General features: G+C 42.9%; 1 protein-coding gene across 1 annotated transcript; it reads right to left on the bottom strand.

The window, feature by feature from the left end:
• Positions 1–32,391: 32,391 nt before the first annotated feature.
• On the bottom strand, positions 32,392–70,371 carry Apob (apolipoprotein B). The gene is made up of 29 exons (XM_028779394.1): positions 70,180–70,371; positions 69,797–69,835; positions 68,653–68,768; positions 67,360–67,505; positions 65,229–65,382; positions 64,394–64,549; positions 62,950–63,074; positions 62,178–62,263; positions 60,717–60,936; positions 59,751–59,978; positions 59,402–59,519; positions 59,148–59,294; positions 58,203–58,414; positions 57,727–57,964; positions 57,092–57,268; positions 55,553–55,744; positions 53,656–53,823; positions 52,963–53,174; positions 50,586–50,768; positions 49,867–49,988; positions 48,055–48,265; positions 47,343–47,518; positions 47,031–47,218; positions 46,010–46,155; positions 44,199–44,572; positions 36,129–43,598; positions 35,493–35,607; positions 35,209–35,392; positions 32,392–34,316 (listed from the first exon to the last, which is right to left on the bottom strand). Exons 1-29 carry the CDS (start codon positions 70,259–70,261, stop codon positions 32,781–32,783), a joined length of 13,521 nt encoding a protein of 4,506 aa, XP_028635227.1. The 5' UTR covers positions 70,262–70,371; the 3' UTR covers positions 32,392–32,780.
• Positions 70,372–72,089: the final 1,718 nt, after the last annotated feature.

Raw genomic sequence — 72,089 nt, 5'->3', positions numbered from 1 at the left:
CACCACCACCTGGGCACCAGGTACTCAGGCATACGAGTATGTAGGGGTCAGTTCCCATTCAAGCCCTTCATTTCCTTCTCCCCAGCAGCACAGGACAGTTAGGTGGCCTGGTGGCAGATGAAAACAGAGCTAATATTGAACATTAACTCCCACAAGCTGAACCCTACAAAACATAGACCACCTACTTTTTTTTTTAATAACCTTGTTAACCTTGACAGATTAACAATGACTGTCAAAGACCACAAGAAACTTACTTCAGCATCTCAGTAGGTAGCAAAGTAAAATGCTTTTCTTCCTGGATTTTCCTTAGTTTCTCAACATTAGGGAACCTACAGGTGTGACCCCCAAATTTCTTGCATATCATCTTTGCTGGTAGGGTTAGAACAGGAAGGGTTGGATTCCTGTCGTTTTTTCCTTTCTCCACTTTCCTCTTAGTTGGGCAGCAGCTATCATAGACTGTAATGTAGAAGAAATGATATGATCTGAATTTCTTTAAATGTTTTCCTCAGAGTTACACTTGTCTCCTGACTGGATGTCTGTTTAAAACTAAGTACCTCACTGCCTTTTCAACATGGATACCTAACCATGTTACCAAGCCAATAGTTTTTCTGTCTCTTTTCTCCATTATTTCCATCCATAGGATGGTTTTCAATCTTGATGAATGTTGTTACCATCCATTCAGCTGACCAAATGAAACATGAATCCTCTCTTTCTCTCATACCTCACATTCAGTTCTTCAGTAAATCGCATTGGCTCTAACTTCAGAGTGTGTCATGTAACTCAATCATTTTTCATAATATTCATGCTTGCTTTATTTTAAGCTACTCTTTCACTTGGACCACAGTGACAGAGTAACAACCTCCAACTGGGGTTCCTATCTCTGCCTTTGTCCCTACAGAGCTGACGTTCTCATCCAGAGGTGTGTTTCTTTCCTCCTCCAAGGGACACTTGACCATATCTGGAAATGTTTTTGGTTGTAACTCCGGTAAGCATGGAGGAGAGAGGCAATGGGTGTCTAGTGGATAGAAACCATTGCCGATGTTGAAAAAATTTCAATCCATAAGATACACCCCTTTCCAACAAATTCTTTGACTCTAAAAAGTGAAAAATACTGAGATAGAGAAGCCCTTTCCAACACAGCAGTTAGTAGCCAAGCTAATCTCTCTAAAGTATAAGTTAAAATATCATATTTCTCATTAGTAACAGTTACACTTTATATTGCTAGAAAAACATTATTTACTGGTTTGCAAAGCTCAACAGAACCATTTTCCATCAACTGTACCTGCTTCTTATTTCTCTCTTTGTTTATTTATAATAACCAACAGCACAAGTCCTTCCTCTTGTCTTTAATCTCCTAAACTTGCTTTTGGCACAAGGTCTTTGCCTTTGCTATCATTTCTGTTTGGGCTACTATGTATGGTTGCGCTATGCTTAGTATGCAAACGTTGCTTAATTGCTGTCTCCAAACTGACATCTCAGGCCCAGTGCTACTTCTTCAAAGAGTCTTCTCTGATCTCAACATAAAACAGGCTCTTCATCAGTGCTTGTATTACATCCACCGTGTTACTCAAGTTTATCTTCTTCATAGAACTTACCGATACCAAAATCATATTTTTTCTACTTATTTGTGAGCTGTTTTTCTATGCAAAGCTTTTTGAAGATAAGACTATTCTGGAATGGTACCAAGAAATAAATGTATCTATACAGTTTGCTATCTATCTATCTATCTATCTATCTATCTATCTATCTATCTATCTATCTATCTATCTGGGTTCCTGATGTGTTTAATAGAAGCTAAAATGATTTACCATGTCCGTCTTTTGTCAATGTCTGGCTTTAGGGTCTATTAGTTTACTGTTAATCGTGTTTCAAAAGTATAAGCTCAATATTACCTTTTGTTGTAAAAATGCTAAGTACCATGTCTGTATTCTACTCACACGTAGTATCTTGGCTGATTAAGGGACAGAAGATTCAAAAGAGAATATGTAAATATATTATATATGTATATGTAATTGCATATTATTATTTAAATTTTATTTTTAAAGATAACCTTTGTTGTAAATGGAAGCATACAAAACATTCATTTGTTATTTAAAATGTTACCTCCCTTTACCTTTGCTCCCCACAGTGGGTGGAAGGAACTTGTCTTTGCTGGTTGGCCATTTGTACTGAGTACTGGTCAGCTCTCTATGTCCTTGCAGCACAAGATGACCTAAAACCATTTCATTGTTGATGCAAAGTATTTGGTTCCTAGCATAGAAGGTTATAGACAGAAATTCTGGATTCTCAGATGCTATTTGGAACAACAGGCTGCCCTTTGTCAGTACAGATGTGGCTTAAAATTGTACAGTTTCAGAACACTGTAAGTGTGTCTCGTGGGCAAGAATATGACTTGGTGACTGAGTGCTCACTCATCTGCAAGTGCAATGTGTGTGTGTGCATGTTCATGTATGTATGTGTGTGTCTTTATGCCCACACACAATACTCCAGAGGCCAAAGGCTGACCATGGTAGAGAACATTCTGAGAGTCAACCCAGAGAATGGTGGCAGGGGGAACATTTAAATTGGATCATTTGAAAGGGTTGCAGCAGCTTGGTGATTTTGCATTCTTGTGTGAATATGACTCAGCTCCAAATCCTTTCTTGGTTTGTTTTAGAAATGGTTCTCTTTTTTCTACACCTCTTCACTTCTCTGATATAAAAACAATCACTGATATTTGACTTATGCTCCTCCAAATACCAGACCCTCAACAAGCATGGCAGGGCACCTCACCCTGTCACCCTCTTTCTGCTAAGAGTTATACATATATGTCTTACCTGATAGTTCTGAGGTCTTTATTACTCAGGCTGGGAGGTGGAGGAGAGGGAAATGCGTAGAGATTTGGGGACTTCAGTTGCAAATGGAGGTTTCCTCTGGCTGAAGAATGGGGACAGTCAGAAGGAAAAGGAGCCAGAGGGTCTCAGTTGGGAGGCAGTTTTCTTGCTCAGTGATGAAAGACAGTGAGGTTTAAGGACCGTCAAGAACAGGGGAGAGTGGTAGGAACAGGCAGGGGAATATGACTTTGAAAGAGTTTCAGTGTGCTACAATGGTCATGCTGTTTGGTCATTTCCCTGAGGGACCACAGCATGGATGGATAGATGCTGTTCTCTGTGACCTAGATGGCCAGACCAAGGTCTTTTTCCTGAGTCAGGATTCTCAGGAGAACATCTAGGGAACTAGACTTTATTGAAGTAAGAACCAATTCACACTGAGGATTAAATATGGATTTTGTGTGTAAACCTTTGTCATAAGACCTTGTAAACATGAGACACTAAATAAAATTCCGATATTTGTTGTGCAAATCCACAATGAAGATAACAATCTCTCTTTGGCTTCTCAAAACACTGAATCTCAAGAGTACACTTCTTACTCATTTAGCACTTTCTGTCTGCCCCTTATTTAGTAGCTGTTTTTGTTGGTAAGGATTTTCCCTTAGCAGCTCTTCCCCCAGGCCCCTGACTATGGATCTTACAGCAACTGTTACTTCAAGAGCCAGAGCAACGGAGCGGAGTTGACCAGGAATCAAGTTCCTTTTCTTACATGCCTAGGATATACATTTGTGAAATCAGAAGAAGAAGATTGTAACAAGAGGTAGATCAACTACAGAGCTACTTCTTTATAGTAGGTAATGATAGTAGACAATAGCTGGGTTATTGCTATGCAGCCTGGTGAGGGGTCCCCAAAATTCCTCCTTCTGACAGGCCTACCTTGCTCCTACCCTGTGTCAGTCTTCAGCAAGCCCCGATCTTGTTCTGTGGCTCTGAGAATGGTTTAGTTCTTTAAGATCTGAAAGCTCAGGGCAACGTAGTTACCACATCTTGAGTGAAAGTATCAGGACAAGTTCTGATGCAGGCATGGACACTTTTAAAGACAGCTCATGAGAGCCCAGGATCCAGCACAGTGTCTAGATCAGCATAAAAGCTCTCTTTAGCATGTGTCCTTGCTGCCCATCACAGGCCTTTTGCTGGAGATATACTTCCTCTTATTGCTCAGGGCTCTATTGTTCCCTGAGAGGCAGCCTCACTGAATAGCAAAAGGTGGGTGCTAAAAGACTTGGAGCTTGACTCCAGTCTCCTGCCTGCAGCAGCTGATGACCCAAGTCAGCGAGTGAACATACAGGTCTAAGTACAGAATTGTTTGCTCTAGAAAAAAATCTCTCACTCAGTATAGCTTAAAGTTCTGAGTTCTGGAGCCAGAGGTGGCCAATTTGCCATATCTTTATGAGTAATCACTGGCCGCCTATAGGAAGAAATGCTAGAGAGAGTCTATTTTCATGCTGCAGAGAGCAGAACAGGGCAGCCCTACAGCCGCAGACACACTTAGCATTCTATGTGATGCTGAGGTGATTCAGATAACAACAGTTACTGATGACACAAGGGACTCTTCCCTTTGACCACAAATGCTCATTCTTTCCTGGCAGTGAACTGCCCATGTTTCTGTGAGAATAGTTAAAATATTACCTCAAGTATTTGGTTGTCACCATTTGTTGGGCATGAAAAACTTCTTAGAAGGAGCAACAAAATACTCAAGGGAGCAAATATGGAGACAAAGCGAGGGACAAAAACTGAAGGAGGGGCCGTCTGAAGACCTTTCCACCTGAGTATCCATCCCATGTGCAGTCACCAAAGGTAGATGCTGATGTGGAAGTCAGGAAGTGCATGCTGATAAGAGCATGATATGGATGTCTCCTCAGAGGTCTTCAAGAGCCTGACATATTCAGAGGCAGATGCTCACAACTAGCCATTGAAGTGATCATGGGGTTCTCAATGGAGGAGTTAGAGTGAAGACTGAAGGAGCTGAAAGGATTTGTGGCCCCATGAGGAGAGCAACAATACCAACCAACCACAGCTCCCAGGGTCTAAACCACCAGCCTGGGAGCACTTATGGAGGGATCCAGGGCCTTAGCTGAATATATAAGAGTGGAGGGCCCTGCTGGGCACAGATGGAAGATGAGATCCTTGACCTCATGAAGGCTGGACGCCCCAGGGGTGGGAGTTTTGAGGGTGGGGAGGTGGGAGTGGGGGGGTAGATAGAGGTTACATCCACAAAGAAGAAGGAGGAGGTGTGAGGGGATTGGGGGTTCCTGGGTGGGTGGGGGATGGGGTAAGGGGACAACATATGAAATGTAAATAAAACATCCAATAAAAAAAAAAAAAAAAAAAAAAGAAAAACTTCTTTCTACGACCAGGGCTCAGTGTCCTGAGGATGGCAATCAAAGCCAGCACACCAAGTTTCCTTTGGGAGGAAAAATTAAGAGTTTATTTTTTTCCCTTTTATATTCAATGTTCTATACCAGGTAGAGGTTTGGATTTTCCTGGGGATGAGCAGGTAGAATGAAGTGAGGTGGAAGCATGATGTCTAACGCTGGTTCTACAGTACATTTCATCGACATTCTCAATTTTACCCTTAGCAGACTTTATCTCCCTAAGTATTATGGCCTTCACAGGCGGAGATTTCTGGGATGCACAGTGACATCATGAGGCAAAAGTGGTCTTTGAAACAGAAAAGACAGCGCTAGAATAAGACAGGTTGGGGGCTGAGAAATGCAGATGGAGGCTATGCTTTCCCTAGGATTATTGCCTGCTAGCTTTTATCCTGACCCCTCACAGCTTACAGGGATCATCTGGTCCCATGAGTAAGGTAGGCACATGGCTCTCCTCCCAGAGGCACTCCTTACCAGCTTGGTGGGAGGATATGTGGACTCTGGCTCTCTCCAGGAACCTGAGACACCCCCCTTGGTCAAGTGACCCTAGATACTTTATTCACAGTTGTATTAGGGACTGTGACATCTTTGGGAAGATTTGAGGTATGTGCAGTGGAATGGTATGGGTACCGTTTCAGTTTGGGGCTGTATGGATGGAAAGGGGAAATTCCAGTAAGGGAAGTAAGATGATAAAACCAGGCAGGCCAAAGGATAAGCATGGGAGATGGAGGAGTTGAGGGTCATTGTGCTGAAACAGTGGCTCCAGGTTGATGAACTCATACGCAGCTTTGGGATTTTTAGACAGTGAACAGGGAGGAGATGTCTAGTATGTGAGTTGCGTAGCCTTGTTTTCAAATCTCAGGTGTCCTCCCCTTGGCAAGTGAGAAGGCTCTGCCTTAGAAGGTCTTGACTAAGCTCAAGAATACAATGTTCCTGGGGCTTCTCTCATGGGAGTTTCAGAGATGTTATGGTATATTGAGGTATCGAGTTTTTATCAGGATTTTATGATTAATAATAACCTTGCTTACATTACAGGTCTGTGTATACATTGAAGAGTCTGAAAGTGAAACACAGGTTAAGATGAACTAAAGATTCTCACTTGTCAGTGATAAAGACACCTTAAAAAAAAAAAGAAGGGGAAGAAGAGAAGAACCAAGTATCTATTGAATTCGTGATTCTATAGGAGAATATTTGGGGATGGGATCACCTGTGCTGGCCACGCCCAGCTACTTTTAATTAGGATGCCTCATCTGTCTGTGATCAGCTACGGAGTTTCCTGAAGGCTGGTTGACTGAAAGGGCTCATTGAGATAGCTCATCACTGACCCATGTAACCTGTCATCTTCCATCTGGCAAGTCTAGATTTCAGTCCACGATGGTGGCGGCACAATCCCAAGAGAGCATGTGGAAGCCTGTAAAGTCGCTTGAGGCTCAATGTTGGAGCTCATGTAACATCTTGGTCTCTGCATTCCATTCTTTAAACCAAACCACAAGGTCAAGAAATGGAGTCCACCTCTTAATGGTAGAAGCTGCAAAGAATTGTGGCAATTTTTGCAATTGACCACAGGTGCCCCTTGTGCTTTTGTTAGCTCTAAAGGTTTGCTTCCAACCTTTTGAAGTCCCTAAAATCATTCAGGAAAGTGAAATCTGAGAAGAACGCCAGTGTTTGAGAGATTATAAGGATTCATTTTTAATGTCAAAAAATTTCCTAAGCTCTGTAGAATAGTTCAAGGACCTTTCAAATGAGTGTTTGAAAAAAAATTACTTAATAACTAAATGTTACTGTGAATTTGAGAAAATCTTGAGGTAAATTTGTATCTTTAATCATGTTGGTGTTTATGTACATTAAAAAGTATTTAAAGTTCATATGATATGAGATGCATTATGGTTATAGGCATTGTTCAGTGTTTAGAAAGCATCACAGAGCTCCTTGGAATAGCTCTGGGACATGATAAAGATTTTGGGGCCCTAGGAAACCCTAGTTCAAGGACCACTGTTTCAGACCAAATGAAGAACTTGTTGAATACTTTTGGATAGTACCTAGCTCTGTGTGAAGTTACATATAATTGGCCTTGTTGAAAGACTGCCCTGGAAACTTCCCTACATCTTTGACATTGTCTCTTCTCATTCTTAAACCACCCATCCCTTGAGTCATCCAGCCAGATAAGAAATCATACCATGGAAGGTCAAACACCAAGTTTATAACTTCTAGGCTGCACAAGCAGTTCTGACTGTAGCACTCAGTGTGTGCTTTCCATCCTTGCATAATTCCCGTGCCTCAGTGGATATTTATCCAGCAGAGATAAATATTTGGAAATTCGAATGGCGCATGATACAAATGTTCCTATGTTAGGACACTATCATGGTCTAGCTTAGGGACTCTTGTAACTTGCTGTCACAGGCTTGGGACAGCATGGGGAAAGATACTGGGGTCTACAATTTGGACTACCCTAGGTGAGAACTAACCTTTCAAGGGAGGTGGAGACCCACAGAGAAATGAGGGTGGTGAATTCTAGCCGGCCTCCTCAGAGTGCCACTTTTAAAGCCATTTGTGTCAGCTGACCTCACGTGAATGTCAGCAGTCATAGAAAAATCAAGAGCAACCATCACTCTTATTTTCCACTTTCAACTAGAATATTAAAAGGACCTTTAACATTTCCTCCAACAGTGCATTTCAGAGTTCACGTTTCCTCCTGAGGGGCTGCTCTAGATGAGAACTCTTCATTTCAAGCCTGATTTCACTCAGGAAGTGCCTGAGAATTAGGCAAGAGCAGCAAGCAAGACCAACAAGCTAAAAGCTCCTCTGCAGGACTTAGCTACTGTCTCCCAGGTGTGCTTGGCAGGAGGTCAGTCCTTTGGAACGGGATGGTTATGTCTTGCCAGCTTGCTCATTGTCCCTGCCACCACTGACACCACCTATCATCATCCTCATCTTTGCGAGAAGTGTTGACATGATGCCAAGATGAACACTCCACAGACTCTGTATTAATCTTCCACTTGGAACTGGGCCCTTCCTGGGAGAGCTAACATGGAGAATACACTAACTGCAGGTTATCCTTGCCTCCCTTCTTTTCTTCCTGCAGGAGAGAGGTAGCCTAGTTGGTCTAGCGACTCTCTGCAGTAACAAAGAAATGAGAATCCCATCGGTCTAGGAAGGGAAACAAGTCAGGAAGCCACAGGTTGTTTGCTAACAGAGGGCCACTGACTTGTCCTTCAACCCCTTGAATCCAGAAGCTCCAGGCCAAGAGTGTACAACACAACTATCATGGCTCAATACTGTAGTGATATTTACTTATCAGTGAAGCCAACAGTGCAGAGCTTTGGAATTTCAGCCTTCTTGAATGTTAGGCTGTGAGGAGAGGGCTAAGAAGAATGAGTTATGCTTCTAGAAGACTCTGTTGTCGAAGCCCAGTGTGTGACTTCTCAGTCTTGGGACCTGAATAAGTAAGAGGCAACAGAATGTCATCTTGTGTCCTCCCCAAATCCATATTTGACATATAATCCCCGAAATGATGGGTTTATGAGACGGACTGTTGGGAATGACTAGGTTATAAGAGATCTTCCACAAATAAGATCAGCACACTTAGAAAAGAGGGCTTGGGGTGGAGCTTGTCATCCCCTCCTACCATGTGAGGAAAAGCAGAGGTATTATGTATGAGGGTTAGGTCCTCACCAGTCACTGAACAAAAGGAGATCTTGGAATTGGAGCCTACAAAGCTACGTGCAAATATCTGTTGTTTATAATGTACTCAGTTAAAGGGTGATTCTTTCTGTTCTGTTGGAACAAAACTTTCTGCTCCTTGAAGACAATTCTTCCCAGGGCATGAGAAGATCATTCCTCTGCCTCTACAACTGTTTGGGTGGTTACTTCAGTGGAAACAGGTCCTTTGGCATCAAGCAAGTAGAGGCCAGGGTGCTGCTAAATACAGGAATGCACAGGACAACAAAACAGTATCCAGCCTTAAATGTCTATGGTAGTAAAACTGACTGAGGGAAAGTCTGCAAACTCAATAACTGAGGGATGGAATCTATGAAAAGACCAGAAGGTGAAGGGAGGGCTAAATGGGCTGGTACCACAGCTCAGGACCCAGAACAACCGAACTGGGAAACCAGCTCAGAAACCTGGAGGCAACTTGTTCAAACATACGACAGGACAATAAGTTGTAGAAGAACTCTCATTTATTTTGTTAAATGTCGTTCTCTCCATCGACTACATAGTGGGATGTATAGAAGACACGAGTGTAATTGCCTTCCCTTGAAATCTCTACCTGAGATGAGCAGGAACTCTTACTGCTGTAATGGAAGTGAAGTTAGTATCAAGGAAAGATTGGTCATCAAAAAGTCAAATGTCAGGGCTGGAGAGATGGTTCAGCAGTAAAGAGCACTGACTGCTCTTCCAGAGGTCCTGAGTTTAATTCCCAGCAGCCACATGGTGGTTCACAACTACCTATAATGGGATCTGATGCCCTCTTCTGGTGTGTCTGAAGACAGTGACAGTGTACTCATATACATAAAATAAATAAATCTTTTTTAAAAAATGTCAAGTATCTAGGAAGATGAGCACTAGCCCTTTTCTATAGAATGTTGGCTATTTTTGAGAGGAGAGAGAGAGAGAGAGAGAGAGAGAGGTCTTATTCTGTACGCATGAGTGGAATCATGGCTCTGTGAACTCTGGTCCCAGAGCCACGGTAAGTATATGTGTTCCCTATATTATTTATCCCCTTTCCCACCCACACAGACCCAGTGATGGAACCACAGGGTAGTTTACCAAAGGTATGTGCCCCTTGCCTGGATTTGGCTTACATCGTGACATGATGGCAATTATCCTTTTACCAAGTGCTAACAGAGACTCTGCCCCATGCCTGTCCTCCTTCATCCTGCCTGAAACCCTTCTTCCACTTTAGAGAGGGTCAGTGGGAGCCTGAAGACTTGGTGGACAGGCCCTCGTCATTTCCTCCTTGTTGGTTACTGGCTTGACCTCTTGGGAGATCATGAGCATACTGGCTTCAGACAGGGCTTCAGCTTGTGAACACCTTGAGAATGGCATGGGGATTCTATGCTATTTGTCTCTGCATTAGAAACCCCAGTGAGCCTAAGCTGGATGGATGTGGGTGGGATAAGAGGATGGATAGACTGGAAGGATGGACAGACAGATTATTGAGTGGATGGATTAGTAGAAGGAGAGAGAGATGAATGGAAGTGTGGTGATTCAGCGATGATCATTTTGCACTGTACTTGTTGGCTACCTGTAGGGTATGTGATAACTGCTTCTTTCTGGTGTGTACCATCCCATGGGTGGTACAGGGGCTTCAAGGGAAGCATTTAGGAGGGCCGAATTGAAAACATGTTACAACCGAGGAAACTGAGGTCAGGATTTGTGTGTAGAAATTAGACACATACACCCCTGAGCCTGTTCTGTGTTGATCAGAACATTCCTGTCTCTCTTCCAGAGCTGTAATAAATCAGTTGAGGCAGATCAGACACTCAAGCCCCTTTATTGTTTTGGTCAGGCAGGACTCTTCTTTGTGGAAAACAGCCCCAGGACTTCATGGGAGAAGAACAAAAACTGGTTCTGGCTTGTGCACAATCCTACAATTGTCATGGCCCAGGTAAACACTTTCTGGCACAGTGTTGAGCTTAAGCTGAGAGCTTTCTGGGGATGGGGTAGATTGCCGAATGGTGGGCAGGCAATCCATAAGCAGAGCCTGAGCAACTAAGGCCACAGATGGAGTCAGACAGCAGCTGACATCCCCACTTGTGATTTGCTAGATGTGTGTCTTTGTAACTTGCTTAACCTCACAAAGCCTTAGTCTATCCAGCTGGAGAATGGAGGTGATTACAATACTAACTTCAGAGTGAGCTTAAATGGGAAAAAAGTGTGTGCAAAACACTTCCATGACTGTGGTCAAGTACTTGCTCAATAAGCACGGCTCTAGTGTCAGACCTTTGTATTCTGTCTCGTGTTCAAGGTTGGCAGTTAGTAGCACATAAAGGCAGGGAAGCTGCCAGCTGCCTGTTTTAAATGGCATCGGGGATGGCTCTGTCTTGTATTATTAGACATGTCAGTCAGAGAACATGGCATTTCCAGCCAATCGCCTCATTTGTTCAGCTACTAAGTGTGATCTAGTTATCAGGGGCAAGCCCGCCACAGCCCATCTTTTCTTTTTTCTTTTTTTTCTTTCTTTCTTTCTTTTTTTTTTTGGTCTCAGGAAATTTTGCCAGAGGAGGAAATTGAGTTGTGGCTTGGTTACAACCCAAGATGCAGGCATTTTTCCTTTTTGATAGGCGCATCCACCTCCCAATGGCCCCAGGAAACACACAGGAACTGAACATCTCAGTCAGCAGGTCAGCCCAGGAATTGATACCGTTTGAAAGAGGACGGAGAATAAGCAACTGCTATGTGATCAGAGCTTTGCACACTCCCTTGCAGGAGGAACAAACCAATTGACTAATGGAATGTGGAGCATCTCTGGGAGCTGCAGGGGCTCCAGGCAGCCAAGAAAAGTGGCCAAACAAGTCCCTGTGTGGATAGGAGTTTGCTGCTGGTGCTAAGTCTGGCCAGAACTAAAGCTTTAAACCGGCTTTGGGCAATTCACGTGAATTCTGTTCGTTTTCTCACTCACGTGCAAACGGTAGAGCCCTCTTTAAAAGGGACAATTTCTGTATCAGGGCCGAACAGCAAACCAAGTTCTTCCCATGCTGGAATCTTGAGTCTTGAGCCCCTAAACACTGGTGGCTCTCATGCTACCTTCAGTGGCAATGATGCCTGGATCTCTCTTCTCTGCTGACTCCTGTCTGTTCAGGCTGAAGATGCCATTCTCCCTGTCTTTGTCTGTCTCTCTCTGTCTCTCTGTCTCTCTCCCTCTCTCTCTCTCTCTCTGTCTGTCTGTCTCTGTATCTGCAGGTGTACACACCTATGCATGTGCATGTACATGACAGAGATACACACTGGGTATGTTTTCCTTTCACTATCCACTTTAGGTTTTTCAAGACAAGAGCTTTTACTGAACCTGGAGCTTTCCCTTTCAGCTAGACTGACTAGCTAACAACCCCCCCCCCAAGGATTCGCCATCTTTTGTCTATCCCTCAATATCCAGTTATAGGTGGATGCCATTATGCCTGATTTTTACATGGGTGCTGGGAATCTGAACTCAGGGCCTTGAGCTTTTCACAGTAAGCCTTTTACACAGAGCCACCTCCAGAGACATGGTGAATGCCAAACCTTTCTGAGATTTGACTCCCAGAGGCAGAGATATTCAGTGGGGGCCCAGCAGACTAAGTGACAGGCCTGGAGCAAAGTGTGCAGTGGAAAACTAGTGGTATCTGCTATGGACAGAGACACAGAGGCCTATTTAGCTACAGTTCAGTGAGTGAGTTACAAGTGTTTGTAGAGTCAGTGGTCGAGTGAGTAGCGAGTAGATTGGATGGGGAGGCATCATGGTGAAGGGTACAGAGATACTTTGTTGTAGAGTATAGACTAGAAAGCTGTCTTTTTGTTTATTTTTTGAACAGGCTCTCTCTATTTAGTCCTGAGTGGCCCAGACCTTGCTATAAAGATCAGGATGGCCTCTAACTCACAGAGATCTCTGCCATACTCTCTACTGAAAGCTACCTTTTGATTGACAGCTCTGAATCTTTCTTTCTTGTATCATTTATTGTTGACATTAGCTCAGAGCATAGGACTATGGAAAAAATCACAAGCAAAACTGGGGCCAGAGGACAGAATCTGGCAAAGGGCAAAGTTCCTTCTCCAGCTCTCAGTTGATGTAGTTAGAGATTAACCCTAGCCTGGGCTAAAGGCCTCTGCTGAAAGGAAGCAACCAGAGGAAGGAAACTCCTGTGTTCTCTTGCAAATAAGAGCTCATGTAAATTATTTTAACTGAGATTATAAGCCACACATCCTCTAGCTAGAAATCATTTTTTAATGAGTGCAAGATGTATATATGTATGTATTTTTGTACATTGAATCACATCTGGACATGATCTATCCTCATAAATTGATGCCTAGTTAGATGATTAGAAAATTCAGAGTATGGAATTGTTGGATTAGGAGCTGGTCTTGGGACTACCTACCTGTGAGGCACACTACTGCATTTACATTCTCCTGTGAAGATCTCTCTTGGGGCAAAGAGAGCTGTAGGGAGGACTTAGGAGCTGCTAGTTTGTTTTCCCTCCTCATTTTGAGTCCCACTGGACCACTTATTAGGGAGCGCTTGGGGTGCAGAAGAAGAGTGCAGGACTCTGTCATCACAAAGCAGGGCTGAATTGCATCCTGTCAGAATCACACAGAGAAGTCATCTCCCCCCCAACCCCCGACCCTAGTGCCTGTGAATGTGCTCATTTGGAGGGTAGCTTTACAGTCAGAAGTAGGGTGAGACAGGCAGGTAGCGAGCCAGTGAGACTGGTTCCCTTGGCTCACTGGGGAAAATGCTGTGGGAAAATGAAGACAGGCCTCTTGGTAACGATCCCATCAGGTAATCTTAAGGACTGCCAGCAACCACAGGAATCCAGGGGGATTCTAGGATGCATGACAGTCTTTGTAAACCATTGTACATAGCAGAGCTGCTGGGGAAATATGTCAAGCTTCATGCAGGTCCCCTCTCCTTCTATCCTGTATCTGTGCTCCTCAGTAGTAGGGATTTGGTTGTTGTAGCCCGGTTTGCCCAATGTAGTCATTGTCTTGGCAGAGGTTTGGCCACCAGTCCTAAGTCATCTGAGCACTTTTTATCTCTTCTAGTTGAGGAGAGGTTACCAACCTAGGGTTCAGTGTGTAAGTTTTATGTAGGATACTCTAGGCCAGATAACAGGGCTTTCTGCTGACTCTTTTTCTCAAGGATCAGTCATTTAGCTCTGGCTACTGTGTCTTGTCCACTTGCAGGGATCAAGCATTACAGCCTTGCTTCCCAGGGACTGGGTGAGAGGATATCGGAGAGCAGAAAGAATTTTAGGAGCAGAGGCTAACAGTGAGGCTGCATGGGGGTGTGTAATGGTTAATTTTGACTTTCACTTAGTTTTGACTTTTAACTTGATTGGATTAATAAACACCTAGGGAACTGGGTATGGTGGCACATGCCTGGAGTCCCAGTACTTGGGAGGTGAAGGCAGGAAGATTGCCGTAATTCTGAGGCCAGCTTCATATCAAGCCACAGACCAGAAAGGCTACACAGTGAGACCTAGTCTCAAAAGAAGAAAAGAAAACAGATCAATTAATTCATTAAAAAATCACCTTAGGGTTTAACAAGGTATACCTTTGGATATATCTGTAGGGATATTCCTGAGAGGTCTAATTGAGCAGAACAGATGTTGATGACAGAATCACAATAGGCCAGTTTTGGGCTTTATAGTAAGAACAAGAGAAAACCAGGGAGCATCAGCATTTATCTCTCCCCACCGCCTGACTAAGGACGTAACCTGACTAGTACCTCATGCTCCTGCCGCCATGCTTTCAGGGATATGATGGGCTATATTCCCTCGGCCTAAGAGCTTTTAGAAACAAATCTTTCTTGCCTAAAGTTGCCTCTTATACTTGGTCACAAGGAAGTAACTAATACATGCTGTTTTTAACTCCTTGGAGGAAGTACCAAGGGAGAGCTTGAGCTAGAGATGTATACTAGTGGGGGTGATGATGATGATGATGTTGATGATGATGATGATGTTGATGATGATGATGATGATGTGTGTGTATACATACAGGCATGCATAACAAAAGCGTATGTGTTTGTGTGAGTGTGTGTGTGTAAGTTGTATTTAAACATAAGCATTTCTACGTTTTTGTGTCCTACACATGCATGTATAGGGCAAATGCCAATGTGACAAGTGCACCTCCGTGCTGGTGTTTCTGCTTTGGTTATCACGGTAAGAGGTGATGTTTAGGATATTTAACAATTAGCCTCCCCGGGGCACTTACAATCAAGTAACCTAGCATCACTCAGAGTCAAGGTCCATGGAAGTGGTTAGATTTAGGGAATATGGGCAGCAGTTAAAACATCTCAATATTTTGACAGCTGGTGACCTTCTTTGTGCTAAACAGTGATTCTGAAGTTACCACAGATAAACTTGGCTAAGTCATTAGGAATTTTTTTTCTGGCTAAGATGGGCTTGGTTTTCGTTTCAGAGAATGACATGGTTGGAGTGACTATCCATACATGTTTGTAAGTTGGTGAAAGATGAAGCAAGATGACACTCATGCCATGTGTCCGGCACTGACGTGGTTAATGTTACTGATGCCATCAAGGTCATTCTGAAAACAACGAATAGCTGTGGAGATAATGCAGACTCAGCCTTTAAGCCCAGTTTGCTGTAAACAAGTCACCAAAGCAAAGCTATTTAATGCCCCAAGCCTCAGTTTTCCCATCTGTACAATACAGATCACAGTATGTCCCTATGGGTTTATTGTAGTGTCATGAATACTGGTCATACCAGGTGATCAGTACATGAGTCCTATTACTGTTCTTATGATGGCATTGATATGTTGGAGCCCTCTGTAGTCTGCTGGAACCTGAAAACCTTTATAGATCGTTGGACCAAATCTGTCATTTCAGGGAAGGGACTGCTGTGGTCTGGATAGATGTGGCAGGGAACTGACCTCAGGCTTTTTGGACCTGTGACCAAGGATGTTGGCTCAGCCATAAGGAGCTTGCATCCGGGTATGACTTTGCTCACTCTGCTGAGCGCCTGGCTTCACAGCTGAAAACGGGTCCACGTGAGATGCATGCACTAGATAAGTTTGTATTACGCACAATAAACTTGGACTCTGATCACCATGGATAACTTGGTCTCATTTTTCATGCATTGGCTGTAGAAACAGACACACTTCACGGCCTACAGGCTCCGAGTAACTTTAGAGAGAGAAGTGAGAGGCCATATCTCTGTCTTCCCTGTTTGATAGTTGGCTTGGTGGGCTCGCCTAGGGGTACCAGGTTAGCTAACTCTATTACCCAAGAGCCTTCTCTTCACATTGTAAGGCCTGTGTTGGTGTTGTCTTTTAGTGGCACAGGTAGAAATTCTATTGAGACAAGGCCAACCAGAATCTGGGTACCAAATGCTATAGAAGCTGGTTGCTGTTTTTAGGGATGGTCAGGAGCTAGAGCCTGGTTGCTGGTGAGGTATTTGATTGCTACTCTACAGAGTAGATTTTTGGAAAAGGAGTCAGAGATAATAATATTTCTAGGGCATTTGCATTCTTTCAGATACCTGAGTGAATGGCACATGTTAACTTTCACAATCTTCACAAGACTATGAGCCAAGCAAGTACGATGACATCCCTATTTTTATCTATGAAGAAATGGGAGTACCAAATATTCTCTCACTGCCAGGCCATGTCCCTTACAGGGAGGAGAGGAATTAGAACTTAGAGGTGGGGTTTGGGGCATGTCCTTTCTGAGGCTGAGCTGGATGATGGGATAGAGTGTAATGCCTCCTCTTCCCCTTTGGTGAGATTCAGGCAGAACACTGGGAAAGTGAGAGAAAGAGCCCTGATGTAGGCAGACAGGGGCTCTGGAGCTTTAAGGAGGGGCCAGGGCTCCCAAAGGGCAGCTGATGCCACATTCCAAGGCAGCCATGTACAGTTGCTTAGAGAACCTCAGGGGAATGTTGGGAGCATCATTAATCATGGGGGACCTTGTGGGGACTGACTCTACTTTACCCTGTCTATCCCCTCTTACTTCTAGAATTCTACAGGAAAAGGGGCTTCCATAAAGAAAGCACTTCTGGGGGAACTCTAGAGGATGGGCTTCTGGAATCACGGAGGCTCTGTGGCTGAGACCAGCTTTGCCCAGTTTGATTGCTAAGGCTTTGCTTAGCTCTGCCAGAGGCCTGGGCTCCCATCAATGGCTGCAGAGAGATCAGAGTTTGTGAAAGCAAGGTTTCCCAGGTTCCCTGGGAGTTTCCCAGGCCAGGCCAGCAGAATGAAAGAGGAATGATAGATAAGGAAAGACTCCTGGAAGGGGAGGTAGGGGAGAGAAGGATTGGGAGAGGACAATATTTCTGGGAGCTTTGTAGGAGTGGAGAGGTGATGTGCCACTGGGAGGAGGAAGTAAGTGGTTGAAAGCCATTGGCAAAGCCTCGTCAGCCACATTTGTGAGCTTTCGTTCTTACCTGTCAGCAGCACTGGTGGCTACTCAGTGATGGAGGATTGGTCAATGAGTCTCCTCATATGGACATGAACGGTTAGCCTGGTTTATCTATCCCTATGTGTTCTTCTCTCTCCATCTCCATCAGCACTATGGAGTAGGGATGCTTGAGATAAATGGATTGTGGTAACAGAAGAACTAAAGACAAGTAGCCACATGTCTTCTATCCTACTGGAGTATCCTGGCTGAGCCCACCTCAGGAGAAGGGCCAGCCAAGCTCTTTAGAGGTGGTGTGGCCTTTTTCTAGCCCTTCACATCTCTAGACTTGATGACTAAAATCATGATGAAAGACTCCTTGGAGTTTATTTTATGGTGCTTCTCTAGGATCCCACCAGCAGGCCTGTGAGTACACACTCTCCCATAATGCATACCTGAGGGAGAGCCTTGGATGATCCATGAAGAAGGCACAACCTTAGCCAAGGCCTGCTTTAGCTTCCAGAGAGGGGACATCCATGGGCTGGTCTTAAAGCAAACTGACCAAACACCATAGCATTTCCTGGGAGATAGGCCTTTGGTATTAGGAGGGCTCCATGTCTTCCTCTTGGGAAGAGCACAATAGATTTAGACCCACTCTCTTTCCTCAACTCTCGGTGTCTTTCAGTGTCTAGGAGAGGAAGCGCATCAGGCTTTACACCGGTGAAAGAATTTTGAGTTCATTTTTAAACCGGTGACTAGTTCATATCCCAGTAGGCAATGGGCTCCTCCTGTTCCCTGAGCAAGCCTGAGGCCAACACAATGCCCTCAATGGGGGTAGGGGAGTAGTAGCAACAGGGGTGGAGGGATTCTCGGGAGAAGAGCTGGATTCTCGGGTCTATGATGCTTGGAACTCACCTCTTTGGGGGCCTGCCACCTCCAGTTTTATGTTTGGTTCACAGGCACTCACATTAACACACTCAGTTAATTCAGCATGGATTGGCTAGAAAACACGCCCCTTTTACTTTTCGACCTAAGATCATGTTGGTGCCAATTTCCTTTTAAAATAATTCATTACCTGTAGGCCACTGGCGTGAAATCCCAGCAGTAGCACCCCATCAATCCTCCCTCCTATAATTTCAAGGCCTCCCCTCTCTCACCCTCCCCTAGGGGGTCCTTGGCCTCTGTGTGTATACACTCATGTTGATTTTTTTTTCTCTCACACATTCATTGTGCGGCTTTCCTTAATTTGGTGTCCTGCCAGGTGCCAGTGGGGGACCACTCAAACACTATGTCAGTGATCTCAAAATTGAACCTCAGGGCTTTTTTTTCTGCCAGTGGCCAGAGCAGATGTGTGGCACACTTTATTAACTCAAGTACCCACGAGTTGAAAATTTCATTAGTTTGAGGGGAGGGCTAAGTCGCATCAACGGACCTGGTCTGGACAGACTCTTTGTGTCAAGCTGACCCCTAGCAAAACGGATTATTGTTCTAAACGAGACAAGTGATCTAATGTTCTGCCTATTAGGCACCCACGGCCTGTAACCTTTTGGAATACAAGTGTGGGAAAACAGCACGTTCTGCTACACCCCGGACTGCACATTCCTGACAGGTGGCAGCTGGCATCTTAGCAACTGTAACAAGGAGCCCAGAATTATCCCTTCCCTAAGGCCAGGTATTGGGTGGGGTCAGGAAGCCACCTGCCTTGGAGGAAGGAGCCCAGAAAAGCAGGGATCAGCCTCCATTGCCACCCTGTGACAGGACAGGGGACATTTACAGCCAGTGTAAACTGGGAGGAGAATAGGGGCAGCCTGGCTTTTGTTCTTCCTGGGTTATCCTGACTCTGGGCTTTGCAGTGGGGCTTTGGGACACAGAGAGAGTAGCCTGGCTTGGTTTGTTGTACAAAGAGGTCCTTGGAGTTTGTGGTTGAGCCACTAGAGCAGTCCCCATCTCTGTAGAGACCACCTTTCAAAACCACATCGCCTGGGGCCATTCCATTGCTTAGGGAAAAGGCAGTCACGTTTATCCCATCCAACAGCTCAGGGGCCCCTCCAGCCAGTGGCAGGGACAGTAGAGCTCCTCTGGGACCCAGGTATGTTCAGAGGGTGACGTTGGAGAATGAGGCTTGACAGATTGTATTCACATGTGGGAGGTGGAGAGAGAATGAATGTGGTATTCTGTCCACGGAGCTGAAAGGGGCTCTAAGGGCAGGAGGGTGGGGATAGCCGGAACACTAGGGTCAGGGAGCAGGATAGGAAAGAGTAGGGCAAGGAGAAGGAGAGAACGGAGTTGCTGTGGGCTGCTTATAGACACCTGCCATTGTTCATTGCACACTTTCTCTGGATAAAGTTTGGGATTTAGACACAGGTAGAAAAAGAGTCCCAACAGAGAATACTTAGGCAAAATGTCTCTGGTGGCCCTCTGGTCTCCAGTGGGGCCTGTGATAGGGACCCAGCCTCTGACACATCCAACCCTTTTGAGGTGGAATGCTGGAAGCCTTGGAACGCAGCCTGAGGGCCTGAGCTTAGATCTCTCAGAGTCTCAGGGACTCCGGGAAAGCAGAGGCTAGAGCTACACTGGCCCTTACCTTCTAACAGACAGAAAGCAGAGCTGGTTGTAAAAACTTAATTAAATGAAATATTTTAACAAGAAATTCCAAGAACAGAATGCTCTGCTCATAAGCAAGCCATCACGGAAATAAAAGCTGACAGGAAGTGTGTGTTCTGTTCAGCAGGGGAAAGTTTCTGCAAGAAGGAATAAGAAAGTGTGGAGAGAGCTGGGCTGACTCTCAAGTGCTGAGCTGCAAGGCTGGCGGCTCCTGGAGACAGAACTCCATGAGGCAGGGTCTGTGTCGGGCCATAATCATCTTGCTTTGATGAGTTTCGACAGTCCACCACTATCTACACACTCAGACCTTCCCTGAGCACCTGCAATGAGCCAGGGAGTGTATGAGGCTATAGACATACAAGGCCCTCAGCAGGTAATGAGACAGAGTATCACGGAGGCAAAACTGAGATTAGCACTCGGGACGATTGGCTCGCCCTACTACCCCCTAAGTCCAGGTTCTTTACAACTTCATTTACCTTTCCAGTCTGGCCACACACAGAGAAGGCACTCATGAGGGCATTTGGCTGAGACTACAGGTATATTGTCTAGGGGTGGAGTATGCCCTTCCTGAGAGAAAACAATAAGTCCTGTGTACATATTTACATAGCAGATTCAATACGTTCTAAGATACTTGTGCCCATACTGACTCTTGTACACCAGATGATCCAGGAACCCATTCCTACTGGAATGCCTGGGCACACCTGGAGCAGGTGAGAGAAAACAGGGCAGATTGACTATTGGGCAAATAGTCAAAGCCGAGTGAGCTCAGGAGAGGCTTGGAAGATCTTGGAAGACTTCCTGGAGGAGGTGGGCTGTGAGGGAACCTGAAGAAGACATGGCTGGCAGGAAAAGGGAAGAGCAGAGATGATATGTGACTGAGGGACAAAAGAACTTGACCCCCCAGAAAAGAATGGAACCAGGATCATGAGCTGACTCCTAAGGGATGTGTTACCCTAGGTGCCCTAGGCATGGATCAGTGATGATAGGTTTGGAGAGAGAGAGAGAGACAGAGAGAGAGAGAGAGAGAGAGAGAGAGAGAGAGAGAGAGAGAGAGAGAGAGAGAGAGATATCTCCTGTTCCCATTTCAGTTTGGGGCACAGTGAAGAAAGTAGACTGTGTTCAAGTGGAGTAACTTGCTGAGGTTTTTGGATTCTTTCTTGGACTGGAGGTATTTCTGTGACAACAGGCAGGTCTCCATTTTACTACCCAGTATGCCGACTGTATACATTTTCTCCACTGCCTCAGTAGACCTGGTGCCAAGCCTTGTAAAAATTCCCCAAACCTTTGAAATCTGCATGCTAGACTTATTTTCTCCAGTGTAGTTCATAGGACAAGAGGGCACTTATAAAAATACTTCCCATCCACCTGAAAAACTAGAGCACAGGCTCTGGCCATACCAAACTCCCTCCTGTCCAGAGTTCCTGAGAGACCTTCTCCTCAGTCTCGAACTGGCACCCTTCTTCCTCCTTGTCCTCTACAGAAGATCATCAGGCCTATTAGGAAACCTGAATCTGACCAAATTAACTTGGAGGTGTTGAATAAATGTCCAAATTAAAAAAAATTCCCATCAAGTTGTTTTATATCTGTAAGTTTCAAATACCCTTTGATTTCTCAAAGTGAACACAGAGCCGTGGTTTCTAGGATCCAGTGAACACGGGGTGAAATGGAAATCAAATCTGGTTACAATATAGTGATCATCTGTAAATTTCTGTTCACCAAGAATCTCACCTAATTTCTTCCTTTAGGGCCAGGAGTGTCTAATGTTTTGACATTGCAGGCTGCCGTCTAGTAGGTATATGTGCAAGAACTGCACAATTGAGTTAAAAAATGACAATCACATAATGTTTCATGAAAGTTTGTGGGTTTACCTTGCTTTGCATTCATGTCTATCCTTGGTCTTACATGTGGAGCATAAGTTGGACACACCTGCTACGCACAGAGAGGGAGAGGACAAGTAAGAAAGTTCTGTCAGGGACTTGGAATCCACATGGCCCCTCTTCTGGAAAACCACAGGCTTTATCAGTTTCACTCTGTGCAAGACTCCCATCTCTGCTTTTGAGAGAAGACAAGTGTCCAGGGCCGCTTTTTACTCACCCACCATGTCCCAATAAAATAACTTGAAAATCTTGTTAAATAGAGTCTGTAAAAACCATGGTGGGAGGAATCATTGTCCCCATTTTATTTGTAAACTGAGGGAGAATTGTTTTTAATGCTGTCTGTAGTTAGAACTGGTTAGCTTAAAGGGAAGAGAAATGTTTACAAATTTGAGGACCACTTTGATTTTCCAGAAGGGTTACAGCTGCACTGTGGATGCTCTACCAACATCCCATGCAAAACCCACATGAGGGTGCTGTGGCCACAGATAGTAAATCATCCCACAGTGATGGAGGCTTCTCATATTTTGTAGAGAAGACTGGGTCTGTAGAGGTGGGGACAAGTTGAAAGAAAATAGAGAGAAAGAAATATAGAGACGGGAACAGATGGCTCTCAGGGACAGGCATGTTGTAGGAATGTCCAGAAAACCTCAGGACGATATGTGAGATGAGACTTAGTGAATTCATCCAGATGTTAAAGAGGGCATGGCTGAACAACTCTGCAGACCCAGGCAGCCAGCATTTAGGAACAGCAGTTTCTCGACTTGTAATTCCCTGTTCCTTGGATTTGCTTAAAGCAGGGCACACTACTGTATAGCTCAAAGCTCAGGATGTCATATCATAAGGATGCTGACATAGAAGTTGTGTGACTTGTCAGAGGCCACACAGCCTGTGGTAGCAGCCTACAGACCTGCTTCTGGTAGAGAAACCTGTTTATAAAAGGACTCCATGAGCTCAGGGTTTAAATCCCCAGAAGGTCAAATTTCCTCAGGGCTTTCTCTCTCAGGACTTAGAACCCTCATGAGGAACCTTAAGGAGCTGGGTACCCCTGGAAGAGAGAGAAGTTAAAGGTTAGAAAGTCCTGTATTCCTTTTGGGATTGAGTTATCTCACTCAGGATGATATTCTCAAGTTCCATCCATTTACCTGCAAAATTTATGATGTCTTTGTTTTTAATAGTTGAATAGTATTGCATTGTGTAGATATACTACATTTATCCATTCTTCAGTCAAGGGACATCTAGGTTGTTTCCAGGTTCTGGCCATTGTGAGTAAGGGGGCTATGAACATAGTCGAGTATGTCTTTATGGGATGGTGGAACATCCTATGCATATATGCCAAGGAGTAGTATAGTTGGTCTTGAGTTAGAACTACTCCCAGTTTTCTGAGAAACCATCAAATAGATTTCTTTCTGAGAAACCACCAAATTGATCTCCAAAGTTGTTGTACAAGTTTGTGCTCCCACAAGCAATGAAGAAGTGTTTTCCTTGCCTCTACATCCTCACTTTGCTATCTCTTGAGTTTTTTATTTTAGCCATTCTGATTGGTGTAAGATGAAACCTTACGGTTGTTTTGATTTGCATTTCTCTGACCACTAAGGACTTTGAACACTTCTTTAAGTGCTTCTAGGCCATTCAAGATTCCTCTGCTGAGAATTCTCTGTTTAGCTCTGTACCCCATTTTTAAATTGGGTTATTTGGATTGTTGGTGTCTGAGTTCTTGAGTTCTTTATAAATTTTGGATTTGCCCTCTGTCGTATATAGGGTTGGTGAAGATCCTTCTCCAATCTGCTGTTTTGTCCTGTTGAGAGTGTCCTTTGCCTTTCAGAAGCTTTGCAGTTCCATGAGGTCTCATTTAGCAATTGTTGATCTTAGAGTCCGAGTCATTGGAGTTCTGTTCAGGAAGTTGTCTGCTGTATCAATGTGTTCAAGGCTGTTTCCCACTTTCTTTCCTATGAAATTTAGTATATCTAGTTTTATGTTGAGGTCCTGATCCACTTGGACTTGAGTTTTGTTCAGGGTGATAAATATGAATCTATTTGCATTTTTCTACATGTAGACATGTAGTTAGACCAGCAACATTTGTTGAAGATGTTTTCTTTTTCCCATTGTATGGTTTTGGCTTCTTTATTAAAAAAAAATCAAGTGTCCATAGGTGTGTGGGTTTATTCTGGTCTTTCTTTACCAATACTATCGATGTACTTTTGATCACTATTGCTCTGTAGTATAGCTTGGAATCAGGGTTGATGATTCCTCCTGAAGTTCTTTTATTGTTCAAGATAGTTTTGGTTATCCTGCATTTTTTGTTTTTCCAAATGAAGTTGAGAATATCTTTCAAGGTCTATAAAAATTTGTGTTGAAAATTTGATGGGAATTGCATTGAATCTGTAGATTGTTTTTTGGTAAGATGGCCATTTTTACTATGTTAATCCTACCTATTCTGTGAACATGGGAGATCTTTCCATCTTCTGATATCTTCTAAAATTTCTTTCTTCAGTGACTTGACATTCTTGTCATACAGATCTTTTATTTGCTTGGTTAGAGTTATACCAAGATGTTTTATATTATTCATGGTTATTGTAAAGAATGTTGTTTTCCTAATTTGTATAAAGGAGGGCTATTGATTTCTTTGAATTAATTTTATATTCAGCCCCTTCGCTGAAGGTGTTTATCATCAGTCCCAAAAGGACATTCATGACAGGAGCCTAGTATGGCTGTCCTCTGAAAGGTTTCACCCAGCAACTGACTCAGACAGATACAAATACCAACAGCCAAACAATGGATGGAGCTTGGGGACTGTTATGGAAGAATAGGAGGAAGGATTGCAGCCCTCAAGAGGATAGCAACTCCCCAGGAAGATGAACAGAGTCAACTAATCTGGACCCTTAGGGCTCTCTGAGATTGAACCACCAACCAAAGAGCATATACGGGCTGGACCTAGGCCTCTAACACATATGTAGCAGATGTGTAGCTTGGTCTTATGTGGGTCCTGAACAATTGGAGCAGGAACTATCCTAAAATCTGTTGTCTGTACATGAGATATGTTCTTCTAGCTGGGCTGCCTTGTCTAGCCTCAGTGGGAGAGGAAGTGCCCAGCCTCACAGAGACTTGAAGTGCCAGGGTGAGGGTGTTTCCCAGGGGGCAGTGAGTGGGATATAAAGTGAATAAGTAAAAAAATAAAATTAAATAAAAAAGAAAGTCCTGTATTTATATTAACCTGTTGGCATGATGTTACTGAGGAGTTGTGGCTGTGTGTGGGCTCTGTCATAGCATTGTGCCTTTGCTGTACTCAGGACTAAGAGGAGGTCTTACACCCTCACTTCATTTCTTTTCCTGTCAGAGTAAAGAGTCAAGACTGCTGGGCATGTGTATAAGACAGGATGGTGGGGGTAAAGTCAATATGCAGTCTGACATTGCAGCAAGAAGCAGCTGTCATGGAAAACATTTGCTCAAAGGTACTAGCCTTAGACAGTCGGGAAGACATGACATTATCAAACACCATGGGTTTAAGCTCCCCAGAAAACTGACATAAGAAAGTGGTTCTCAACCTGTGAGTCATGACCCATTTGGGTTCAAACAACGCTTTCACAGGGGTCACATATCAGATATCCTGTGTATCAGATTCATAACTGTAGCAAAATTATAGTTATGAAATAGCAATAGAAATAATTATTTGGTTGGAGGTGACTACAACATGAGGAGCTGTATTACAGGGTTGCATCATTTGGAGAGTTGAGAACCACTGCTCCAAGACTTCAGGGAAAGGGGAAGTGGTGAGAAAAGCTCAGAGAGATGGACCTCCTGTGCTAAATCCTAGATTTATAAAATCAAAGTCCGTACCTAGGTGTCACTTTAGGACAAAGGAAGTAAAGGTGTCAAAGGCTGGGATCTGGGAAGGTAGCTGTCAGGAAGATGGGGGTAGAGGTTGTCAGAAAAGAGACAAGAAGGGTTGGTGGGGGCAAGGAGAGCTCTAGGGCTTGAAGTTGGAAGAGAGGAAAGAAGAGGTGCTTTTCTGAACAACCACTGCCAGCTCGGCTTCCTCACAGGACAGGGACAATCTCTCTCCCTAGGACTAAGTTAGACTCACAGAACTCTACCTGCCCCAACCCCCGACACACACATGAGAAGAAACCATAAGATGTAGTGATTTTATGGAATGGTTAATCTTCTCTCTCTCTCTCTCTCTCTCTCTCTCTCTCTCTCTCTCTCTCTCTTTCTTTCTTTCTTTCTTTTTTTTTTGCTAAAAAGGATATTGGCTTATTAGTACAAGAATCAATAGTAGTCCTAGCAATTAAAAAACAATGCTCAGTTTTTAAAATTTATTATTTTATTTATTTACATCCCAAATGTTGCCTCCTTCCCTCTCCCAGGGTTCTTCACTCCATGCCCCTTCCCTTTCATCTCTGAGAGGGTGATCCCCCTCTCCCACCCCTAGGCATCCCCCTTCCCTGGGGCATCAAGTTTCTACAGGATTTGACACATCCTCTTCCCGTATGATTAGTCTTTCAGTGGCCAGACAGTACATACTGGAGCTGAATGAAATATTTTTGAGGCATCCGTAGAAGGAGTGATTGTTTCAGTAAATCTAGGAAGCCTGCAACTGTAAGCCCTAACTCTCCAGTCAGGTAAAACACTGGAGACATCCAATAACATCCTAGAGGGAGCCCTGGGGATGGTCTTGTAGAGACACAGTTTGGTCTGGGCAGTAACGTGAGTCAGAGTGAGGGAGATTAGTGTAGCTTGGTGAGGAAATGATCAGAGGTATGTGTAAAGACCAAAAGATGCTTTCTGGGAGTCCTGTAGGATTTTCCTCAAGGCACAGAAAGGAGACAGTTTTGGGTATAAGACTTTAGATCGCACAGGAGAACTCAGGTCTGGTCAGATCATCTGGAACACATTATAATTTTTTGAGTCACCACTTTGCAAATGAAGTTCCTGAGGATCGAAAGGTTGACATGGGGTCTCCCAGGGCACTTCAGCTATTTAGGTGGCAAACTCAGAACTCACAGCCAAGTCTCCCTCTTAGCAGCAAGCCACTTCTTGATCCATTTGTCATACTGACCCCAGGATTGCTGTGAGTCCTCATCTGGACCTCTCGAAGGCTGAGGGTAACCGCTAGTGTCCTACGGAAGGACTTACACATTTTCATTTTAAACCTGAAAGTTTAGGATTATGCCTGGCCCAGAAAATAGATTTGCTAAATGCAACCATAGACATGAAATAATTCCCCATTCAAGTGGGGGAGTTTGTCCACCTAACAATCCAGGTGTCACAGGCAAGAAAAGGCAACAGAAGGTAATTTAAGTGATTAATGTATGCCAGGAACTTAAAGATTTTTCCTATCCTTTCTTTTGTATAAATTAGCCCATCATTAATATAATTTAGCTAGTAGCATAATAACCACTCACGGACCCCTCCACAGTAGCAAAATGAGGCCATAGGAGTAATGGGACCTCCCATCCAGCTGTGTATTTTCACTGTTCTTTTTCCTGTAACCCATCTGAATCTTCAGTTTTTTTGTTATCCTGTTTGAAAACTGTACTTAAAAAAAAAGTCTTTGGTTTTCACTGAGTTTTAACTTTATTCTGTCTTCTGAGACTTACCATTTATTCTGTATCATATTGGTACATATCTGCATCATTGTAATTGGATTTACACATCATTAATTTTGACTGTCGCCACTGGGACATGATCCATTTATCTCTGTTCTGGGTACCAGGGTCAACATTTGTTATCTAATTCAATCTTCCCAAGAACAACAACAACAACAAAGGAACCACTCTCACTTCCCAGGAAATCTATTTTGTCATGATCCAGGGCCTAGCAAAAGTAAATTAGATAATTCATGGATGAGGTGAAACTTGAATTTGTCACTGGATCTTTTTCTTGAGCAAGTGGGGTGGTGGAGTGGTGGGGTGTACTGGCTTTTTGGGTCTTTGTTTTTCTTGTTTACTATATGCTCAGCAGAGCTATGGGATGGCACTGAGCCCTCTCTCTATGGATTCTTCTGTAAGTATCTAATGTACCACACCAATGTCCTAGTGATGCAGTTCTGCTCAAGCAAATCCAATTCTATTCAAGGCCTTTGTGTCTCCTGAAGCCATCTTGGGATCTAGTACTCTGTGAGGACCTTGGTACCCTTCTAGATGGGTACCAAACTTTACTGGAGGAGAAGGCATGAAGCAAAAAGGACCTTTGTGGGGGAAGCATTGTGGAATACTTGTGGATCTGGGTTCTTTACAGAGCTGCTCTCCCTTCAGGCCAGTGTCTGCTTTAGTGTCTCCACTCTGGGAGCTCCTGGGCAGTGAGTGAGGCTTGCTATAGATAATGCACTTAGTTGAAGCTCACAAAGGTGGGGCCACAGGCCTGTAGCTCAGATACCAGGTCATCTCCAAGGCTTGAATGATTCATCTACTCTAAGACTGGACTAGATAGTGCCAATCCAGTGGAGAAGTGTAGAGAAATGGACACAGGATCAGAGATTACTGCCCATTGCTTTGAGTCCCACTGAAGTTCTTCTCAGATCCAGTGAGGCAGGAACCAGTTTGGAGAATAAGAACAGGGCTCTCAGCCTAAGGAGACACATGTACCTGCCCCACCAATGTTTTATGAGGCCCTGGAATGTTATTTGTTGGTGACCACCCAGCCATCCCACCAACAAATGGAGCACCCCAAAGGGAGTTGTGGTGACCTCTTAATGTGAGACAGCATACAAAGAGATGAGCTAAGAGGAAGGGTCTGTTTCTGCACATTTATCTCTGGTTATTAGACACTTTTAGAGGGAACATCTGTTTGTCCACTCTGTCTCCCATATTGTAGGCCCCACTTGAAGACTGTTTTGGCCCCTTCCCTGACTGAATGGGGACTAAGTCATAAATCAGAACCAGAAGGGGGCCCTAGAATGGGTTGTGAGAGGGAGCTTTTACTCATCTCACCAAGAAAGGGAGACTTGAGATGTTCATCTGCTCAGTCTTCAAATGACAAGACAAAGAAAATGGAGATCACACCAAAGGTACCCAGTGGACTCAGTCCAAATGAATCCTTTCAATACAGGGTTTACACTAGGTACAATGCCATGAGCTGCAGCTGGACCTGGGAGTCAAGTCAGCACAAGGTTTGGTCATGCAAACAAAGTTCCTGGGACTTGGGCAGGGTGCCATTATTTGATTCCTCCTTTGATTTGGACCTTGGATGTTTGTTTTATAAGAGGAAAATCTGTGATTATAGGAGGACTTCCCACATCACCTCACAATATGTTCTGAGGAAATGTACAAGGTGATTCACTTGCTGTACAATAGGCCATGTAATTATACAATGAGAAAACACTGTGTTTTCTTATTAATTTTCTAAAGCTATGTACGATCAGTGTTAGGTTGTCCCCGTTCTGTTGGCTGTTGTTCTCCAGCATGCATCTCTATCTTACCCCAGTAGGAAATTTCCACTTGAGTGCAGCAGTAAAATTGGAACCTACAGTATGATTCCATAGGAGCATTATGGCTGTGACAGTCTCTGAGCTCGTTACCTGCTCCTGTAATCTCCTTCTCATCAACACTCTTTCTGGCTCTATTTCTATAGGTTACATGGGTTCAAAATGTCATAACTCTGAGGTCTGCCTTGCTTATTGCTATGGCTTGAGAGTAGCCCTAAAGTTCTTGTCCTGGATCTCCAAACTAACAGTATTATGAAAAGGGTACAAACCTTAAAAATGGATGAATCCTGTTATTAAGGGAGTTGGTTAGTTATAAAAAGAGGAATTCTATCCAACTTCCTTCCTTCCTTCCTTCCTTCCTTCCTTCCTTCCTTCCTTCCTTCCTTCCTTCCTTCTTTCCTCTCTTCCTTCTCCCGCCTCTCTTGCTATTTCCTTGACTCTGCTTTTCCTTCTGCCGTTTTATGACTGTGCTGGCTAGTTATTATGTCATTTTGACACATGCTAGAGTCATCTGAGAAGAGGGAACCTTAATCAAGTAGATGCTTCTATAACATCTATTTGAAGGCAAGAAAGTAGTACATTTTCTTAACTAGTAACTGGTGTTGGAGAGCCCAGACCACTTTGGGTGGTATCATCTTGGGCTGGTGGTCCTAGGTTCTATAGTGGGTAACTGCTTTGAATGCATTGGCACAAATTGCTGAATAGAACACCAAATGGGACCTCATAAAACTGAAAAGCTTTTGCAAGGCTAAGAACAAATACTACAGTCCACAGACCCAAAGAAGCTAATCAAGAAGTAAGACCCAAGTGAGGATGCTTGAATCTCACTTGGAAGGGGAAATAAAATAGTCATAGGAAGGAGGGATCTAGGTGGGAGAGGGGATGGGGAGTGAGATGGGGAAGTTCAGGATCAGGTGTGAAGAAGCACAAGGAGAGAGTGTCAGAGGGCCAGGAGAATGAACAGAAATCTGCATCTGGTGGAGGTGGGGTGGGGGCATCTCTAGAACGTGCCAGAGATCTGGGAGTGGGGAGGCTCACTGGAATTAATGAGGATGACCTTAGTTGAGACTTACAATGGTGGGGATATGAAACCTGAAGAGGCCACTTCCTGTAGCCAGGCAGGAGCCCCAGTGGAGCAATAACGACACCAACCCATCCACAAAACTTTTGACCCAAAATTTATCCTGTCTACAAGAAATGCAGGGACAGGGGATACAGCAGAGATTGAAGAGGTTGGCCAACCAATAACCAATCCAACTTGAGACCCATCCCATGGGTGAGCACTAATCCCTGACACTATTAATAATATTCTGTTATGCTTGCAGACAGGAGCTTAGCATGATTGTCTTCTGAGGGGCTCCACCCATCAACTGACTGAAACTGATGCAAAGACCCACAGCCAAATATCGGATGGAGCTCAGAGACTCTTATGGAAGAGTTTGGAGAAGAACTGAGAGCCCCAAAGGGGATAGGAACTCCACAGGAAGACCAACAGAGTTAACTAACCTGGACCCTTGTGGGTCTCAGAGTCTGAAACACCAACCAAAAAGCATACACGGGCTGGACCTAGGACTCACACACACACGTAGCCAATGTGCAGCCCAGTCTTTATATGAATTCTCTGCAACAGGAGAGGGAACTATCCCTAAAGCTGTTGCCTGTCTGTGGAATATACTCTTCTAACTGAGCTGACTTCTCTGGCCTCAGTGGGAGAGGATTCTCTTAGCCCTGCAGAGACTTGATGTGTCAGGTGTCGAGGGATAACCAAGTGGGCTGCCACCCTCTCAGAGGAGAAGTGGGGATGGGCAAAGGCAGTGAAAAGTAAAGCTGAGTTAGAGTTGTTAGAGTTCAGGATCAGAAATTGAAGGAAAGGTGAGAGAGATCAAAGAGCAGGGGAAAGACTAGGTAAGTGATGCCGGGAAAAATCTCAGGTTTTTTGTGGTTCTGAAAGATAGGAAACTCAAGTACATAGCACCAGTATCTGCTGAGGGCTTTTATATCCAGTTATTATCCTAATCAGGGTTGTTATTGCTGTGATGAAATGCTATAACCAAAGGCAATCTGGGAAGAAAATGACTTACTTCATTTATATTTTCATACTACAGTCTATCATGAAAGGCAGCTAGGGTAAGAGTTCAAACAGTGCAGGAACCCAGAGTCCAGAGCTGATACAGAGGCCATAGAGGTGTGTTGCTTACTGGCTACTCTTCATGGCTTGCTCAGCCTGCTTTCTTTTTTTTTTTCCATATTTTTTAAATTCACATTATATCCCCATTCCAGTCCCCATTGCTCCTCTCCTCCCACTCCTGCCCTTGCAAATCCCTCCCCATTACCTCTTTTCCTCAAAGAAGATGAAACCCTCTTAGGTACCACACAACCCTGGGACATCTAGTCCCAGCAGGACTAAGTACCTCCTCTTCCCCTGAGGCCCAACCAGGTAGTCCACTGCCTTTGCTTTGAACAACGAGTCACTTGATCCTTTCAGTTCTGCATTTATATCTGCTTTTACTAGAATCCTCCTCACCATTCATGACTTCCCAAGTCGACCTTTCAGAGGGACTCAGGCACAGCCTCACATCTCAGATCTATTCCATTGTAAGTTATGCATATGTTACCACATTGAGTTCTCTAAGCACTGGTCAAAATGTCTCACTGGATGCCCTTCTTCAACAGAGAGGTGAAGCCACCTTTCATCCCAACATTCACGTACTCTGAAATCTTGCCAGGCTGACCCTTCCAATTCAGTCTCCCTTTTACACTTCCTGTCTTCTCTAAATAGGGAATCCGGTGTTCACACCACACTTCCGTGTATCCTTTCCCATTCTCCTCTTCTTGAATTGACCTTTCTCTTTCATTGTCCGTAACCCACTAAGGTCTATCCCAACCTTTCCCACAACTGCTTTCTGTTCCTTAACCCTTTTTACTTACAATCTCCATTGCCATTTGCTGACACCCATCAGATGATGACTCAGCTAGATAGACAAGAATAGTAGACAGATTATCTACCTTACTACCATAGAGAATGTAGTGAATGAATGATCCTGAGCAGGACCGATCCTTCTACCTCCTTTCTTTCTTTAACATAAGAGTACCTTAACCAATCACCTCATAACAATAGCCCTTTGGTTGTACACAACATTAAAATGGAAAAACTTTCCCACCCCTATTAATTTAAATAATTTTCACGAATAATCCTATATAGATATTATCCCTATTTTTTTTCTGAAACAGGGTTAGGAAGGCCAGATTGCTCGCAATCTAGTATGTTCCAATACAAATGAACCAAGTTGAGGGGTATGCTACACAATAAGGAAGTATTTATTTGTTTTCCCCTCCCTCCCACTCTCCATCTCGAGTTTGATAAAACAACTCAGATCTTGATTTTTTTTCCTAACTTGTAGAATATGTCATCTTGAGTTCTAGCTGCTTCAAAGTTCTTGGTCCTTGTGCCAGCTTGGCTGCAGGTGGAGTTCCTATGTGCTTCTTGCTCTTGCTGTTGGCTGCAGGGCTGGCTCGGGATGGTTTTTATAGTAGTCCACAAAGTCTCCCACTATGTGAAGGTTTAATTGGAATGCATCAGTAGACAAATCAGAAGGTGATCATCAGTTCTCCTTGAGCAAACCTTACGTAGGGGCTCACATTATTGGCTGTGGCCAACTGCAGCTTTTTCAGTAACTCAGTGATGTATCTGAGAAATACATGGTAGTTTTGAATGGACAGGTCAATCAATCTTGTACACTCAGCAACAAATTTTTCATAGTAGCCAGAGAGTTGGTCTGAAAAATCCTGCAGTTTGGAATGGAACTGCTGGGGGTAATTAGCCATTATTTCTGCCACTGCAGTGGCCCAGCTTTCCATTGCTTCCTTTGCCACAATAGAAAGCTCTGTAATCTTTTCACTCCCCTTTCCATTTATGTCAGCAAGCATGCTGAGATATTCTCTGATATCCCTGGACACAAATTGTTCAACTTGAGTTGATATTTTGGAAGCAAAATTAGCAGCTGTCATACTGTATTCAGAGTAGAAATCCCTAAGGGAGACTAAAAGGGTCTTGATCAGGTCCACCATCTTTTCTTCTATTTCATAGTATTTTACTGTCCAGCCAACCATGCTTGGATCAAAATACTCTTCACGAAGGGCCTTCATATACTGATGGACCTGCTGTAGTTTGTAGGACCCTTCCTGAAGTATGGATTGAAAAAAGTCATTAAATTCACTGAAGACAGAGTATATGTCTTCTCTTAGGGATTTAAAAGCATATGGAACCTGTATTTTGAAGAATACGTTGATATAATCAGCGACACAAGTAGATTCATTGTCCTTTAGGCATTTAATTTGCTCTTCTATGATGTCTAAAAGTCTCTCCAAAAACCTCTGAAGATCACTTAGCATTGTTGTAAATTTGGTATCCAGTTGGACTATGTTTGATAAAATATTTAAGTCCTCTTTGAAAAGCGATATGACGTCTTTTAGTTTACAAGGTTTTAGGAAAAAAGGACAGTTAAATGTTATGTTATTGATTAATCTCGATTTCTCTACTTGGTCTTGAACATAGGAAAACAGGTTTCCTAACCCACTAAACAGCTGAGACAGTGACTTCTTGATTTCCCTCATGACTATAGTGTAGAGTTCATCGACAGTATACGTTCCAGCAATACCTGGCAACCGGACTCTATTGAACTTCAGGAAATGAATGAATGAGTCCATCAGCCGTGTTACTACCATGTGGTACTTCTGAGTAACACTTACTAGACTGCCTAACACCCTCTTTTTGAGTTTCTCAGGGATGCTCTGGCTCTCCTGAGCCAACATCTCCTCATACAGATTCTGATATGTATCACGGGCTACTCTCTGGAAATTCACGTTCATTTCATCAACCATCCTTATGGCATGTTCAGCATTGTCTTGTAGACTTTTTCTTAGCTCTGAAGAAGCATATCCCAGGTGGTATTTATTGACATAGTCATAAATAGCCTCAGAAGCCTTAGGTACATTGCTTTTTAGGGAGCCAAGCAATCTGGAAGCTGCCTCTTCTTCCCAATTAATTTTGATGTACATTTTACCATCAGACTCCTTGTTCCGCCACTCAGTTTTGAATATGCTGAGTTTCTTATCTGGAGAGGACTAAAACCAGAAAAACAAAACAGATAAAAAAAAACCCCATGTTTTCAGTGACTCTGATTATACAATATACTACATTAAGAAGTAATTAGCACTTAAAAGTAAAGATGAGGGGAGGGTCATCAGTATTCTGAAGGGGAATTTATCTTTCCCATGTTAGTTCATGGGAACTAACATGACTTATGGTTTATGGTTAAACAGGCCCACTGTTGTTAATTTCTCTTTATCACATGCTCCAGGAAGGATAATAAGATATATGTGGTATCTATTTAATAATATTTAACACTAAGCCCTTCTTGAATGGAGAATTGAGAGAAGGTGAAGGAAGAAGGAAGAAAGAGGCAGGGAAGGACACATTCTGGAATAATGAAGAAGGAAAAGTCCAGCCAACAATTCCAACTTCAGCATCCATTTGCCACACTTGTGACAGGCTTTAGGTTTATGTCTTTCCTTTTAGCAATGTCATCTTTGATTTAATCCCAGCAGAGCTTATAAATGACATGATATGTATTTGATGTGCCTCAATCAAACAGTTTTACTGTAGGGAAGAATTATGAAGCCTCAAAAATAAAATCTAGAAACCATAATTTAAAAAAAAATGTTCATGTGGCAGAGTTTATGCATGCCTTGGGAGATGAGGTATGGACCTCATCTTTGTCCAGGAAGTCATAAAATAATAGAGTTAATTGGGTATCATGGGCGTGTCTAATAATTAAGCTCAGCAAAGATTGACTATAATGTTTTCAGGACAGTAGTACCTCAATGAAGATGTTGAGCTTACCACTTGTCTTTCATCTATTTTGAGCATGCTCTCAGGGACTGTCTAGAATAAGATGCATCATCTCTAGCTCCCCACGTGCTCTTGAGCATGTGATACTCATCAGCTGGGACCCACCTGAGGGTGGAAGTAGACATTCAGCTTCACACTCTGATCATCTGTGCTCGAATCCAGACCCACGGTGCCTATGACCGAAGAGGCTGCTGAGGCAGACAGACTTGTCTTGTCTTCTTTGTAGTGCAGATGGAAGTCAGTCAGTGCTGGGCTGGTGATGTCCAGGTGAGCCTCTCCCTGCCAGTCCCTGAAAGCAGAAAAGCAGAGGAGTCATAGTAGAAGGGGTCCAGAGATGGCAAGCACCACAAGTTTTGAAAAGACACCAAATGTCAATAAAACTTTCATACCAAAGTCCTTTAAATAGACCATCTTCGTTATACTCCACATTGAAGTCACAGTGTTGAAGTGTTCCTTTGATCTTATAGATGAACATATCATCTTCAATTTTGTGTGTTTCCACAACTGTATAGGAGAGAATTTGTATGTCATTGGTACATCATTTTATGTGTGTGTATGTAGTGAAAACTAGGACAGATATCTTAACCAAATATGTACCAGTTTTAAACATATCATGTGCAGTCTATAGATTTTAAAAATTATTATTATTATCATTACTATTATTACTGTTATTATTTTGTGGTAGTACTGGGGTTTGAACTCAGGGCCTCATATATGCCAAGAATGTTGTGTTCCACAGAGCAATACTCCAAATCCCTATTTTTTTCATTTAAATAAAATGGAGGTATTATTAGTACTTAAATTATAACAGACAAAAACTATTTAAAGGGATGTTCTTCAATGTCAGTAGGCTTTCTAGTTTTGTTTTAAGAATATATGGAGGTACATACACATTCTTCATGTAGTTCTACATTATGCTATAGATAACAATTGTGCCTTTGATGTTAATTAAATACACAGTTACTTACTCAGAACTCAGTTGGAAACATGTAATATCCAGGAGAGGAGGAAGAACATTTCCTTACCTTTTAGAGCATACTCCAGAAACGGCAAGGTTGAAGTGCACGTGGAATCCAGGAACGTTTCAACATGATCTGTTTTGTTTTTCAAACCAGCGCTCCAAGTGACATTATACAGGGGAGAAGCCATCCCAACACGTGCAGTCAGTTCTCCAAAGAAAGGAATGAAAATTCCAGCAGGTATGGAGAACTCAAAGGATGGGATCTCAATGGTCTGCTCTGGCAGGGTGACACTAGGAAGATCAACATCTGCAATCGTGTTGGCTAACTTATTCAGATCAAAGTCAGTGCTGCCAACTGGAAAGCTCTTTGGAAGTGTAAACTGGGACACAGTTAACTGTATTTCAGGTATAATTGCCTCAAAAATAGGGACAGAAGAGCCCTCTGGTTTAGAGTATCGTGTTAACAGGTCAACCCTGGGGAATTTTACTTTGGGTAGCATTGTTAGGTTGAGGGCAAATGGTGAAGTACTTAATTTCTTATAGATTTTTATTCCACTGAAGTCATTCAGTTTTAGTCCTGGTATAATGAATCTATCAGCCAGTTCTTGTACAGGGAGTGAGAGGAGATAGCCATTGGGGTTTTTGGTATATAGAAGGGAAGTTGAAGCTTGAAGATACTGTCGTTTTCCGTCCATCTGTAGGAGTTCCTGCAAGCTCTTTCCATACACTGGTACAAGGATATTTTCAAGGTCCCAGAGCTGTCCTTCTAAGGATCCTGAAATGTCAAGGCGTACCTCTTCTTGGTCATTGGAGAACTGTGCATTGTGCTGAAGAATCTGTGATTCAATCCGGACCCCACTTTTCCAGTTGACCTTCTGGTTCTTAGTGTTAGCTTTCAGGATCACTTCCTGGTCAAAGTGATGGAGGTCAAGGAGGGAACTGGGTTGACTCCCATGAACCTGTAGAAGGGTTGACATGGTCCATGGGGAGAGGTCCAGGGTGGCTCTGCATGTTTGCTTTCCTTTTGTGAAGAAGTAGCTGTACATCTGCAAATGGTTTTTCATATTGTGTTCCCATGTGGCATAGATGCGTCGGAGGAGGGTGGCTTCTACAGCAAAATTTTCTCCTACTTCAAAGTGCCAGATACCATCAACTTTGGAATCTCCTTGTAGCCTTACTGAAGACCGAGTACCTTTGGAATTCAGGTATACATTTGCCTCACTGGCAACACTTCCTGAATAGTCCTGTGAAAGGAAAGAACCCTTGATATTTCCTTTGGTGAATGACTCAATGGAAAAGTAGGAAGTGAGACTTTCTAAGCTGAACTTGTGGTCAACACCTCCTTTTGCAGTAGAGTGCAGCTTTGTGGAGTTGAAGTCATAGTTTAGTTCCATGGATGATGAGACAGTGGGCTTTGACTTGGTATTTCCGTTAAGTTCCTGCTTGAAGTTCATTGTGAAAATGGGACCATGGAGGTTAGCTGTTGTTTTCACTGATGCTTCCATGTTTTTCTTGGCTAAGCTAATGGTGCTGTCATGACTGCCCTTTACAAATTTGTTAGTTAGAGAGACAGCTGTGGCGAGCTTCAACCCTTTTTTCCGTGTTAGACGTGATGTACCCTCTAATTTGTACTGGAGGGCATCCGTGACAAATGAAGAGGAAGAAAGGAAATGGGCAACAATATCTGATTGGTTATAAAGTCCAGCATTGGTATTCAGTGTGATGACAGTTGATTTAAAAGAAAAGTCATAGGTAAAATTGCCCATGGCTGGAATATAAATATTGTCAATAGTGCTCAATTCCTTGAAATCTGGGAGAGAAAACTTGAGTAGATTCCTAGGAACATGAAAAACTGGCAACTCTAAAGATGGCAGCACTAATCTGTATGAAGGCACGATGATGTTAGGACCTGGAATTATGACACTTGGGGTGCTGATTGCTTTGGGGATCACATGGCTAGATGCCAGTGTCTCTACAGCAAATGGAGATACTTCAATGTTGACAACTGGGATAGTGTATCCACGATTTCGAAAGGTCTCAGAGGGTTGATTGAGGGAATTTTCAGTTTTGTACTCATCAAACTTAATTTTTGCTTCATTATAGGATGTGGTAAGAAAATGTAATGCATTGTCTCTGACTTTCTCAAATTTTCTGTCCCAAGAATTGACATTGTTGAGAACAAACTCATAAAACACACTCAGAGGGATAACAATGGAATGCTTGTCTCTGTTCTTTTTATATTGAGCCTTTACACTCATATCAAATGATTGTTTTGTTGTCTTCAAAAAGTCTTTCAAGCCTGTTTCTTCCCATATGGAGAAATCCTTTAGCAAGGGAGTTGTGAACCTGGTGTAAGGTAGATTAATTTCAGGAATTGTTAAAGGAATGTTTAAGAAATCCAGATTTGCATCTCCATTCATTCCTATACTGGCTTCTATGTTGTGTTCATTGTTAATAGCAGAAAAATTTTGACTGTATTTGTACTGATTGAATCTAGCACTTGCTTGCCAGCTTGCTTGTTGGGCATGGGGACTCAGAAACAATGCATGGTTATTCAGGAAGTCTATTTTCCCAGTCAACTTTAGAGGAAAACTAACTTTCAAATTTCCTTCATTATTTGTGGATGCAGTAATCTCAAATGGTTGTGCTGTAAAGAAAAGAGAATTTTTCAAAGTTCCAATAACTTTTCCATTTAGGCTGGCCTTGTGCTCAATAGTCATTTCTGCCTTTGCATCCCTGAGCAGTGCCTGACCTTTGGCAGTTAGAATGCTGGAGCCCATGTGCTGAGATTCAACTTTTGAGTCAACTTCAAACTTAGAATAGTTGATGAAGCCAGATTCGTAAGTCAGTTTTTGGATGACCCTTAGGTGTTTGCCATTTATGTTATTTGAAAAAGCAAAAGAAGTAACGGGGCCGTTCACAGTAAAGCTAATTTGGGACGAATGTATGCCTTCATCCGAGAAGTTGGGACAGGCCCAGTTCCATGACCCTGTCCCCGAAGAGGTCCATGCCACATGTCCAGCTTCTAATAGTGTCTTGATTTCATTATTAAGAGAAGCCTTACTGGAGAAGTCCAGGCTGGGGACACTCAACTTGTGGAAGTACTTTGTGTGACTCTCAAGGGTGAGCTGATTGTTTATGTTGACAATTATACCATTATTAAACTCTACTGTATTTTTCTCTGTGTGTAAACTTGCGACAGTATCTGCTTTTCCCTCAATGGCCTTTCCAGAAAATAATATCTCACCCTCATGTTCCATTCTCACATGCTTACTGGAGAAGTTCATGGATTCCTTCATGACCAGAGGATTAGTATTTAACTCTAGGAATTGAGCTTGTGCTTGAAAATCAAAATTGAGAGCTTCCAATTTGGACTCTCCTCTAGCAGTGACAGAAGCCACAATCTCTGCTTTGTTCTCTGAAGTAGTTACATTCTGTATGTTGGCATTAGCATCTAATCTAAAGAGAGGAGATTGGATCTTCAGGATGCTATGCAGTTTGCCAAAAGCAGGTATTTCCATGGTGTGTGAGAGGCGAGGAAGCTGGAATTCTGGAATGTGAAGATCAGGAACCTGTAAATCTTTGAGATTGACATTTGGGATTGTGAATTCTGGAATTGTGATTTCTGGTACATGGAAGTCTGGCAGAGTGAGTCTTGCAAGACGAATGTTCACCATCTCCAGGTCTCTCAAGTACACTTCTGGAAGAGGCCACTGTAGCTCACTGCTCAGCATTTGGTCGATAGTTCTAATTATCTTTGCTTTTATTTCCAGCAAGTCAATTGTAAAGGAATGGACATGGAAGGTGTTGAGAAGAGTGAATTCTGGAGTGGAAAATCTCAATGGGATTTTTATATTTTTTAACATTTTGAAGTTTATCTGAATTGATGGAATCCTCAAATCTGTCAAGGGGACTATAAAGTCAGGTGTCTGAAAGTTAGCTTCTTGGAGAGCACGGAGACTGACCTCAAATGCAGGCATGGTCCCCAGAAATGTTTGGATTTCAGGAACTGTGAATCCTTGTTCCACAAGTACGTTCACACTCTCAGCCCAGTTTTGGATAGAATATTGCTCTGCGAAGTCTGCTATGTTTTTAGCAGTCAGAGTCCACCAATCAGAAATATAGGTGACCAGTGTACTGTAAACTTGGCTTATCAGAGACAAGCAGTGCTCCAGTTCCCACTGAATGTCCATTTGATAAATTCGGTCTCGTACATCTTCTAGAGTATCTTGGAAATGGGCTTTTATTTGAGTCAAGGCATCCTGCAGCCAATCAACGACCACAGTTACTTTCGTGTCCTTGAGTCTTTCTAGATGGTTGGAGACTGTGGTTTTGAAGTCTTCTATCAACAGTTTTAATGCTGCAGTTTTCTGTGGAAGTTCGAGAGCTTGGATTTCAGCATTGATTCTCTGAGTCATCTCACGGATTTTGCTGTTGGTTTTGTCTACAAACTGGTGATAATCAAATGCTTTCAACTTCTTCACCAACGTGTCAATAAATCTATTTAGTTCTTCAATGACATTTTTGAAAGACAATGCTTTAAGCCACTCGACAGTATCATCAATAAACCCAACCAATTTTTCATAGTAATCTTTTATCTCAATTTGCTGTAGCACATTACTTAGTTTCTGAAAAGGCTCACTCAGGCTGTATCTGTGAGCCAACTCCACTGATTTATCCATTAAAACCTGGATTTGTTGGTCTACTTCATATTTCTCAATTAGCTCACGGACTATAACTCTAAAAGTATTGATTTTCTCAATTACTTTAAAATCTTCAATAAGATTCATAACAAAATATTTGACACGCTCAATAATGTCACTTATTCTTTGGAATAGAATTGCAGTTCTCAATTGATCTAAATGTATTGTGACATCAATAGCTTCAATCTGTTGTTTTACCTCTGCAGCAAGCTGTTGAATGTCTATATTCTGAATTTGTGTCCTGAGCTGCTGTAGTTTTTCTTGTATTTGAGTTCTGATTTGATATTTGGTATCCACATTTTGGATCCAAGAGGCGCTACTACTACTGATTTGATTAAGATCAACATTTTCAACGAATAAATATAGATTATGGATTGATTTTGCTAGATTTACACGGATATGATACTGTTCATCAAGAATTTTTAACTTTTCAATGATTAGATCAATAATCTGAGCAATAGTTCTTTTTAAGTCATGTGGATCATAATTATCTTTAATATACTGATCAAATTGTATCACGTATGTCTCAAGTTGAGAGAGTTTTTCATTGAAGTTGATTTTGGCACTGTCTAAGGCAATTAGTACATCATTATCTGTAATTCTATAATTTTCCATGAAAGAAGTTAATTTTTCCTTGGCACCAGCTACTTGTCTCTCCCAGTCAGATGCATTCAGATAATCATGAATCTGCTGAGGAAGTCTGCTCAGGGCCGCTCTGTATTTCCTCACAAACTGATCAACACTGAGGCGTTGTAATTCCCTCTGCATGGCTTCCAGTAGACTTATAATTCCTCTTCGATTTCTCTCCAAATAATCTGGCAGGCTTTTGAAGAATGGGAGGCTGATGGTGTGAACATCCTGGTTCTTATCGTACTTCACCATAGCAACAATTTCGAATTCTTGGGGCCTGTCAACAGCATCATTTATCTCTAAGCCATTAGGGACATTGACAGGCTCACTGTAGAAAAACGGAAGTTTAATTGAAGAGTCCAGCCCAGAGAGATCTGCCCGTCCACTAAGCTCAACACCTATTTTGTCTTTAGTGTTGTAGGCTTCAAAGTCCTGGCTGTATACCTTGTCATTCAGTCTGGTCTTGAATTTCCAGGTGCTTGTCTGTTCAGCTGGTGTCAGCAAGACACCGACTGTGTGTTCAAGAGCTGTGCTGATGCTGTTCTTGTACAGGAGATTGTGGCTTGTGGATCCTTTGTAGTCATGAGAGAAAGCAAGTGCCAGAGGTTCCGCTTTCAACAGAAACTTACTATACAGCTGCCCAGTATGTTCTCCCCAGAGGGACAGTTTCCCATCACCACTCGTATGCGTGTCGATGCCCAAGGTAAATGGTGCCAGGACAAAGTGGAAAACATTGTTAAAATGCAGTGGATCTGAATTGTAGCCGGTAGTGACATCAACAGAGGAAGCCAGCCCTTCAACGACTGCATTTAGTCTATGGCTGAACTCCACACCCTGAACCTTAGCTACAGTGTCTGCTCTGTAAGTTGCTACTACCAGGTCAGAATAAGAGATGGTATAGATGTGTTTCAGTTCATTATTTTGATATGTTCCTTTAAAGTTGCCACCCACATTCAGTTTCAGTGGTTCCAGCCGTAACCTTCCACTGTTGGTCAAATCTAGAGCATCATATCTCAGGTCATTGCTTAAAGTAGTTACAAAAGAATAGGGCTGTAGCTGTAAGTTAAAATTCTGCTTATAAAACTTGTCTCCACTGTAAATATTGTCCATTTTTGAGGAGAAGTCCAGTGAGAGACCGACAATGTTCAGACTATGTATGTGGTCGAGTTTCATTTCAGCAAAGGAGCCCATCATCTCATTGGACAGCTTCAGCCCTTCTCGGCTGAGTTTGAAGTTGAAGATATTTTTGCTGTCTGTACCCAGAATCATGGCCTGGTAAATGCTTCCCAATGACACCTCCGTGAGGGCAGCTCTCCCATCAAGACTGAATTTTGCGTGGTGTTCTTTGAAGCGGCCATTTGTTGATAATTTCATGGATGCCCCAGAGAGCCCAAGCTCCGCGTTCAACTCATTCTCCAGCAGCAGGGGACTGTACTTCAAGTTGGTAGTTGCACTGGTAGATAGTCCATCTCGTGCAATTGTTAGCGTTGCCTTGTGAGCACCAGTATTAATTTTGTCAGTGCCCAAGATGTCAACATTTAATTCTAGACCCTGGGAAGTGAGAGATCCTGAAAGAAGGGTGGCAAGCCTCAGGGACTTGTAATTAGCCTGGTGTTCAGAACGCAGCAATGCGCTTTGCTTAGAGAAGGTCATGTCCAGCTTATTGGAAGTAGCAAAGTTCTCATACTGCCCACTGCTGTCAGATTTCAGAGTCAGCTCATAGTTTTCATATTTCAGGGAAGCTGTGTTCTTGAATATGCCGTCTTGTAGGTCAGAGGTGGAGGTGATGGAGAGGGTTCCATCCTGGTACATTCCCACAATCTGGTTGGTGCCCTGGAAGTAGGTGGACTTAAATTTTGTGTTGGATTCACCACTCATCTGGCCATTTGTAGCATCTCTCTCATAAGACAGGCCATATTCGCCTTGAGCATAAAATGAAGATGCTCTGAATTGTCCCTCAACCTTGATGTCTTTGACATACAGATGTTGTTTCTTTTTTGAGTTCAGGTGAACAGTTGCAGACATCTGTGGTCCCAAGGTACTAGATGTTTCAAACGTTAGTAAACCTTTTGAGACGGGGTTGTTTCCAAATTTTTCTACATGGCTGACTTTGAATTTTGAATCTAGAAATTTATGGTGTAGAGATCCGTCACATGATAATGTGAATGTGCTTTTGCTGTCATATGTTGTTTCTCCAGATCCTAACAGAAAAATCAAAGATATTGGTTAAATTAAGTAATAAATTTCTACAACAACCTTTATGTTGAAAATCTTTCAGTAGGAACCTTATACATAGCTGTATCAATTGTGTAATTGTGACATTTATAATATATATTATATTATATATATCATATTATAATATTATAATATGATATATATAATATATTTTATATATATCTTATATATATATAAGATATCAAAGGCATTCTTCCAGTTACCCTTCCTTGGTTGCTACAGACTTTGTTGGGTTCTCTTATCAAATGCTTCTACTGTACCTCATACTGTATAGCATATACTGTAGCATAGTGTTTCTTAATTATAATTACTCAGCTATATGGCTGCTTTATTATTACTATCTAACAGATTAAAAATACCATATGCTTAATAAATATTTTCATTTGTTGAACGAATGAAATGACTTCCAAGTAGCAAAGCAAACAAGCCAAAAACAAACAAGCAAACAAAGCCAAACAACAACAAAAAGCATCTACAGGAAAGCCCAAATCCTTTCTTCCTAGAGCTTTCCCATCAGAATGTGTGATACATTAGCCCTATGGTCCCGTTTCCTGAGCAGGCCTCACCTTGCACACTGTAGGAAAACAGGTCAACTACGGAGTCAGCCTTCATGCGGTATTGAGCCTGAAGGCTGAAGTGGTCTCTGCTGGTATTGCCACCAGTGTAGGAGGCTGACCAGTTGTACAAGTTGCTGTAGACATTTGTGGAAAGATCTAGAACACCCAAGAGAGGCACTTGCAGCTGGTGTGTCTTGGGGATTGTAAAAGTGGGGACCTGGAACTCTCGAGATGGCAGATGAAATCCTACAGGCTTGAAGTTGAGGGCTGGTATCCTTACACTCTCTGGCATCTTGAGGTCTTTTGAAGACTTGCCACCCAAAGGCAAAGGGATGCTAATCTTTATTTTGTTCTTGTTCAGTGTGTATTTGACTCGGCCATCACTGAAATGAACAAAGACAGTGTCCCCACAGTCAGACATTAAGAAATCAAGACTCTCTGTTTGACTGCTTCATCAAGATTACACTTGCCCTCCCCCAGTCCACTATGTTCTTTTCACCAGGGTATTTCTTATGCTTGGATCTCTTTCCTTTTCCTCTGCCTCCCCAACCCTTCCAAAACCCTTTCAAGAGCCACCTCTGTATCATTATGGCCCCTTATATCAGTCTTAAAGAGAACATCCTAACTCTGCTTATATAGTTATTTGTTGATTTATTTTTTGGTATCTGCAAGGTATCTTCCTGGTAGAAAGGACAAAACCATACTCAGTTTCTGTCTTCTTACTGTTTCTACTTTACTGTTTTTCATATTGTGAGTACTTGATAAGTATTTGGTAAGCCTAATAGAAGCAAGTTGATATATAAAAGAACAAGGATGTAAGAGTCAAAAAAAGTGGGTGATAGTTTTAGCTTCCATTAATTGGGAATGTTAGGATTAGCCTTTCTGGGTCTTAGAGATGTTATCTGGATAGTACCCTTTCTGCTGAACCCCAGAAATTGCTTCGAGGTATCAAAGGAGCTTTGCAATCTTTTCAGTCCAACATGCAGTGGACTATGTGGATGGCCTATAAAAATAAAGTAGGTGGTATTTGTTATATTTGAACGACCATTCACTGTGTACTACAGTAATATGGGAAGGCTGCTGCCTGCTCTGAGCCCCACACTTAGCAGGTGGATGAATGATTACTATTAAAGTCCTGCTCTAGTCCCACATACTGGAATTCCAGTTGTAAAGAACACATTTTATCTTCAGCAATTTTGGTCTGTTTGGGGCTTGGGAAGATTTCAGCTTTATCCTAGTAATCAAGCATGTTCAATTGTGCTCCTAAGCCACAGCACACTGAGGGCCCATATAACACGGGGCTTTTGAGATTCTGAATTGTGAGGATTATACCAAGATCATTGAGTTAGGAAACATTGTCTTCTTAGCTCACGCTCCGCTCTTTTTTCCATGAAATAAATAAAGTATTACGCACATATTTATTAACACAGAAATGGAGTGAGCAGTGTGCTTCTGGATCTTCTATTAGAATTAGGGTGTGTGGCTAATCATCTCCTAAAAATAAGTACCTAATGCTCAGTGACTGTTCTGACCCTCCATAGCTGAGTTTGAATGCCTTGCAAACTTGGGTGGTTATAGATGTACCATTAATAAACAGGATTTTCAGAATCTTTAATCATTTTCTGAAGTTCTCCATACTGGGCTGGTGTTCACATTGGGACCTCATTTTTACTGATGGAAAAACCAGAGTTTACTTGTAGCTGCTCATTGTTTTCAAGTGCCTAAGTAATTCCTCTGAAAGTTTTCAACAAAAATGGCTAGGTAAAACGTTCTCATTTCCTTGCACAGTACAAAGATAACGCTCTTTAGTCCCCTCTTACGTCTTTAAGAAGAGGTTGTCTGGGATATGGAAGTCAGGAAATCCCAGTTTCTGGAGGTTCAACTCTGAGAGGCCATTGAGGTGATCTTGTAGAGTTTGGGGGTAAGGAAGACCCCTGGTTGCCATCTGAAGCCATGTGTTTGTTGCCTACAAAAAGAAAGGACAGTTTTAGAGCAAGAAATGGGTCTGAATAGACCTCCAAGTAGAATTAACATGAGCTGACAGTTCATGCTTGCAGACCAGTTATCAAGCAGGGGCAGGATGATGCATTAAAAGTTAAAAATATGTTACAGGAAAGTATAAATTTCTAGTCCCTGATTTCTCTGTAATTGTTTTTGCTAGTTTATTTGTGTGTGTGTGTGTGTGTGTGTGTATGTGTGTGTGTGTGTGTGTGTGTGTGTGTGTAGTTGTGTGTCCATGTGTATACATGTGTATGTGTTTAGAAGAGTACATGAAACCAAAGGTCAACCTCAGGCATCCTTCCTTCTTTAACACTAGTTACCTTGTTTGTTGTTTTGAGTTTAGGTCTCTCACTGGGGCCTGGGACTTGTCAATTGGTCTGGACAGTGAGTCTCAGGGATTCATCTGTCTCTGACCACTTTGTGGTGGGATCACACATGTATACCACTTGCCTATCTTCCCATGAGGGGGATATGGATCTAACACAGATCTTAATGCTTGTACAGCAAACACTTTACTGACTGAGCCATCCTCTTCTCCCTCCTTCCTCTATGTATGTATGTATGTATGTATGTATGTATGTATGTATGTGTATGTAAGTACGTTTGTATAATATGACATAGTTAACCCCCTAGCCAGTGTTTGGAAGTTTTTTTTTTTAACACAAAAAATCTTCTGCTTAGTGACTCCATTGGATATTTGTCCCAATCAGCTTTATGTGACTGGGAAATTAGCCATTCAAGCTTGTGTATGAATCGTTGAATACTTCTTCACCCAGCTCAATTGGTGATTTAGTTAGCATCTACAGTCATGTATTTATTCTGCTGCATGATCATACTTACAACAATTAATTTGGAACCCACGTGCCGGAAAGTCACATCTGTTTGAGGGACTCTGTGATCCAGGAGATTATTAGCGTACTCATGCAACGTTCTAGGATAACGGGAAAGATCCACGGGGAAATTGGAGGCCACCTTTTTGGTATTCACATTGGTTCCTGTATTCCAATCGAATTCAATTTTCTCATTATCTGAAAATGTGCATGTAACATGGCTGTCAGTGGTGTTAGATAAGTTCATGTCTGTTGCTCTCAGTAGCTACTCTTAAGCACACAGTGCTCTGGGAAGGGCTCGCATGATGGAAGAGATACATACCATAACGCCATGCCACTCTCTTGGAAATTGTTGAGCCATAAGCTGTAGCAGATGAGTCCATTTGGAAGAGCAGTTTGGTGGGGGACCAGTGAGTGTGGACCTCACTCCTGGCTTCTGCTTGCAAACGTGGTATGGAAACAATGCCTTTGATCTTGCCATCACCCTTTTTGTCATAACTATTGAAAAAGAAACAAGTTGACATCAATGATTTTTGTCCGTTCCAAGGACGTAGGTACATAGGACTCAATAATTAGAAGTTTCATTGATAAAAACCACATACATAAACAAATCAGAGATCTAACCATACATATATCCAACCCATTAACTTATAAAGCCAATATTCAGCATGAAGTGTGGAGTTTGCAGGGAGGTAGATAAACTTTGTAGAAAACATTTTCATACTTTTTCTCTAGCCTTGGCCAAGCAATTAGACCACTCCAAACTATCATGTCGTTGTCAATAAATAGAGACATGGGACTGAGACAATTTTTAATTCACCCAGCAAATACTTGATAAATAAATAACAAGTGCTGGTTGAATAACAGAAACATCCAACTGAGTATTGCAAAGGGTAAAAATGTTGAGAACTATATTTTCAGATAGACTGTATAGCAGAAGTGCCCCTGGTGCAGGCAGATAGAAAGTTTGAAGAAGAAATCAAAGAGCCACCAGGGCCTCCAGCTCAGCTCAGGTCTCCTAAACCTTTCTTTACCTCAGGTGGCCCACGAGAGAGACCTCGGTGATTTTCTTGTTCTGAATGTCCAGGATGACTTTGTAAGTGTTTTTGTCCTTAGCAGATTCATCATTAATTCTTAGGATTGTCCCAAAGTTGACATCAAACCCTGGAATTAGGACTTCACTAGATAAGGTCCTGCTTTGTCGATTATATTTGAACATTGCAGTAGCTTCAGACTGCTGTACTCCTGAAAGAGTATAGGACAGAGTTAAGAAATGGGTACTATGTGGCTACGCAAATTAAAAAGAGGCAGAGGAGAAAGCCACGAGATCCTGACTACTGTGGGTTTCACTGACACTAGTTAAGATTTTCCCATTGACTATGTATTATCCATTAGCTCAATTTTCAAGTATTTACTGGTGGCTTATCATGAGCTAGGGACTGTTCTCAGCACTAGTGTACCCAGCCCTTGTACGGTTCATCTTATAGTTGTCAGTGGAGTCTGCAGACAGTAAGCAAATCAGTTACCTGTGTTAGATGGCAGTAAATATCATAAAGACATGGGGAATGGGTTATGAGGACAAGAGGTAGAGAGGAAGCTATTTCCTACACGATGGTTACAAAATGTCTTCCTGTTGTGGTATGTGGTATGGTACATTGTATATAGACAAGGGCATGGTTAAGAGAGGACTAACAAGCCATGCTGAGTTATGGGTGGGGGGCAAGCAGGCAAAGACCTGATGGGCAATGCTCAGATGTTCAGGGAATGCAAGCTTTCATTCTTCAAAATATAGCAAGAATATGATAACCTCTCACATCTCCACCATCGCTTATCATTCTTGCCTTACTGTCTTCCTAACCCTCTCTCTCCACAGCAGCCCATAAAGTTCTGAACCAGTCTCTGCTGCCTTCTCTCCCCACTACTGGTTTAATGTCCTGAAAATTTACTCTAATTCAGACAACTCCACTTCTTGACTGGATTACTGAAATCACTCACACACTAGATTCTCAGTTCTGCGTCCTTTCCATCTTTCCTTAACATGTTCCAACCTCAGAGTATTTACACATTCTGGTCCCTTAGTCTGAAACTCTTTCTCCTATGGCCTTTCTTATTTCCATTGTATCACATCTCCTTTTCTCTTTTTAAAACAATTTTTAAGTGGTGGTGGAGCATGCCTTTTATTCCAGCACTCAAGAGGCAGAGGCAGGTGGATCTCCAAGTTTGAGGCCAGCCTGGTCTACGGAGTGAGTTCCAGAACAACTAGAGCTACATGAGGAAACCCTATTTCAACAAACAAAACAAATACAACAAATTTCATGTTACCTACCAGTGAAAATTCCTCTATCATTCTCTTTAGTGTTTCCACCATCTTCCTTTTTCCCTCTACATAAACTAGTCCCTAGAGCAGAGTTTCTCAACCTGTGGGTCATGACTCCTGGGGGGGGGGGTCACATCTCAGGTATTTACATTAGGATTCCTAGCAGCAGAATTACAGTTATGAGGTAGCAATGAAAATAATTTTATGGTTGGGGGTCACCACAACGTAAGGAATTGTATTAAAGGTTTATAAGCATTAGGAAGGTTGAGAACCACTGGACTAGAGCCTTCTACACTCTGTTTTCTCCCCCTCACCACTGTTTTTGACATCATGAATACTTGCTTAGTTGTTTACTATATCTTCTATGAAGGTGAAGACTTCATTTCTAGCCTCAGTTCTAAGAAAAGCCCGACACTTACTGGGAACTCAGGAAATACGTGTCTAATTCATCGTCATAAAGATGTCCCCTTTGTAAGTCCAGAATCCAAGACTGAGACAGATATACAGTAGCTTTATTTGGGATACTTACCTTCTGCTTGTACTAGAAACTTCAGTGTGTCAACCAAAGACTTATCCTCTTTTAGAAGTTCATAGGTTGCACTGGCAGAATACTGCTCCACCTCTCCTGTGGGCCTCAGCTCCAGCTCATACCTAAAGACATCACATTGTATCCAGTGCATACTATTAGCTTTTTAAAAGATGACAATACCATCCCTCCAACCATCCAGACTCACACACCACAAAAACCACATGTATGGTTTTAACATCATCTCATGCTCTTAGCTAGTGATGATCTTAATGGTTTTACTTAATCTCCCCAAAAGCACTGGGCAAGGGAAGCACCCAAGGGCAAGCATCCCCAGGGCTCTTGCATGAGTTGAAATATTGACCCATGCCTGTCATGCTAAGAGCAAATAGTGAGAATAAGGGGTGAAGGATGATGATGACCCTCAAAGTGTTGTGAGGTCTTTGAGCACACTGGTCAGCTTCACAAACCTTATACAATGGTTCTAGAGACTCTGAAAAGGAATGGGCAGACTGGAAGCTGCTGTGACCACCTCATCCAGTGTATGAAGAGTATCAAGGAGGAACCCAAAGTGGTGGCCAGAGGACCACTGTTTGAAGCTCCCAAAAGATGATGTGAACTCTTAAGATTGGTAACATGGACCTACAATCCGTGGTATTTTTCTCTTTGTCCCTCCAGGTATACGGTAAGCAGATGCTGAGTCAGCACTGAAGATCTCTTACCTTGTGTCCCCTGTCAGAGGGTAGTAAGAGGCAGATTCTGTGGAGCTGGCATTGGAGTAAGCCCCTGTGGTGCAGTAGTTCATGCCAGTGAAGAAAGGCTTGCAAGTCAACCATGACTGCCTGTTCTCAATCAGAGGTGGGATCACTTCCGTTTTGGTGGTCGAGACCAGATGCAGTGTGTTGCTGGCGAAGAATGAAAAGGCAGATTGTCTTTGATTTGTAAACTGAAATGCTTATTGCTGAATCTCACCATGCACATGCTCCAGCCTCTACTTCTCTCTTTTGTTCAAACCTACCTCACATTATTTGGTTTACTGAGAAAGAGCTATGAGTCCAAAGAGCATCAACCAAATGATTGTAAGGACCCTCAGGTTTCAGATGTAACACTGGCTGCTTTGTCTGCATTACCTTTTATCCCTCCAGTCCAGGCCTCAGATTCCCAGTTTACATTGGAAAAAGAAATTTGGAGAGTAGGGCTCAGATGAAGGTGGACAACTGGGAACTCTGCTTCTTTCACATGCAAGGTTTCTTACATTCTGAGTTCTTTCTACTAGCACACAAATGCTCAGGTGCTGGCACCTGTGCACCAAACACTCTGACCCCCATTACATATCTCTTTCCTTCTCAGCCCTATTTTGTCTCCTTCACAATCAAAAAGTTTTCCTCCTTGCAGTGTTCTCTCCAAACACCTTAACGCCTTTTACTAACTCCCCCTCTCTTAGCCCCTGTAAATGCTTGCCAATTTCCCCTTGCTCTGCAATCCAACGACTCTGTGTGTGCGTGTGTGTGTGTGTTCTTGAAATTCCTTTACTCCTCACTCATATCCAGGTTGAGATACTAGAGTTTAAGCTCTCTAAACTTTGTGACACTTTAGAGATGTACTTTCAAAAGGAGAAAATAGAACCAATTCAAACCATGCCCTAGTTTCTTCTTTGGATTATGTGCTTTCTTCAGGACCCCCATCCCTGCTTTTGGTGGTGTCTTAAGCCAAACTTTTCTGATGTGCCAGTGACAATCTGTTTAGGGTATGTCTACTTTGCATCCCTTAGCACTGTTTCTTATTTACCGCTCCCTCCATTTCACATGTTTATATTATCTGTCTTCTAGACCTAGTTTCTTGATTCTTGTCCTACACAAACTGTTATTTGGTCTTGCTTCTCCATGTCTATCTTTTGACTGGGCTCAGACCCATAGGTCCATTTGTGGATTAGGGGTTAAATTAGTTGTTTCATAGTAGCAACCCACCATCTCACTCCAAGTACAGAATTCTTTCTCATCTCTCTCATCTCTCTCCTCTTCTCCCTCTCCACTTCCCTCTTCTTCTCCTTCTCCCTCTCCCTCTTCCTCTCTCCCCCCTTTCTCTGTCTCTATGTTTCCTATTTCAGTGAAGGTCCTGTCTCTTTACCCCATAACCAGTCAATTGTCAAACACTCAGTTTTCTACTTCCTTACAATTTCTAGAGCTTCTATACTTCTCTCTAAATATTCCTCTAATACAAGCCCCCATCTCCTTTCCTCTAACAGATCTCCAGTCTTATTTACCTTTTACCTTTTTTGCTCTCCAGAAACTCTAGCTCATCCTAATTATACTCCTCAATCCCTCTGGCTTCAGAAGAGTCTCCATACTTTCCAGGGACTTAGGAGGCTATCCACGGCCCAAGATGGGCTACCCTTTCCCACTAGAGCTTCCTTATGTTTCCTGTGTTCTTTACTAACTCAGCCTGTCTTAGCTCTTCCAGTCATTTTCATTATCTTTGGAGCCATTACAAATACTTTACTCTTTGCACGGACACACACTCCTTTCTCTTTTGCTTGAGTAACTCTGATGTAAACCTTCTATAAGATCAAAAATGGGTTATTCTTTTTTGATCACTCTGAATCCCAAAGACTTCATGATCTATGATTTCACAGTATACTACTCTTCCTCTCAGTCATCCCATGACTCATTACCACCATTCGATTATGTGCATGCCTTCCTTGTTGAGTTAAAATTTAGAAGATAAGGGTCCTTGTGCTTCTCCTTCAACGAGATTGACTCAAACTGGACAATTAAGTGATATTTCTGAGCAAGGAAATGAATGTGTTGAGGATACCATTCAAAGTAGAACTTTGAATGTAAGGCTGGATCCTATAATCATGTGATTATGAAACTAAACAGAACTCCATAGCCACATAACTACTGACTAACCAGCAGATACTAAGTTTGATGAAGAGAGGCATAAAAACCTTTAGTGAAATATGCAAAGCAGAGAAAAAGTCAATCTTCTCCTGTTTCACAGGAGCTTGGATTACCCAGTTGTTGTCTAGCCTGGCTAACCCATGCAGATCCACACCCAATACTCTCAAACAGTCCAGATAGACCTTGGTGACAGATTTACCTGCCACTGAACAGCTTGACTGGCCTCTTTGGAGAAGGAATGATGACCTTCAGCTGCCCAGCTTTCAGGGCCACTCGAGCCTCCAGGCCTGACTCGTGGAAGAAGTTGGTATTCATCTGGACACCGCTCTTAGCGAAGTCCGGGATGATGATGCCCATATTTGTCACAAACTCCAAGGACACAGAGGGTTTTGCCACTAGCTCTGCCTGAATCTGGAAGTCGGAAAAGTGACTTGTTCAGTTTCATGCAGCACCTCAGCACCCTGACAGACAGCTCAACCCCTCTTTTTGAACCCTGGCAAATGCCTCCGCTAATTTTTGTCACAGGGACTACAACTGTGCTTTTAGGAAGAAAAGCTGAAACATTCAATTTCCCCAGAGCCAGGGTGCATTTTTCAGGCCTAGGAAGAGCCTGAACTGACTTTAAGTACTATCAGATGTAAAGATAACTAGGGTCTTCCTTCATTGAGAGAACAGCTGGTTTCTCTTTCCATTACGGCATCTCAAGTAGAGATGTTGAGAGATGATATGTGTTGGTAGAATCCTAAAATTCCTCATAAAAATGAGCAAGAAGATTGTAATCATGATGCACTTGGCCTTGAAGTGGAACATGTCTTATACATGTGTGCAAGAATCCCACCCTGAAGGAAAAGAAACAGTCGTAGATTTGATTGAAATCAATGTAGAGTCTTACGTTGGCTAATTCCAGTCTCACACCAGCCTTGATCCCAGGGGTGAGGACTCCAGATGAGGACACTTGCAGCTGTAACCCTACTCCAGTGGGGAGCTCAAAGGCATTCTCCATGAAGATGTAGTGGAGAAACAAGTCATTCTTTGACCCATCTCTGATGGCCTGTAAAACCTGAAAAATCCAAGAGACAACAATTTGCAGTAAGCTGGATGTGGGTGAGTTGTGTTAAGTGTGGTCTTGTAATGCCACACAGCAATGCCTCTTTATTTAGAAAGAGTGGAACTAGTACATTTTGATTATCTGGAAGATCCGTTGGATGTAAGTTCATGGTTACTGGTGTCAACACATCGGGTATAAGCAGTTTCTCTGGCTTGAATGTCATGTCATTTTAAACTGCTGATTTAGAGGTCCCTAGCTGAACCTCACAGCTTTGTGAACTTTAAGTATGATGTATGACATTATTCTCCTCTTGTAAAAATTTGATTGCAAATGAGATTTTACCAGAAGTGCATTATATTATGGTAAAGTCAACTTTGGGAAAGTTAGTGGCTATGAAGCAATGTCTGTGTTAATATACATCAAATCTTGTTGTTGTTTGTTTTTAATGTAACATTTTTACAAAAGAACTTGAGGCGTGTGTTCTTTTTCTTTCTTCCTTTCAGAGAGCATGAGATAGAACCCAGGCTTTTCAATGCTATGTGACCTCTGTGTTTCTGAGTTACACCCCCAGCTCTTGGGACCTTTGTTCTTAAAGCCAACATGATTATTTATCTAATCATAGGGAACATATTTGTTCCCCTCCCCCTTTTTTGATAAACTTATATAATATAAATATAACACAAATGTCAATAGTGGGTTACAGTTTTCTATAAACGTTATTTTATAATTATTGTATCACTTCAATATTTGAAAAAGCTGCCAGCCTAGGTGGAGGAAGGTATGTTGAAAATTGTTTTCTAATCAAAATAAAAGATCAAGCTAATATGCTTGAAAGATATAACTATTATGATGGTTTTGTTTCCAAATGGTACAAGTTTTTTTTAGATAATAAGAATCATCAACCTTCTTGAGAAGAGTTTTGTGCATATATGGTGTTTGTGTGTGTGTGTGTGTGTGTGTGTGCATGTGTGTACGTGCCCTTATGTGTACATATGCATTTAACTGTGAGGCCAGAAGTTAATGCTGAGTGTTTTTCTTTACCATTTTCTGTTCTTTGGCAAGGTCTCTCACTGAAGCTTCTCTGTTTTGGCCAGGCTAGCTGACCAATGAATTACCAGAATCTGTCTGTCTCTTACCTCACCACTTGGACCATTATGGGAATGGCTTTTACACAAGCATTGGAGATTCAATCTCAGGTCCTTATGCTTACATAGCAATCACTTTACCCTCTGAGCCATCTACCCAGCCACTTTACCTTTTAAGACTGTGGGTACATGTATATGCATGTTTACATGTGTACATATGTATGTGAGTGTGTATGTATATATGTGTGCATAGACCACACCAACCTCCGATGTCATTCTTTAGGATACCTTGGTTTTGGAGACAGGAACTCTCAGTTTCACTTGGAGCTTGCTGATTTGGCTAAGCTGGTCTGCCATAAAATCCCAGGGATCTGCCTATGTCTATCTTCCCAGAGCTTAAATGATCAGAGTATGCCACCACAATATGCTTTTTAAATGTAGTTTCTGGTGTCTGAACCCAGGTCAGTCTTCAGATCAGGTCAAACTTTATTGATTGAGCCCCCCTTCTTAGCCCTCAAAAAGTCCTCTTTACTTAAATTTGGGGCAAACTTGTATTTTGAAGGATTTACCAAAACTTTCTCAGGTTTGTGAGGCTGGGGGATCTCAGAAGAACCCGGCTAGTCAGTGAGTGCTGAGATAAGACCTGGGTCACTTACCATCTGGGGGACTCCCTGAAAAGTTTGTGCACCATTCAGCAGCAGCTTTCCCAGGACTTGGAGGTCTTGGAGCCTGACAAAGCCAAGCTCTTTTCCTAGGATTCGGAGATAGGCCCTGGCTTCAGGAATTTCTTTAGATTTCAGATCTTTGATCAACTTGTCCACAATGGGCATGATTCCATTCACCATGTCCTAGGATTTTAGTGATAAAATATCTAATGAGTTACCAGTTCTGCCCAACACTTACAGATTTCTCAGGCTAGTCTAACTGGCACAGTTGTGTGCTCAAACTTATGACTTCACTTCAAGCATATTCAAAATAAAGGACAGGTACAGGAATTGGGCCTCACCTTTTAGCAAAGGAGACTTCTTCTAAACAGAGATGAAGAATCACAAGCACTTGTAGGAAATAGGAGTGTTTCCAAAGTACTGCTTAACTTGAAGGATAATTAGGGGAACTCCTGTTCTCCAGGATGCCAGGATCCTTAGGGATCCTTAAGTTAGGATGCTCTCTGTTCCCCTCCCTTGCTTAGCCTTCTATCCATTTACTAGGAATGAGTGCTAGTATTTCTCGAGAAAAGGTGACTATTATAGAAATCAGATGGAAGTTTGAAGAACATGTGAGTGACTACAGATCCACAATTAAGAAAAAAAAACCTTCAAGAACTGACACAAGGCATCAGGGAGAAGATCCAAAATGGATCATCTTTAGATGGAGGTCAGAAATCAGAAGTTAACCACAAGTTAACACTTGAAAACAAGCTATGGCCCTCCTTCTAAACCTTCTTATACACTTATGTTCCCTGGAGTCTTGTTAAAATGGGGTCTGATTCAGTAGAGCTTGGGTAAGCCCGTGAACCATCATTTCTAACAAGTGATTTTTATGGTGGCAGTCACACAGACTACACTCTGAGTTCAAACAATCAGAGCAATAGGAAACTCCAGCCTACACAACCTAGTTTCTACTCCTTAAAGTGAGAGTTCATTGTGAGCTTCAAAGTGGAGTTGGTTGTCATTGGCTAATACACTGATGTGAGTGACAGGTGAGGAAAATTCGTTAAAAATGATGAAAATATTAGCTTAAAATTTATAATTGTATGCTTATTGAACAACCAGTAGTAATTTCAGGGGCCATGCAACTTATTTCATTTAGCCATTAAGTGATGATGTGAGATATGGGTTGTTATTAGTACCTTGTTGATATAGAAACAGATCAGGTCCATGTAATATCAGGCAACTTTCCCAAGGGTGCATGGCTCAGAGACAGTAAGGTGTGAATCCAAACTCTTGTCTGATGTGGCATACTCTTAATCATTCACTGGATTGCTTCTAGTCAACCTTGTTCCCACTAAATTTTCAAGAGGCCCTTATCTGTAGAGGACACTGGCTCTTTCTTAGTTACATAGAAGTGTCTAATATATAGAAAGCCATAGTAACCATTTCAGGTAGACAGAACTTTCATAGCTTCTAGGCATAGAGATGAATGTCTGATAGTGATACCTAAAGCTTCCCTTTTTAAAAAGGACATTTAATACATACCTGTTCATGCTTGTCATCTTTAGTATAGCCAAAGTGGTCCACCAAGACCTTGGAGACCTGATCTGGAACACGACCATTGACCCAATACAAAGCCTTGTTGACACTGTCTGGGAAGAATCCTTGCTTACCAAAAAGAGCTTCCAGTGTTGGCTCAAAGCCCTTTCCTTCTAAACCAATCTGAGAAAGAAAACCAGGCAAAATACACCATTAGGCTTTTTGTGGTACAGCAGCCCCTGTCTCCCCATCACTGCCACTTAAAGCTCATGCAATTAAACAAGCATCAGATGAACACTGCAGAAACACTTGAAGGAAGTTGTTTACTTAAGTCACACTAGACTCCTGAAAGGTAGCACTCTTCTGACTTTTCCTAGAAGACACCTCTAATGGTCAGAGAGGATGAATATTTAAGGATTTAGAATTGGGAGCAGATTCAGGGTTTGATGGGGGGGGGGAAATCATGTATGTAGCTCAGTGGAGAGTTCCTGCATTTTCTAGGGTTTGGGCTCCAGAGTCTGCACTGAGACATCTTTGGCTCTATACAGTCTAAGGACTCATGCTTCAGATGACCCCTAGTGGAGACAGATGGTGTTGTACAGAGTGGGCAAACTACACTGAGCTCCTTCAGTCACACATACCTCAAAGAGATCAAGTGAATCAAGTCCAAAGACTGTGAGGGTTGTTTTCAGCATGCTTTCTTTGGGAAGATAACTGTTTGGATCAAATACAAGATTCCCTTCTATTTTGACTGATACTGGGTCAAGCAACGGGAAAGAAGCAGATTTGGAAATTTGATAGTTGCGGGAAAATTTTCTGAAGTCCATGATCGTTGGAAGTTGAGAATTCTCCAGAGCATTTTTGATCAAATTTTTCAGACTAAATAAAAAGAAAAAATATTCTTTGAGTCAGAACTGTATGTCACTTGTCTATTATCACCTCATGTCCTAAACATATATGAATTTCTAATGGCAATTAAGGTATATGGACTTATATGTCCCAAAACTTTGGCTCAAAGTCTGTACATATCACTGAGGACAGGCAGTGCCAGAATGGGGGATTGGTCTCCCAGTCCAGGTTTCTCAGGGGATGATGAAGGAAAATGACTCTCACTTACTCTTGGACATACAGTTCTTCTGAGTTCAAGATGTTGGCAATGTGAGATGCCACAAAACTCTTCACCTGTTCACTCTGTTCCCATTGGAGAAGTTGGGCAATTTTGTTAATATCTGATGAGGAAGGACCCCTCATCAGCAAGAGGTAGGCAGCCAGTCTTTTCTCCACTGGAGCGATACCATTCACAAATGTGTCAAAAAGGATTGTTCGGGCCTGCAGCAGAAGAGAATATTGAGGTTGCTTTCTTTTGGTCAAGACAGAGCGTTATCTGATGGATGTGGGCATGTCTGCCAGCACATGTTTATGAGAAAACTAATTTGTTTCTAAAATGGCTGCAAATGCTGATACCTAGTCTTCTTCAGTGTCCTCCAGTATGGCCAGCCCAAGGAATGGTCCCTAGAAGATTTGTTGAGCTCAATTACATTACAGCACACAAATCAAGACCAACTTATGACTTGCTTGTAGACCCGACACTTAAGAGAAATTTGTCTTAATGTAGATTATTTCTGTCTAGTTACTAGACAATTAGATTATTGTCTAAATAAGATTATTTCAATAAGGAAAAAGATGGAAAATGATAGTACATTTAGATAAGATGGTTTCTAATGATCTGGAGTTTTTGATCCTACTGTAAGATCAAATTCAAAATTGAATTTGATTGCATAGTAGCAATGTTTTCCTAAGATGAGATGATGGTCGTTTTGGTAGTAGGAGCACATGTAGCCAAAAAAGAAAATCTTTGTTCTGTCTCATGGATTAGCTACAAAGCTGTATGTCTTTCATGTCGACATAGTACTAGGATGTCCATCGATTTATTGAAACTGGCACATAGATGATGGTACTGGGAAACTCAGTTGGTGAAACAGATAATGGGCTGTCTTTACACTTACTGAATCTTGTTGATCAGCATCAACTTTCACTTTTAGAACTGCACAGTGAACTTTACCTCATCTCCAAGCTCCATCTTCCTCAGGGCCTGGATAGCAGCTTTTTGAATGAGCAGAGATGGTTTTGTACTTCTCACACAGTTCAGGACTGAAGACTTGAGGTCTGGCATTACTTGTTCCATGGTGCTGCCCATATTTCCAATGACCTTCATGGAAGAAATAAAACAAGAGCTCATCACAGTGCAGAAATAAGGGCTTTCTAGGATGGACATTTTTTGAATGATGTATATAATGCAAAATATGGAAAGAATACCCTCAGAATCAAGAAGGTGTGATCTTCATCCCCCATGCATTCATTGTCAATCTGTTTCAACAGGTAACCAGCAATCTCCTGCAGAACTGGGCTCCTTGAACGGTCCACATCAAAATAGCTATCAAGTTAAAAAAAAAAAGAGAGAGGCATAGTTAAACCTTTTTTAAAATCCTAACTTGTGTTTGCTGATTCTTATTTCAAGCAGTCTCTCTCAAATTGAACAATAGAAAAACAGGAGAAAGCACTAGGATTTGAAGGGGGAGAGTGCCAGCATGAAGCAGAGGTATGAGGCTTCCTTTGCCTTCAGGACAAGGGATGTAAGGTAGAGCAAGGCAAGGTGGAGTCTCACCTGTTAACTACGTGGCTCAGTGCATACAGGGTAGCTCGGCTCTTCAGCTCCTTGGCAGTGTTAAAGATCTCCTGCAGCCTCTCCGTTGAGGGATTTGGGATCAAAGCCATAAGGTAGGTAACAATGTCAACCAGGAAGGGGTGAGCCTTCTCAGTTTTCAGCCACTGGAGGATGTGAGTATAGCACTGAGGTTGTCCACACTGAACCAAGGCTTGTAAAGTGATGGGGCTGAGGAGAGACATACAGAGAGAGTTACACAGAAGACACTAATGACAAATCCAGTATCCTCAGCACCTGGCATATCTTCTGCCAGGAGAGTACTTATCCAACCTTTTTCACTAACACCCAGAGCTAACTGTCTTACACATTACAACTCAGAGCCCAGTAATTGTGATGACTTCCTCCACAATGTTGTCCCTAGGGATGTTACCACCACAGAAACTTCATAGAGGGAAGCCAAAGGACCCCCAGACCTGAAGTTAATGAGGACAGTTATCACTGCCCTTTAGCTATGACATAGACTGTGCCTTGTCAGCTCAAGCATGGGTCATTCCTGGCCTCAGTCCCTCCTGTGAAGCTTCTCAGCATGTAGAACAAGTATTAGTAGTATGGCAAGCAGAGAAACTGTACTGTTTTGTTTATCTGAGTTCTCTTTCTGCTAGCCTTAAAGGTTTAATGGCGGTCCATATGGTGCTCACAGTGGAATTAGGAATTCGAAGATACCCATAAAATGTGAGAGCTACACAGCATTCTAGTATGTTAGCACACAGGTACACGTATGCCTTCAATGCTGTGTGTGTGTTGCCTATAAAACTCTCAGCAACTTAGAAGTCAGTTCTCCAGGCAGTAGGTATTAGCCAATTAACTGGTTATGTGAGTTGACAATTAAATAGGTCCCGAGATTCTTGGGCTGAAGGTTCAGAAGCTTCCACAGGTCATTTGAGAATTTAATCTGTAAAGACCTACCTGGACACTTCGATCAGCTGTGGCAAGAGGGACGTGAGTGCCTCACCTCGGAGGCCTCTCAGTTCAGTAACCAGTTTATTGAAGAGATTTGCTCTCTGAGCATTCTGCTCTGAGATGGACAATTTTTTCAGTTCTTGAAGGGTCTTTAAAACAGCATCAGACTGCTTTGGGGGTGATGTGGGCTTGGTACTCTCAAAAGCCAGACCCACCCAGTTGGTACCTGAAAGAAGAGAAGTGTCAAGGTAGTTTTACTTCTGTATGTAGCTCAACGTCTTTATTGGCTGTAAACTGAAGATGGCATAGTTATCAGCAGAGGAAATAGAAAAGACGGTGACTACTTTCTCAACTCTTATTAGACATCATACTCGAGGCTGGATATTTTCATTCACTCATCATCGCCTTTTTTGAGGGGGGATATTTTACAGCTTAAAGAGAGGAGAAGGGAAACAAGGTAACCAATATAATTTGATAATTTGTCCGAAAATCTTATTTCTTTATTTATGTGCATCTCTGTGTGGATTTGTGTGCATAAGTGCAGGTACCTACAAAGGGCAAAAGAGGGTGTCAGATCCCTTGGAGTTGGAGTTTCAGGAACTTGTGAGCCACCCAGTGGGAGTTCTAGGAACTGAACTCAGGTCCTCTGGAAGAGCTCTTAACTGATGAGCCATCTCTCTAGTTCTATTATTTTGAGAATGTTTACCCAAGAACTCTCTAGCTGTGTGAGGTCAACCTGGAGTTGAATCCAAGATTGTGGAATCTGGTATCAAATCATCCTGTGCTATACAGAATGGCTAGGAAGCTCTGTGTCTGCCATGGCAATACCAAGGATGAACTCAGTGGTCCTCATCTATCAGTTCTTCCACTAGGAGCCTATGGAAAGAGGATACTCTCCTGTAGCCCCATTAGCTCATAGAAATGGGCTATAGTGTTGACTTTGACTAGACTTAGACACTCATTCTATGACCGAGACTACCTCATTAAGCCTTACTGTCTGTCATTTCCTTCTATGGCAGTGGTTTTCAACCTTCCTAATACTGTGTGTGACCCTATAATAGTTCCTCATATTGTAGAGACCCCCAACAATAAAAATTATTTTCATTGCTACTTCATAACTGCAATTTTGTTAGTTATAAATCATAATGTAAACATCTGGGTTTCCTGAGGGTCTTGGTGACTTCTGTGAAAGGCACATTTGGCCCCAAAGGGAAATGACATACAGGTTGAGAACCACTCATCTATGAGACAGACACATAAGCATGTGTCTCCATCCTCTGAACTCATAGAATCTATTAACCAAGAAAACAATAAAATAATGCACAAGTCCAAGTGTCGACAGACTGACACACAAACCATTGCTGGTCTGGGGTTAGACTAAAATTCTGAATTTAGTCTACACCCTCTGAAATGCTCTCTTAATAGTTGTAGTCCTGTGGCCAGAACACTAGAGTCCACATCACTTACCTTCACTGAAGAAGCGACTGTTGATCTTAGGTGTGTCTTCAAGACTCAGTTTCTGTGTAACATGTGTCATGATCCCGTATTTATTCCTGGTAACACAGGAAGTACATTGATTGCATCATGGGTGACCAATTCTTGAGATAATGCTATTCTTTTCAAGTTGAAATGTCTCCACCTATTCTTCTGTTCCAACTCTGCCCACCTTTCAAAGGATGTTGAAATCCAAACATCTCGATCCTCCAATGGGTGGTGCCCAGCACTTCCTGCTCTCACTAATTATCCTTTATTATGCTTTACACCAATCTAGAATTCCCAGAGGGTTGGGAGTATGACCCAGCCTTGAAACTCTTTCGTTGCTCTCACAGCACAGTCTCATGGACATAGCAATTCTCTAATGAATGTTAATTGAATGTCAGTTTTTAACATGGATTTAGATATGTAAGTCTCCATTGGAAAATCCCAAATCCTTCACGAAGCTCTTCTAAACTAGGGCACCATGCAATGAACAATTCACTTTCTGGATCTATAAGCCCGTAAGGTCTGAGTCTGAGATACCTTTTGTTGGTGTCAAATTGTTCCATTTGCTTGAGACCTTTCTAGCAAATTCCCTATGATCTTAAAAGCAGGACAGAGATGATAGCCTCTGCCTTGTACCTTCCACAGTTTCCTCTAAGCCCATTCTAGTCCGGAACTGGGCACTTAGGAGGTGTACAGACACCACCCATTTAACACAATCCCGTTAAATGATGAGTATTGGAAGCAGTAGGTAACCTACTTGTAGGAGAAAGGCAGGAAAAGATGCTGCTCATTGCAGACGGCTTCAGACACATGCTTCCTCTTGGGATCCAGGGTATACTGGCAAGATTGGCTGCTGCGGATAAGAGTCGACAAGGGGCGGACCTGTTGGATCAGAGGAAAGCATTTTGATCAGTCCCTGGGATTTCAAGCTGACTCTTCTGCCATAGGGTGGTGTCTTCAAGGAAGTAGAGGTTGGAAGTCTGAAGCACTAGTGAACTCAGTGGAAGGAAGAGAACTCAATGATTGACATTAGCTAAGGAGACATAAGACAGCATACTCAAAGATGTGACTCCATCCGAGTGGAGTGTTCATCATGTATAATGTGTACCTTGCATCCTACATTATCTCCCATGCACATGTACACCTCACAGCTTCCATTCAGATAAGCTTCTTAGTTTTTCAGCTTTCTTCTGCATCTTCTATAACTCTACCCAGTGCAATAGGAGAATAGTAGATGCTTGATCTTTCATGGTCAGGCCCAGGGCTGCTTCTCTGTGTAACTCAGTTCTTTTACCAACTATAGTATGTCTCTTACTGGTAGATGTGTAAACTTTGTTGCCACGTTAGTCTGGAAGCACCTTGAGGGAAGGCTGCCCATGGTTCATCTGATTCCCTCTTTCATTTCTTCCTTCTCTGTCTTCCTCTCTCCCACAGTACTACTCAGAGTAAAGTTGAATACAGAGCAGATTCTAAGAAAAGATGCCAAGCCAGTGCATTGGCCTTGTCTAACTCTGGCCCTCATGGCCATCAGACCATCTCTGTCTAGCTTCAAGGACAATGTCCAGGAAGATTGGCAAAGATGGCAAGAATTGTTCAGTAGTTCATGTTGACTGAGACAACCTTTGACTCATGTTCCGGAATGTTACAGGGACTGGACAAACTCTGTAAACATGTTCCCTAGAACCCTGTGTAGTAGCACACGGGGGCTGTGAGATAAGGGCTTAGGCAGGACCTAGAGGGCTTAGTTCTGCTTAGGATGGAAGAACAGGAAGCTGAGACACATTCATGTCACTTCATGGCCTGAGGGAAATGAAAGAACATAGGCCTCTAAAGTTCTGTAGAGGCCACTCACTCAGGACAACCAACTCTTGTCCTAAGTGACAGACCCACGAGGGAAGAAAAGTGACAAGTATATCATCTCAGGGTTACACAGGAAGATGGTTGGTGCTCTGAGAAGGAGAGCAGGAAAGACCAAGCTCAGTAATAGGAGTCCAGAATCCAGATCCAGTCCTGGGATAATTTCTAACAGCCTTTCAGCCTTGGCAGTCCTTCTGATTTCGAGTTGCCAGGGTCTCACTAAAGACTACGTCATGGATAAGCTGGGCAGGCTCTTCTCTGAGAGTCCCACTAGCTAGAACATTCCAGAATTTTCCTAAGAAGGCTATTGGTGGGTGTGTATGATGATGTGGTGTGAGACTCACCAGGCCTTTGATGAGGGCCAGAGGGCTGACACTCGTGCTGATGGGCTGGAAGCCATCACACTGCTGCAGGTTTCTCTCTGTGGACATTTCCGTTGCCACGGTTCCCTTTCTTGAATTCACTGTAACCTGAGTTGAGCAGTTGCCATACACAGTATCCTGTGGGAGCCCAAGATATGGTCAGGTACACTCAGTGTGGAAAAACACCACCAGGTGCTTGAGAGGGACTCAGAAAGTCATCTGGGCATAGGGGCAGGAGGGATATGGATTGAGGGAGTTTCCTTTGCTCCCAGGCAGAGAGTAGCATTGCTGTGCCTGCCTAGCTGATATTGGGAGGAGCAGACCCACAAGGCTTTGTTCTAAGGGCGGGGAAGGATGAATCTCTCTATTGTCCAAGCATAGTGGAGTCGAGAGCTAAGAGCATGATCAGAGCTCAGAAATGTTCTTGTGTTTGAAGTACATTGAATTATCTCCAAGGTTGACTTGGAAAACAATATAGTCTACTCTTCCTGAGGTCTAAAATACACAAGGCTTTCCTGTGTTTTGATATGGGCACAGGAAAAAACAACCCTGAACCATAGCAAGTAGAGTAGTTAAAAGCCCCAGGGAAAGCTTTAAAATCAGACCCAACACCATTAAATTGTTGAAGACAGTCTATCAGTAAGCTCTGGGGACATGGGGAACTATGATTCCTGGTACTCATACCAGTCTAGGGTTCCCCATGTAACTGCTATACATCTCATCAACAGGCAGTGTATTTTATCTAAGGTGAGGCTGGCCTCTGTCATGTGAAGAGAACTTTGAAAAGGCCACTGTCACCAACTTCTAAGATTCTCACCAGGAACAACACTTGTTTGTCCTCTTCTGTCTCTGGGGGAACCAGAAGAGCAGAGATGATGCCCCTTTTGATGTTCAGGATATATTTAGGTTCATCCTTGTCGGGGTAAAGAACAATTTGTTTCCCTTCAGGAATGGCCAGCTTGAGCTCGTACCTGTCCAGGAGAAAGGAGTCACATGTTCACAGAAGAACCATTCTTCCACTGTGAGCCCACAGAGGGAGCTAGGAACATGGGAGAGGTTTTTTCCTCTTTGGAGAGGTTTTCTTTATACATACATTTCCCTTCCCATACATTCCCCTAAAGTCTTCAAATAAGGGTCAGTTTTCTGTTTCATTTTTTCTTGACTTTTTTTCTTTTTGTCTTGGCTCATCCCCCATCTCCATCTCTGTTCCTCATGTCTTCCTCCAGTCTCACTGTTTCTACGGACATCTCTATGTATCCTTCAATGTCAGCACCTGTTCATATGATTCCATACACACCCAGGAGGATACACAGAGATTTTGCCATGTTTTACAGAAATGATGGTGCACTATGTATGCTTTCTTCATCTTGATTTTCTTGTTTAATTATACTCCGGGAACATCTGAATCACTTGCTATAGTGCCACTAGAGTCTTTACTAAGATTTATACAGCATTTTGTTCTTTGGTTTTATACAATGCCTTAAACATTGCATCATTTGAGAGCAGTGACATTCTCTCTTCCTGAATTTCTTTTGTGGTCACACAGATGATATTGAAATAAACACCCATATACACCTATTTCATGCATGACTGCTTTTATTTAGATGGGCCAGTGTCCCAGATATGAGAACTGTTATGTCAAAGTATAAATATTATCAACTGGACTCAGTATTGCCCTGCGACTTTCATTTCTAGTGTATGAAAATATACTATCATTCTTGTAGCAATGGGTGCCATCTCAACTTTTGTAGCTTAATGGGCGTGGAATGAGAAACCTCTCCTAATACATTATTTGCATTTCTCCACTACCAGTGAATCTAAGCTTCTCTTCATACAATTGTCAGACATTCGCTTTTTAATTCAGTCTGAGGCCAAGATGGAAATTCAGGTTAACTTTAATCTTAGGGGCTGCCTTCCTATTGGGGATTGCTTGAGCTGTCAAGGCTCTGGTTAAGTTCACAGGGGAAGAGGACCAGGTCCCCCTCTCATATCTCTGAACCTCTCAGAATATTCTAGACACAGCAGTGCCAGCCTGGAAAGTCCTTGTGGTGAAGAGGAGGAGTCTCTTGTGTTTATGGCTGAGAAAGGACCTCAGAATAACTGCCACTCTCTCCTGCCACCACAACTTTCCCCTCTCATCAAGGATCTAATAAAGCAAGATGTTTTGACAGAAGACAGGGACATTTTTGCCTATTTTTCAGGGAAAGGACAAGGTTTTGACATTTAGCAAATCCAAAAATAGGCAAGGGAAGGTATCCCCTGCTACCATGTTAACCTCCCTGCATCTGCCTGTATTACACACACTTAAGACTTCCTAAACTAAGTGGTGTAAGGTAAGGATGGTGTTGAAAATACTTATTGTACTGCACTGTAACTGATGTGTTGGGAGAGATGTCCGCTCTAAATGGCAGCACTGGTTTCCAGTGCACAGTGGCTGCTTAGCAGTCCTGGGTAGGAGACTGCTAAGGTCCTACTTGCCCTTGTCCTCTGTTGGACGGATGCCACACCCTTGTAAACACACAGGGGTCCACGCAGCATTTATGATCTCAGAGCAGCAACTGCTGCCTGATCCACCCTGAAGACCCCCAGGCATCATCCTCGTTCGATTCTATAAACATGATCTTGCTTGTTTAAACAAACCATCTCAGCTTTATAGTCTCAAAAGTGCTTCAACCATGAGATCTGTTAGAAGAACAATTTAAATGATAATCAAGGGAACTTAAGTAGAGGAGAGTCAATACTACTTCCCTCTTTTAGATAGATGTGAAAACTTCACAGCATCCCGATCTATGGTAGGCACTGAATACCAATGTTAGCACTTAAAGGCACGCCTGACATGAACGCACACACTCATATCCCCACGGACTCATGAATATTTCGTGTACCACAATCAACTCATGTAGCATTCAAAAAGCTCAGATACTTAAAGACATAAACCCACAACTTACCTGGACATGGCAGTTGCAAACTCTTCAGAGTTCTTGGTTTTCTTCATCAAGGCCTTGCCCTCAGGGTTGAAGCCATACACCTCTTTAAGGGTACACTGGCTGGTCCTCATGATGAAACTGCAGATTTGGGGAACCTCCAGTTCCACCTGAGAGTAGAAAATATCAATATATTGAGGTTCTCCATCCAGAATAGTAGATATCCCTGCAGCCCAGTCTTCAACCAGGACGTTGAGGGAAAAGTATTTGGTAACACGGTCACAGAGTCGCCAGAACCACATGTTCTAAGCACATCTCATGAATCTTCAGCTTAGCTTTCTTCTTCCTATGTTAAGAAGTTTCTTATGGTTGCCCCTATGCATAGAAAGGAGAATACTTTTGTGTTGGTTTTAAATTTATTCACTTTACACGTAAAGAATTTGGGGTGATTTCTGAGCAGAAATGCAGAGTGGAGTGAGACTTAAGAAAACAAAATGAAGCAAGCAAAAATAAACAGCAAGCAGGAAAAGGGAACATTTTCCTGACTTCATTTCCCCAAACTGTATCCATGAGCCCGATGAAAGCTTTCTATGTGGGCAGAATTGAAACGGACCCTTGGTGTTTTTTTTTTTCTGGAGCCATTTAAAGAACATTTGAGCATGATGAGAAGCTCTGTGTTTGTGCTGTCTGGTCTAAGGGAGCAGCATGAGCCACAGGTGGATGTTGGCTACACTAAAATATGGCCAGTGAGAACGAGAATTTCATTTATTCAGCTTAAATGGCCACCTGTGGCCAATGCCCACTGCATTTGACTGTCAGATGAGCACTATGGCCCAAGAGGGAAGAGGATAACTTAGCAAAATGGACTTCTCTTCCCCACACAGACCTCAACAGCAGCCCTCAGCTACGCTTTATGAGAACAGACAAGAGTCTAACAAATCTCTTGAGAAGTAGCATATTATTTGAACAAATCAGTTGTTCAAATATTTCTCCATATTATGGTTGACACCATAAATGCGGCACGCCCAATATTCTCCTGTGAGGACCACCTTTTTTTCTATACTCACTGGACCTCTCTCATGGTCAGATCTATAAGCCAATCCCAGTGGTCTCTAAGACCATGTCCTCCATTACACTTTGGAAGCTAATGGGAGGGAAAATGTGGCTGGAATTTTTTTTCTGTGGAAGTCTCCTTATTCAGGTGGTCAGTTGGAGTTTTTGCATGTGCTGGGAAAGGCTAGAAGGTTCTCTGAGGGGCTCCTGGTGGATCAAGGCTGGGTTCCAGCTGCAGGGTCCTCCAGCCCTTGTCTTCCGTACCTTACAGTTGATCTTGGTGGCACTTCTGGAGTCAGCAGTGCCCCGGACACCGCTGGAACTTTCAGCTTCATAGTTGTACACGTACTTTCGGAGGTGCTTGAATCGAGTTGCATCTTCTAAAATGAGAAGGAAATAAGTCAGCTCTGAAGATGAAACAGCTCTCCAAAGTAGCTGCTGCTGGGCATAGAGGGACAGTGGCACAGGTGATAAAAGTCATCGAACACAAGTTACTTGTGTCTGACTTTGCGCTATGCGTAAATTGTCTTTATAGATTTAACATCGCCACTGTTTGGCTGAGTCTGCTGTTTAAATAATTTGGGATTCCTTGAGTAGATCGTCTAGAGTACACGAAAGGGAGAGCCAAACATCAATTAATGGAGCTGCAAAAATTCATGGGAAGGCCCTTTGAAAAATTAAGTTATCAAGGGGACAGGGCTAAATGTTTTCTCAGTTTGAAGATGCTATCATCATGTGACTATTTAGAGCCTACGAAATACCCGAGACAAAGTTAATTGTTAAGGGTTTCTAGTTGACTCCCAGACACCCCCTCCCTAAGAAGAAACTTCTGGAAGATTCCATTGTCCATGACAGGAATTTTGTGATTGTTGTGAGAAAAACAACTATTTAGGAACTCGGATGTAGTACTACCATATGACCACCAGATGGAGATGCTGCCCCATCAGAGGAGAGGCCAACCCTAGAGCTCCGTGGAGGAAGCCGGGTATTGCAGCAAAGCCTGATCCTCTGACCCCTAGGGTAGAGTAAATAGGAAGGGGTGGAGGAGTCTGGAGTTCTACACAAAGGTTAAAGTCGGCATTTCTTCATCCTCACATACTCTGAATCAATGATTAGTCAGTGATAAACAGCACAGTAATGTCTCTCTATGGTGCCCACAGTCTCATCGCTACCCCACCTCGGGACCAAGCCTCGGAACAGAAGAAAGAGCAGAGATCCTTTGCTGGAGGAGACTAGGTGCACAGAGACTCAAAACCTTCGCTTTCAGGGGTCTGAGCAGTGCCTCCTAATCTGAGCATGTGGATACTACGTGGAAGGAGGGTCCTTAGGAACAGGTGCGGAGGAGGGTGGATGGAGAGGAGAGTCGGGGTGGGAGGTTCCCTAGGCAGCTAATGAAGAAATGCCTTACTTGGACAGTTCAAGCTGAGGTTTTCCGGAACTTCATCTTCTGTAAGAGAAAAGAAGAACCTTGGCTTTCTTGTGTTTCCCAGTGGGTTTCAGGGGCTGCTGGGAGGGAGCCCTCACGGCCTCAATTATTTTAGGACTATCCAGAGCGGTCTTTCTAACTCTTCCATCACCCGGAGCCCGGAGGAGACACCCGCTAGCTCTAGTTCTCATCATCCCCTTTCCTCGGGCCCCTGCGGTTGCCTTCCCTCTCACCTAGCCCAAACTACCTAACAGTCAAGTCAGCCTGCCACCAGTTTCTACTCCCTGATGTAACTGATGGTCTGAAGCACAACCCAGCGCTCTGTCCCCACGCTGGCTTTCTCCCAGGCTTCCACCCTAACTCACGAGCCCAGACGCTGGTGTCTAAGAACAGCAGCAGGAACAGCAGCCGAAGCGGCGCCCGCAGGGCAGGCCTCTGTGGGCCCATGGCCGATGGATGGGTGGGGTGGCTTCCTGGCTGTGGCCTGGCCACGGGCCTAGCCCCGCTGCTGGCTCTACAGGGTCTTCCGAGGCGGCTCTCAGGCAGGTACTTGATCCACAGCAGGCACTGATGAGAATGCCCGGCCACCTGAAAAGCGCTCCATTTATAGGAGGTGCTGGCTTAAGGAGGATTGCCAAAGGTCCAAAGGGCACGGCCCAAGCCTGTTTGCTTTTCCATACAAGCTTGTTTCTAGATGGATAAGACTGGATCTGATGGGGGTCTCACTGATGGTTCAGACACTGCCACCTGGGGCTTTCCCCGGAACTTGTTTTTTTCTCAGGGGGGTCTCAGGCAGTGGATAGTGGACTTACTATCCTGTAAGCCTGCCCTAACTTTCTTCAGGAGACCACCAGCCATAGGAACAACGTCGTACCCTGTACCTTGCTCCTGCTCTGACTACGGGGCCCTTTAGCAAATTGTTCGTAATGTACTGGTGGAAGCTTCTTTCTAAGTTCCTTTCCATTTTGGTGGACTTTGGTTTTGAATAAACAGTCCAGTCTGGTCCTGAGTAATTTAGTCAATACAGGTGGCTTTGAGGAGGGAAGAGAAAGGGGGAAGAGGCAACCTAGGAAGACTGGTGAGTGCTGGGTTTGGTGTTCAACTCTCCCAGAAATCTAGTGAAGAGGGGGCCCCAGAGGAGACCAGCTCCCGGGGTCCACTGTGGGCAGCATCAGTCATGGAAGGAAGCTGCTGGGGTGGAATCGTGATGGTCTGGAAAGACGAGTGTCTGAGTTAGGCTGTGTGGTCTAAGCACCTCCAACCTAGTGGCAGTGTATGTAATGAACCCCACACAGAGGAAGCTGCCCGGTGAGCAGTTAAGGTAGGGCGTGGCAAACATTAATCTGTGTGGGTGTTTGGATCTGGAGAGGTATTTGGGAAGAAATTGAAATAGGTCGTAGCCTAAGGACAAAAGTTGGTGCAGTATGTCAGGTGTATGTGTGTGTGTGTGTGTGTGTGTGTGTAGGTTCATGGGCATGCACGTGTAGATGTGCACGAACCTGTGTATACATACATACATACAGAGGCCATAGGTCAACTTTGAGTGTTTTTCAAAACACTCTTCACCTTAGCTTTTGAGACAGAGTCTCACTGAACCTGGAACTCACTGACTAGTTTGACTAGAGCAGCTGCAGCAAGCTCCAAGGATTGAATGCCCAAGTCCTCAGCCCTGGGGCTCCAAGAGTATGTGTTCTCTATCTTTATCCAGTGAGTGCTGTACTCAGGTCCGCTTGGTCACAGGGAAAGCACTTTGTGTCCGGAACTCCCAGTGGTGTCAATTGTGCTTGATTCATGGTATGGTCATATGTGACAAGCTTCTTGTGAAGTTGTTCAAACATTCTGATGTCTCTGACTGATGCTTCTAGAGCATCAGCTATGGACCCATAACTGAGCATGCGTAGCCTCCCATGAGCCTACACACCCTCCCATTTTCTCAGAAGAGACTCACCATCACATTTAGTCATTCTCTGCACCTGACTCTTCATATCTGTCCTCATGGAGATGTTGTCTGTAGCCACACACTCCCCATGGGCAGCTAAACTTCCTTCAGTGGTTTTCTGCTTTGGCTGTGCATGTCCATGTCCGAAGGTGGTCATTTCAGAGGTCTCACCCAAAGGCTAGTCAAGACTCACAGCACTAAAGGACAGGTAAAGTTATTACTTTGAAGCCTCATTTCTCTGAGCATGGGACTAAGACTGTTAGTGTTTGGGGAAGTGCTTCTGCTTCTTTCATACGTGTTTGCTCCAGGGAAACTGGGCAAGAGTAGTTAGAAACA

Source organism: Grammomys surdaster, unplaced genomic scaffold (genome assembly GCF_004785775.1).
Source record: "Grammomys surdaster isolate TR1022 unplaced genomic scaffold, NIH_TR_1.0 351, whole genome shotgun sequence".
Lineage (NCBI taxonomy): Eukaryota > Metazoa > Chordata > Mammalia > Rodentia > Muridae > Grammomys > Grammomys surdaster.
Note: the sequence above shows the minus strand (reverse complement) of the source record. Positions and strands in the feature narration are given on the sequence as shown.

Coding starts and splice junctions, on each gene's coding strand:
- Apob (XM_028779394.1), bottom strand. CDS start 70,261: ATGGGCCCACAGAGGCCTGCCCTGCGGGCGCCGCTTCGGCTGCTGTTC. Junction 63,075..64,393: donor TGGCCCTCATCAAAGGCCTG/GTGAGTCTCACA, acceptor CTGATCCAACAG/GTCCGCCCCTTGTCGACTCT. Junction 35,608..36,128: donor TCTGGAGTATGCTCTAAAAG/GTAAGGAAATGT, acceptor TCTCCTATACAG/TTGTGGAAACACACAAAATT.